This window comes from Cryptotermes secundus, unplaced genomic scaffold (genome assembly GCF_002891405.2).
Source record: "Cryptotermes secundus unplaced genomic scaffold, Csec_1.0 scaffold937, whole genome shotgun sequence".
Taxonomy (NCBI): domain Eukaryota; kingdom Metazoa; phylum Arthropoda; class Insecta; order Blattodea; family Kalotermitidae; genus Cryptotermes; species Cryptotermes secundus.
The window spans coordinates 430,239-502,327 of record NW_019735571.1 but is presented as its reverse complement, the minus strand read 5'-3'; the positions used below and the strand labels follow the sequence as shown (position 1 = coordinate 502,327).

The following is a 72,089-nucleotide window of genomic DNA, read 5'->3' as shown; positions in this document are numbered from 1 at the left end:
CCACAGACAATGAATACGTTATGTAACATTTGAGGCTTTCATGGCGGTGACTATGAAGAAAGCAGTCTTCTGGGATTTGGCACCGTGTATATGTGGTGTTAACCCACGTTTCGAAGGAACGTATCGCCTCCATCTTCAGGGTAGAAGGAAAAATATAAGAAATCCGCAAGAGAAGAGACCGTGAGAACCGTTCTTCCTTCTACCCTGAAGATGGAGGCGATACGTTCCTCCGAAACGTCGGTTAACACCACATACATGGTGCCAAATTCCAGAAGACTGTGTTCTTCAATGAGTACGTTAGGTCGTATTGCTGGGGGTGGTACACAATCGGCGACTGAAACTGCAGTAAATAATAACTGCACAAGAAATATGATCGTACAGATCTGAACAAACAGTATCGCTTGTTATGCAGTACACGAAACTTCAACGAGAAAAGATCAATTCGCTTTAGTTCGCAACACATCTGAGCATGCACAATGCGTGTCTTCCCCGAATGCAGATAAAATGTTGAGAATTCTTGACGCTCACATACAGCAATGACGCGAGCCTAACCAAAGCTTCGTCTTTAAGGCAAACCCAATCATTATACTTATCAGCTGCCCGGCCTTATTTTCACCTCATGGAACCCTAGAGAATGGTACCAGCGTAACTGTTTTTCCATGCACATAAGCATAAACTTTATTCTGCAATAAATTTCCATTACCGGTACTCCTATAACCAAATTAAAATAATCGCGTTGTTCAGCACCTACTATGGGCAACTGTTGCATTTTCAGCCCTTTCACCTCATTTTCTTGGGAATATCACGATGTGACCGGTTTCGGGATTTGTTAGTAATACTCGTATATCCCGAACAGATCGCTTTATGCATTAAACTGTATGTGGTCTTCTACAAACCGCCATATAGACAGGGATGGAGTCAAACTGGTTTTATATTGTCACGTTTATTAGTGTCTATGGACGGGTTTTGGATTGGCGAATAAATTTATTAACACCTTATACAGTATCGTCACGCCTTCACTCTTGCGTGCAGGCAACATCTAGCAACGGCTGATGTTTACAGTCACCTCTGAGCAACGAGTATACACGCCACAATATTATATTGTGGATGCCTGTTCCGCAATTTAAATCGTCAAAAATTTGCATCTAGTCGCTGCCACTTAAACAGAAAACCGTGTATGATAGTTAGAAACTCAAAATGGACAAAGATGGATTCTGTGAAGATAGAAGATACAATTTTACGATTTCCCGTTAAGTTTCGGTTCCAATTTTCTAATTTTGGCACAAGACGTTACAAATCTTGGTGAAATAAACGGCGGAACAGTGACCGGAGGAGCAATGACATCGAAATCGCCTCAAACAGTCAATATAAACTCGTACTATTTTCTGCAGAAGAACAATTAAATCGCAACTGGCAGGAACCGATTAATAATCTCTATCTCCCTTCGCATATAGGTCTGCCTGCCTCGCTGATTTCATTAAAGCTGTCGGTCCCGAGCTAAAAGCGCCAGTTTTCCAATTTCACTATTCACAAGAACATGGCACAGATCGTCTAAACAAATTTATAGGAAACAACGCATCTACGATTTAATTACGTTTCGCTTTCGTTATAATAATCTAAAAGTTATAACGCTGAGACGGGGAGAGGGAAGACCTATGTACAAAATTTGTCGGAAAACTAAGAGAAAAGATCGCCTGGGACTTCTAAGAGTAGAATGCAGGATAAACCTCTTTGAAGCACAGTGATCTGACCCAACTCAATTAACTCCACGAAGCAGAATCTTTCTTTATAAGCTAACAGTTGCTCAGCTACTTAAAAAAATCCCAGCATTTTGTGAAACGTGAAAGTTAATTACAGCGTTAGCGGCCTCCGTAGTCTAGGGGTAACGTTCCCACCTCATGACTCAAGGTACGCGGGTTCAAACCCGGCCGTGGGTCCCGTGTCGTAGCTGTACGGCATGTAAAAGAACCTCATGTCTCCAGAGGAGGCCACTGAGCTAAATTAAGAACATTTCCCGTCCAACAGTAGTCTCTAACGCCTCTGGCAGATGGGGGAAGCATCGAGATACCTCTGAGCCAGCCTCGCTGCCTGAGTCGGGACTGATGGTAAGCACCAGTACCGGTAGCGTATAGAGACTGGTAGAAGATCATAGGGGGAAGCACAATAGATCAAACTGGTCGCGGTGCATGGGGAAACCCACCCCCTCTAATAATAACAATAATAATTACAGCGTTCGCAAAAGCCCGCCACTGGTCCTTATTCTGAGCCAGGCGAAACAGGTTTCACACCCTCACATCCTGTATCTTTTATATATTTTTAATAGTATCCACGCATCTAGTCTACGTCTTCCAAGTGATCTCTTTTCTGCAGGTTTTCTTACCAAAACTATGCACGCATTTCTCTTCTTTATTCTGTTGGCTACATCTCCCGCCCATTTCATCCTCCGTTATTCGATCATCACAAGAGTTTGCGAGTACAAATTGCGAAAGATTCTCACTGAGAGTTCGTCAGCATCCCAAGTAATGTAAAGCTATCCCTGTAACAGGCCGTGAAGGCCCATAGGGTTGTGAGAAGTCGAGGCTCCCACATTATCTAGATAATCGGATCAAAGATGGAGGTAAGGTTGTCAGCCTTAGGCGCCGGCCGCGCTTTACTCCCCAGGAAAATTATTTAATTAATTCCTGGTACTCATTTCTGTTAGAGGCTGAGTGAACCCCAGTGCCATAGTAAGGCTGGAAGGATTAGGTCAATTGAAAAACATCGAATGACCTCATCGGGATTTGAACCCGCGACATTCCGGCTTGTAGCACAGTGCCTCAACCAACTACGCTACCTTGTGCCCGCATCAGCATCCTATTACACATTCTCCTCAGCACCCTGTTCTTCTCATACACTCTCAGTCCATGCTCTTCCTTTTAACGGCAGAAACGATGTCTAACATCCATACAAAATGACAGGCAAATTTATAGTTTTGTATATTATAACCTTTACTTTTTCACACTGAAGACGAGAAGGCAAATATGCATCGCCTGCTTGAGCATTAGCAGAGCCCTGCATTTTTCAAAAGAATTTAGGTCTATTTATGTGTTACGGGGGTGGCTTAGGATAAACTGATTACTTCCCTAAATAGCAATAGCCGATGTATTTTGTGAGATGTAGGAAGCGAACTTTTGAATGTTATTTAAATGAATTTCAAATGCTTAAATGGAACTTCAACGTTGGTACCTGGCTCTGGGCCGAAAAGGAGAGTCGGCTCCTCAACTTGCCAGGCTATATGTGACAGCAATACGGCGATGTACGTAACCGAGTGTCGTATAACACCGTTCCTTGGTGAAAGTCTTTTAAAATGACCATAAACATATTCGTCCTTGGGGTTAGTAATCCTGTCGTCACAGCAGACAAGAGAGGGGAACACAAAAGCGTGAAGTTCCTTGTTCCAATTGATATCAGACATTTCTCATTCCATACCTTGTTTCAAACTCATGACTGGTTCAAAGTCCTGGGGTTCCTCCATCCTTTCGACAGATAAACAAAGCCATGCTTCAGCGAAATTTTCTCAATGGCAACAGGTTCAAGTTTGTAAAAAAAAATGACAAATGTTACGAAGGTCATTTCCATCACAACCGATTTATGAAAAAACGTTAAATCTGGTTCTGGTTTTCCGGATGTACTCATCAAAAATTCAGGATGTCTCCTTGCCTCTCTTCCGTTATACTCCGAAATTTCAGGTCGATAATATAGGGAAGGGCAGAGTTATGTGACTACTAACGGGTTTTTGATCGATGACTGGATTTACTGGACTCTTGATACACAACGCGTGACTGCGTGACTGTGTGACTAGTCACTCCCTTCGTTTTGGAGGGGACCGACTCTTCCACGATGCCCACTCACTCACTTTCCGCAACCCGATGAAAATCCCGACTGCTCGCTTCACGACCTCCAACTCGTGTTTGTCCGAAGGCCTCATATATTGTCTTCTTGCTTCCCGGACGTGGCTCGTAGCTCCTGTCTCCTGCTTCGTCCTCTGATACTGTTGTCGGTTGTCTTGCCAGGTCCCCTACGACTACGTCCCTTGCGCAGTGCAGGAACAGTACGGAGGATCAACCGCCCTCGGGTAACGACCTACTTCTGCCGGGACCCACCATCGCCTTGGGTCCCTTTCCTCAGCTTTCGGCGGAACCTTACGGCTAGATGTCGGTCCCCATATCGGTTCTCCAGTGCTCCGACAGTCTCCCCTGGGACCTTTCCTAGACACGCTTCCATCTTGGTTTCTACTTCTCCCCGATTCGCCACAATCTATTCTAGGCATGCCTCCGCTGTCTCTAGACTGACATCCACCAAGACTTCCATCCATTCTTGGGTGGCTTTCATTACGGCCATCCACTCCTCACGGTTAGCTTCTATCTCGGCTTGGTGGGCATCCATCCAGGAGACGAGATTACCTCGAAGGATCTCAACCTTCTCATTACTGACACTATTTCAGCCATCATTAGTTCCATTTTCAAGTATGGCAATGTAATGATCTAATTCAGTTTCCAATCGAATAATCCGATCCAATCCCACTTCTGACACAAGTTGTCACGTGTATGATTGTGACTACAGACGGGTTTTGGATTAATAACTTGAATTTATTGGACTCTTTGACAATGCGCGTGACTACACTTTACAGTTCACGATCCGCAACTGCTAACTGGTCCTGCTTATAACAGCTCGGCACGGACAGTGTAGAAAACGTCTCTTCCATTGTTGCTCCTCTGCTCTTGTTGCCGTGGAAATATATTTGTTTGTGGAGCCCTTACCTGGCATTGGCTGTTGTACAGCTGCCTAGAAACGGGTCTATATGCCATAATACGAAACTTGAAATTCTCACGGCCGTGATTATGAAGAGTTACAATCAAGGAATTTTAGAACTGACTGAAAGAAGACACTACAGCCGCTTCCACAACTTCTACCGGTAGGTATAGTCTGCTGCGTCATTTCCTGCTTGGAACAAGGCCTTGTTCACACGGGTTTCGCGAAGTTGCGAGTTACTGCAGTTAACTACAAGTGTTAAGCTACTTGACCTGTGTGAACATTACCTCGTTCCAGTCACGAAGCAAGTACTGGATTTTAGTAGGCAGGCGATTGAAGTGAATAAAAAACGTCTATATTCACTGACGCTCTTGCCTTCCCCCATCAGCTTTCCCAGTCACTGAGCTTAAACTTGTTTGTTTACTGGATCCGTGTGAAAGCACAGAATTCCTTCCAGTACAGTTCTTAAGAGAGGGCCGTATTTGGGAGGTGTCTTTTGCTTTTCATTTATTATTTCAGTGATACCCCATCTGCACTTTCTTTCTTGCTCAAAGATGCCGGTAAGGTGAGATAAGGAAATAACGTTCAAATTTGTTGAAATATTCAAAGAGCAAGAATGCTTGTGGGATTTATCTAGCGCTCAGTATAGAAACCATCAAGCAACAGAAACTGCACTATTGAAAACTGTGGAAGAAATTGAAATGACTGAATTTGGAACAGAAGAGGAGGAACAAAAAATAAAAAAACTGCGCTCGACTTTTTTCTCAAGAACTGTGACACACAGAAAAATCAAAAAAATCTGGGGCTGGTTCGGTACATTCGATTATTTACGTGCCGACACTGAAACTGTACAAGTGAAACGGAGCCCTCAAAGAAATTCGGTACGAGCGTTATTTTTATTTATTACTGCTGTGTTATAAAGGCTGATAGAGCTGCTGACAATTTTTAACATGACTTTTCACTATAAGCATGTTTAACTTACAATACCATTCTATTCTGCCAAGGTACTGTTCCTTCGTTTGTATCAATTTCTCATAACCTTCGCCTCCATCGAAAAATCGTTATTTCCAACATGATATATATCAGACAATCCTGTAGTTTCAGGCTTCCATGTTCCCCTAATTATAAGCCTTACATCAATGCCCTCTTCATCAACAGAACCTCGTGATAAGTACCTGGTGAATTACGTCTTAACTAGTTGTACATGGCACACGAAGCTGTACCAACATCACACGCAATTGATTTTTCAAATACGCGGAATCTGTTTGCAAATATCCCGAAAGACTTTTTCACTATGGGTGGGCGCTAGAAGGTCTGGAGGGCGTGGAGAAGTGAAAATTAATGACCCTACCAGGACTCGAATTCCGACCCCTTGGTAGTTCAGCCCGTAGCCAGTCGCTGTACCGACTGCGCTATCCTGATTCCACGACGTAACAGGAAGGAAGGAAACAAAATAACAGAGACAGAGAAATAAAGAAAGGAAGAAAGATAAAAAACAAGACAAAGAAAAACATGAGACAGAGACAAAGGGAGAAGACAGCGATGAGGAGGAAAAGAGACAAAGAAAGGTGGAAGAGAGGCAACGAAAAGAGGCGAGAGAAAGAAATATAAGGGAAACAAAGAAAGAGAGCGAGAAAAATAAAAGAAAGAATAGTGAACGTGCTTAGCATCAAACGGACCGGCAGCGGCTTATTTGTACCGTTACTGTGTGCTGGATAACCAACAATTAAGGCGAGAGTTCGCAGACAACTGCTGAATCCCTGTTAATGACAGTGCGACGAAAAGGTAAGTTAAGAATCAGGTGCATGTGTAAAACCTTACAGAAACAACCAATCGCTACACTCGCATCAGCCTTAGAGCCTCCAGGATTCCGGCAACCGGTTCTGCTGCTGGGAACGCACAGAGCAATGCCGGTAGTCTACCTCACATGCGGAGTTCAGCGAGACGACGACTCTCATCCTCAGGTTTTAAACAAATCTTGTCACGTCTTTACTCTGCTTGCTGCTCAGTTGCACAGCTAAGTCTTAAACTCTATAAGATGGCGATAATACTCTTTCCGAAACGTCGGGGCGCTTTTGGCAGATCTGACGGCATCATACCCCAGAAGACAGTTCTCTTCAGTCATAGCCTTGAGAACCTCAAATTTCACATTGATTACAGCATATTCGGCGAACAGCTTCTCTAATGACGAAAGCGTATATTATCTTTGAACTACTGAACCACGCAACGCAATGAACTGTATAATATTAGCAGCGCACATTACCCATTGGCTCCCGACAACATGAAAGAAGAGGGATCGATTCTCTAGGAAAATGGTAACCTGCTAGCCAGTGCAGCAAACAGCAGAAGGAATTTGACAAAGCCCATGCGTGGTCTACTGCAGTAACAAACGCGAAAATACTCGCAGCTTATAACATTTTGAAAGATTATTCTTAAATCATTTTTAAATAACAAATTGTGGATTTAGGGACACCTAATTATTAAACTGCCGGTACGGTAGCCGAGCGGTCTAAGGCATGTACTGTCTTCGCTCGCTCGGAAGCCGGGATCGTGGGTTCGAATCCCGCTCAGGGCATGGATGTTTGTGTACAGGTAGAGGCCTTGCGACGAGCTGATCACCCGCCCAAGGAGTCCTACCGAATGTCTAAGATCTAGAAAAACCGAAGTGAACGGAGAAGTTCATGGAGGTAGGCCTAGGCCCACTGGGGCTGTAGTGCCAAGAAAAAAAATTATTAAGTTAGGTTTAACTTGTTGTCATGTATATCACTTTATCACATATACAATTTTCACTTTATCACATATACAATTTTTATTCTAATTTTTATTCTTATTTTATTGTATTTTATTGCTAATTTTAACCAAAGTCTAGTCTAAGTATTGTCTAGATTGTGAATTGGATATAAACTAACTTGTACGAACCATTTATAAAAATGGGAATGTTAGCGCTGCAGTTCGGTAATAATATTTACATATTTAGGCTTAAAACTGTCTGCCACTGAAACTGAAATCCGGGTCACAGTATCAAGAAGACAACATCAACCAGTCCGACTCTGAGTTCCCCCTCCTTGCCGTCTTCGTCTCTTTATTACATAACACTACACGTTTCGGCATAACCGGCCATAACCAGGTGTATAAGGTGCTGAGCTGAAGGAAACTGCTGCTCTGCTATTACTCTGTTCTGCTTTTCATTTCTGATGTAAAGGCTTCAGAATACTGTAGGTTATTCTCTGGCGGTTAGGCGCGGGCTTCTCACCGCGAAACCCTGGTTTCAAACGAGGGTTACTTCGGGCGAGATTCTTGATGATTTGATACCAGAGCAGTATTTTCTCCGAGCATCTTCAGAATATAATGTGGCTTATTTAATGACGTTTTCGGCATCGAGACCACATATCCAATTGAATTTCTTCGGTTTTCCCCATGTTAATCATAATTCCATTCCATACTTATTCATCACCGCCCGCTGACATATGCGATAGCCCCGTCTCGGAAGCGTATTATCGCATCGTCGGTGTCTACGGCGCACTTTTGCAAGTTTTCACTTCCAATGTGCCTAAAACCTGCATGTGTAGAACAGAATTCGAGCCGCGATATCAGAGTCCGAAAATTCCAAAACTGTATTCGCCTAAGAGCTCGCGACCCCTATGACTGGCTGTTTTAGTCTTAATTTCATGCGTGTTTTTACATAACGCAACGTGTATTTAACTAAATGGAAAATAACATTTCGACAGACAAAAATATTAGCTATCATGGCACAGTGCGAGCAGCAGAAAGGCTTTTTAATTTCATTAAGAAGTGTCCCTATTATCAAATAAAACGTTATCTTTCAATAGCATGTTCTTATCCACACCTGGGTCTCAAACGCCTTCTCCCATGAGGCTTTTAATCTTCATTTTCGATGGAATTTTTCTTTTCGCCACCTATACAAACTTGCACCACAGCTTTCCCATTTATCTTTCTCTAATCAACCATAAATCAACGTAATGGTGAAGGATGTATATTACATTTTGTCACCCCATTCAATGTTCATCGAACCTAGAACTCCTGCAAGTAATACAACAGTCCAGGCCATTCTCGCCGCGAACATACGAAATGCTGCTGGAACGCTCCGACCTCGCCTCCACCATTGCTCCTGAGATAGGGACTGATAGGCCCGGCCACCCAGCACGTTACTTCACTCGGTTTGCTTGGCAAAAGAATCTAAAAGTGCATTGTTACAGCATTCTTTCAGCGCTGCAGTTTCTAGAAACGTGAAAAACGTTAAGTACGGAATGCACGTTGATTCGTGTTGCGGGGTTAGCGTGGTTTGTTTCTCTATTCCTTGTACGAGTATACTGCCTGCCGTTTGTCGCCTGAAGCAGAGGCCCGCCTGGCAAGGTCTACTGCGGCGAGGGACGAGATGCGGACGGAATGACAAACGAGGTACCAAGGCCTGCCTACTGTTCAATAGCAAGCTAAGCCGCTCCCTTTGGAAGGCCTCTGGCATATGTATTGTTTATTTAACGACGCTTTGCATAGCTCGGATTATACAGCATCGAATGACAGGACGATTAATAAGGAAGTCTGAAATGATGTTCAAGGAAAGGCTCATACCCCAACTGATGGCACTGCTGCGGAAAGTGCCTGGAGACAGCAAGGAAAATCACAAGATATTCAGAATTATCGGTATCTGGGTTTGTACCTGAATCCGGGACGTCCCACATATGAAGGAAGAGAGCTACGGTTCGACGGTGACAATCAATCCCTTTGGAATAAGTAACCCATATGAAAAGATACGCCTGAAAAGCAGGACGCCGCAAGCTCGGGACAAGGGCTGCAAGATTCGGAAAGAAACAACTGCTAGCGATGATGGACTCCGCGCCAGGCATTTGAAACAACCTCTAGAACCCAGCGGAAAATACAACAGACTTGGACTTATATCGCTTTCAGTTCTTAGCTGTCTCCCAAGTTCCACCTTAAGGGGGTTTGAGCGTAGCTGTAGGGGTAGAGAAAGATAGCTCAACAAATGCCGGTGTGTGATTGAGAACTATAGGATCATGTTTAAAGTAAAAATAAACGGCAGGAGAAACACCGTAAGTTTCAAGAACAACTAAAAGAACTCCGTGGCTTTTAGTCCTCAGGTGAACTATACCCACCGACCGCCGCTTGTAGACGAAGTCGGTGCCAACTTCTGCGGATAGAGGCTAGCGACCTTGCGACGGGCTGATCCCCCGTCCAAGGAGTCCTACCGATTGTGTATAGGATTAAGAATCTGAAAAAGTGGCTAAGGTCCAACTACGGGCTGTAGAACCATAGACAGATGTGCATTACGTGCGGTGTGATGTTCCCACGGCGGTGATTACGAATAATTCTATCTTTCAGGTGTAACTCGAATGGTCCAACAGAAGCTTGACGACGTTCCGGGTGAACGCATTGCCCACACATTCAGGAGCGATGAGTGCGTCTAGCAAAGAGTAAGCTTCAGGTACGTGACGTGATGAAGTATGACAGACGTTTCCCGACGTTCGGACGAACGTCCTGCAGCCACATTCAAGGTCGAAGAGAACGCCAATGAAATAGTTTACTTCTCGACGCCGAAGATGGAGACAGTACATTTCTCCCACCCGTCGATGAACTTCTACCAAACTACACGACGTCACATCCCGGAAGACACCAATAAAGTTTCATCTTGCATGTTTCCTGAAGGGCACTCCTGTGTAATACCAATGTATTACACGAACTGTAAGACTTTTTTTTTATCGCTGGTGGGGTGGGACTAAGTCCCTTGTACTGCGGCCACTTCTGGCCTATTGTACCAGCCCCAGATGATGGGTGAGGGTGATTGTGGAGCAATTGGTGGAATGAAGACTGGCAGGGGAAACCGAAGTACTCGGAGAAAACCTGCCCGAGCGCCACTTTGTCCACCACAAATCCCACTTGACCAGACCCGGGATCGAACCCGGGCCGCCGCGATGGGAAGCCGGCGACTAACCGCTTGAGCTATGGCGCGGCCACTACTGTAAGCCATTACTCCAACAATAGAGTTTACGTTCATTGGATTACACGGTGTTATAACCCAGGGGATAGAAATCCTCATGACCACGGCTGTGAGGACATGGAATCCCACATAAAATACAGTTTCATCCGTCAGCAGTTGTGGAAAATCAGTAAGCTAGTTAAGATATAAGTGCTTTCTGAACATGTAGCTCCAACCAACGAAACATTTGAAAAATATGAGATCCCGTGAAACAATATAGCATACTGAGAGACACTTGATAAACTTTAATGGTTCGAGAAGCACATAACACGACAAATAAAAAATTAACCTGGAGAACGTGTAAACATAAGTTTATTATTCACATATGGCTACGAATTAAACTTGACTATCTCAAACCTGAAGTCATAGAGGCGTCGTTATACTGTATAACTTGATAATCAATCAATGATGAACATCTTTGAGTCGATTGATGCGTTGACCTGTATCACGAAGGTTTTTAAAAACCTGTTTAGACTTTCAGCAGGATTCTTCCGCTGCTGATTAGCTCATTCTCAGGCCTCTCTTTCTATGCGCACATAACAGAGTGAGGGACACTGAAGTCCTGTGAAGTTTCTAAACCACTATCCCAGGTTACGTAAGACTCTGCGATCACTTGCTTTGTCAAGGTCACAGTCTGTTTATTAGCATGTCATACAATGCTGAAAAGTCAAATAACCCAAGAATTCTTATGTTTAATGTTTTCGCGAATTAGTAAAGTATGTTGTCCTTGCGCTTAACGAAGCACAATGCCACGAAGACTTAAGAGGGGGCGGAGGTATAGTTTCATTCATTCTTAACCCCGGCACCAGATACAGCTAAGGGTCATTTTCACGCCCGGGCCGCTGTATCCTTTGCGGAATAAGCCTCCGGTATCACTGGCCAGTAGGTCCATGTCTTGTTGCCATATTTATCACAGGCTTAATCCACAATTTCCATACCTCCAGACTCTGGACGTTTACTTACTTACTAACGGATCATGGTACGCGGGTTGAAACCCGGCGGAGGTCGGTGGAATTTTTAAGGGCGGAAAATTTCAGGGAACAAGTCCTCCGGGAGGGACTTTAAGCCGTGGGTCCCGTGTAGTAGCTTTACGGCACGTAAAAGAACCTCATATCTCCAAAGGAGGTCACTGAGCTAAACTCAAGGACATTTCCCGCCCAACAGTAGTCTCTAACTCCTCTGATAGATGGGGGAAGCATTATAGATACCGCCAAGCCAGTAGAGGCCGAACTCGCTGGCTCGGTCGGGACTGATGGTACGCACCAATATCGGTAGGGTATAGAGACTGGTAGAATGTCATAGAGGGAAGCACAATGGACCAATACTGGTCTCAGTACATGGGGAAACCCACCCTCTCCAATAACTAACTACTTACTAACGGAGCTGAGCCCTTCTTGAGGAGCAGCCAATTCTGCAGCTACTCATGAATTTCCCAGCATTTTATGGAACCCGAAAGTTCATTACTGTGTTCACAAGAGCCCTCCACTGGTCCCTATCCTAAGCCAGATCAATCCAATCCACACCATCCTATCTCTCTAAGGTCCATTTTAATATTGTCCACACACCTACGCCTTGGTATTCCCAGTGGTCTCTTTGCTTCTGGCTTTTCCACCAATATCCTATATGCATTCCTCGTCTCCCCCATTCGTGCTACATGCCCTTCCCACCTCATCCTCCTTGACTTGCTCAAGACTATAGACGTTACTTACAAAAACTTCTGTACAGTAACACTGCACTTCTACAAGTAAATGCCTTTTGTTTCCCATATATCTCTCGATAGCTGTACTCATTACATTTCCTACATTTTTAAATTTACGATTTTCTTCTATTGTACTCGTATTATTTTCTTATTGTGCATTTTGCTGTCCTGTAAAGGCTACCCTAGAATCCTGTAATCATATTCGTCTTCATTTTTTGGTGCATTTCTACACTGCAGAGGGCATCTCAAATGACATGGCAAATAACGTGTGGTCACATTGCCATGCCTCCGGTCGCAATACAGGGCTACTCTAGCCATCCTCCCTTTGCTTTCTATTCATAAATTTATTGGAACCGCCGCTTCTGTGTGCGTAATTTATAGGGCCTTGGCTACTGCTACATATAGAAACACAGCTGGCTATGCTATTCAGTAGATGCCGAACACGTGTTATAAAAGTCTGCCCACTTGGGCCAGTCCAGCTTTGCTGTTTACGAAGCGGTAAGTACTCCACCAGTACAAACAAGGGTATGTTGCATGGTTCCAGAACTTTTCATGAGCATGCGCATTAATGAATGAAGCTGTATTTACTGGGATTCGCTGAAGTACTGTAGCCAGACTATTCGTCAAATTCTAATTAGTGAACGAGACAATCTAAAGTACAGTCGGGAGGAGAAATGGCTCCATTACGCCATACTTGGGCCTGATCCAAAAAGTTACTCTCATATTGAGGACATCGCCGATTGAATAATTCTGCTCGCCAGATGACCTAATATGAAAAGAAGCTAAACAAGTTCTGAAAAGATCTTATGCTGTCTTATCTTATGAAATGGCAACGTGACCCAACATCACAGTATAGAACTTCACCGCCATAAAAACGTCCAGTCTGAAGTCCAATATCGCGAGTAGGAGTATACGTAACTGCTTATGGGACAGAAGGCTTTATATCTGGAGGACGTGCAATGGAATTGAGATGGAAACTGGAAAATGCTGGATTAAGACACGAAACTTCATGATGAGAATGGGTGACTGTTTTACGTTCTGAACCATTTACGGTCAGCTGGGGTAGCGTAGTCGTTATAGCGACTAGCTACGGGCTGGACGGCGGAGGAGTCGGCGTTCGAGTTCCGGTGGTCACGAATTTTCTCTTCTCCAAGTCGTCCAAAGCGGCCCTGGGGTCCACCCAACCTCCTATCCAATGGGTACAAGGGGCTCTTTCCCCGAGGGTAAAGCGGCCGGGGCGTGAAGCTGATCACTCACCTCCAGCTAGTGCCGAGGTCAACAAAATGTGGATCTATACATTCACTCCCACATATGCCTTCATGGCGTAGTGCTTAATTCGTTAAACACAGGGACAACTTTACCTGTTACCTTTTAAAGTAGGTGGTACATACCGGGGTTGAACAAAATAATGGGAACATTATGAATACCGTATATCTTTATTAATATGATGTTGGAACATGTTTTGCCTTCAACAGAGTCGCAATCCTTCTTGGAATGAACACGTACTAGTTGCAAACAGACTGCAGTAGAATTTTATACCATTCTTGTTGGAAAACATCTTCCAGGTTTCTTTAGCGATGTTGGAGGTGGGAATCTGTTCCTCACTCTAGTCTCCAAAACTGACCACAGTGGTTCAGTGATGTCCAAATCTGGTTAAGTTCACCTTCACGCTTCTGAAACCATGGCCGAACAGTTCTAGCTGTGTGAATGCGGGCACTGTGTTTCCTCTTGGAAAATCGTGGTATGCACCTGATTACCCAACCTGTACACGTACTCCCTTGCAGTAACTCGGCCATGAAGGGTAATAATGGGCCCAAAGGAGTAATGTACCAACCAATTGCCCAAACCATCATACAACCCCACCTCCCACGAATGTTTCACTGTTGGAACCAGGCATTCCGGACTGTAGGCTTCCTCCGGTGTTCTCCAAACGTAAACTCTTCCTGATGTAAGGGACAACATGAAGGACGACTCATGTGACATCACGCGGCCGTTTCCAGTTGCCTGATGTTCAGGTTTTATGACTGTGACACCACTGGTTACGCATCTGAGCTTTACTTTTAGTAATCAGAGGTTTAGCAATTGCAGCCCTACTGTGGATGATGGATTTGTGAAGCTCATGTCGGACAGTTTTTGTAGAAACTGGGTCTAAAAGATGAATATTCAGTTCTGCTCTCACCTGTGCTGAAGTAGTTGTGATTTTCGGAAACAATCCTCAGTGTAAGACGATCTCTTTCTGTCAATGTTGATTTTCGCCCGATATTCCTCTTCGCTGATGTTGTCTTCCCATGATTCGTGCATGCCGACATAACCTTAGATACCGTAGCTCTCGACACACCCAATAATGTGGCAGTTCTTATCATAGATGCTACAGCTAAACGCGCACCAACGATCTGTCGTCTTTCAAAATCAGCCAAGTCTCCGATTTTCCGATTGTTTCACATGGACTGTCACGCAACACAATCACTAAGCAATGACACGAGCACTACAGAGTGTAAATAAACGGACAAACATTTAGTGTAACCAACACAAACAAATTCTATTCCTCAATTTCTAAGTTTCTCCATTGTTTTATCCACCCCTTATATAGTAAAAAAAACTCTACACGGTTAAGAATCAATATTCTCTACTTTATCCAGTGGTTCTGAAATGAAAATTTTCAATGGTCACACAGATAACTAAAAGCCCCCATAACTGTATTCGATAAAAGAGGCAATTTTCATGCGGACAGTTACACAGCAAACGGTACTACACGCTACAATATCCCTCGATACACGAAATTCATCCCTCGATCTAAAAGAAAAAAGGTCAATAATTTAAATATGATTCTGTTTCATTCACGAAATAAGGTGGCGGTTACATCTAAATGTTGCTGTACTGGCTAAAAGCTGGATCCTTTTTCTTGTTTTTAAATAGTAATGAACTACCTACCTACCACTCGGCACTACAGCCCTGAGTGAGCCTTGGCCTCCTCTACAACCAGTCTCCACAACCAATGCACGCTGCCATAGGAATGGACCCACGCATGATGACCCGAGGCTGGTTGTTTGGTTTCTGAACAAATTTCTTTTTACAGGATGAGGCTGTTAGCCTCTTGCCCAACCCCCAACTTGGAGGACCAGGGTATCTCTCTTAGTCTGGACTCTACCCTTTGACCTTTCCGGCATGGGTAACCAACCCTACCGGTAGTTAAACTACCGCCGGCATAGCTCTCCAGGTCAGAGTCACGCAAGCCCCACCACCACGCTGACTGAAATGTTTTCTCAGTGTTTCCAAAGAAATTCTTCGCAAGTGCCCCCAAGAAGACCAAATGCACCTCCTTCAAGTCGTCACCTAGTCATTACTGAGTCATCTTTTCGTCTCATTCAATATCATATAACACATACTCTTGTAAGAAATTTCATAAAATAAGATCAATCAGTAAAAAGGGGACTGATTTGTTTTCAACATAACTAATCTTGAGGACAGACTCTGCACAATCCACGTGTGTTCATATGTAGGTTGGATTCATTAAAGAGAATCTTTTCCATTTAAGCTTTTCAAGTCGTGATTGGCGAGCAACTGGCTCAATAATAAAGCCGCTGTCATCTGCGACATTCCAACCTTAAACCTCATACTCCTGTTCTAATGCTGATTACACATCTCTTCTGCCACTCTAATAAACAGGACTGGGAAATTCCTCCGGATAATCATACAATGGAGTAGTTCATACCATACTAACGGGTCTACTGCCAATAAGATGTCCTCCTGAGATCACAGTGAGTGAATGTGCCTGCTTCTCTTCCCAATTGCTGGCTAATATTTACAGTATCAATGTGACAATATTACGGGAACACTCGTGTACCTTCCTTCCATCAAAGGAAAACAAAATTAAGGATATGCGAACACATAACAAGCACATTCATCAGAAGAAATTTAAAATGCTTTATATTATCTTCAAATTACCTACAGGAAAAAAAAAGAATGTAACTTAAAGCGAGAGAAGTAATATTCTGTAATTCTGAACATGCCTTATATTTAATAGACTACGATGATGTTACCGTTGCGTGTAACTATTCGCTGTTAGTTCTTACTTATTCATATAACCTAGAAGTCAAAATTATAGGCCTATAATGAATTAATAAATAATCAGTATAAGCATTCACTGATCGCTGCTGTTACAAATAAAAAAATAAATAAACAGGTTTACATCCAGATTGTTGGATTTGAGGTTCTCACAGCAATGACTACGATAAACGTATGTATCCTTATAACAAACCATGTATTTCCGACTTCGATAGCGGTGGTTCAAGTGCAGATGGGTAATTTGAATTAGTGTCTCAGGGTAATTATTCTGATTATGGAATTTGCAGGGTTAGGTTGAGATGGGAGAGGTCTGACTCTGTGTCGAGGGTCGCATTTACAAAGAAACACATATCATGCACCACATAATAAACCACAATGATTCACTCTGATGGTGGAAGATTATTTATTAGGATTCGCATGTTTATATCGCCGATCACAGTGGCCGCGCAGTCTAAGGCATGAATTGTCTTCGACCACTCGAACGCTGGGATCGTGGGTTCGAATCCCACTCGAGGCACGAATCTGTGTGTGCGTTTATTCTGTTTGTGCTGCTCTGTGTGTAGGTAGAGGCCTCGCGACGGGCTGATCCCCCGTCCAAGAAGTGCTACCGACCGTGTACAGGATTAAGAAAGTGAAAAGCCGGCCCGAGTTCCAGAGGGCTGTACAGCCAGAGAGAGACAATGTTCATACAGCGGAACTTTGAATTACGGAGTCGCAGAAGCGATAAGGTGTAATAATATGATTTGGCCAAATTCACTGAGGACGTATTCTTAAACGAAATGCAAAGAACTTAATTAATATTAAAGAATGTTCTGGAGAGGCCAAACATGTCCGCTAACTCCTACAGTCGAAAACAATAAGCCTCCAGATGACTTCCGACCTACATCATCCCTCATAGCAGCAGCGTCCGACGCCAATAAAAATTCTTCATTTACAACTGCTTAATTCCAACAGAGTACCTCGCCCTTAAATCGAATATATGCCATCCGACTGGTCAAAATTAATGAAAATCACGTCACCTTAAATAATGGATTCCCACATTTGCAAGCCACCAGCTGAAGGACCTACTTCGGCCGAATGAACCCTTCTGGACCTGACTTACAATGAGTATAACTGCTTTCTGTTCACATTTCTGGTTTCAAATCCCCCCCCCACCCAAACTTCCAGCTTTACGACATACTAATTATACCTTTAGCCCAAATGAAGCATGTTTATCTACCTATGGCTCTACAGCCCTTTGTTGAACCTTGGCCGCTTTGATCTTTATACAGAGTCGAAAGGACTCCAGGGACGGGGGATCAGGCGGTCGCAAGGCCGTTACCTGGACACAAGACAGCACAAACACAGAATAAAGCACACAGACATCCATGCCTCAAGCTGGATTCGAACCCTCGATCCTAGTGTTTGAGTGGGCAACGACAGCTCATGCCTAAGGGCGGTCGCACACCAACTGCGTCGAGACAAGCATCAACACACGAGATAAAAGACGCTTCATTAGTGAAGCAGCCTGTGGCATCTCTATAGGAGTTGCCAGACAGGTAATCAGGGACTGGACAAACAGGAAACACTAGAAATACTGGGGATCCTTAACTGGACTCAAGCAAGCAAAGTACGAGGACCCTCTACTAAGAGGGCGAAGGAACTGTTAAAGCTAAACAGGAACCAGCTACGATGGGTGGTAGGACTACTTACAGGACACTGTCACCTCAAAGGACACCTGTTCAAACTGGGACTAAGTGATAGTCCCACTTGTGAGAGGTGTCAAGAAGAAAACGAAACAGCCACACATATCCTGTGTGAATGTGAGGCCTTAGCTTATTTAAGACTATGTCACTCGGGTCAATATTTTATAGAACCAAGTGACTATTTCGACGTCCCCACATACAAAATCCTGCGCTTTATTCGAAGCGCGGGACTTCTGAGGGGATAACCAATAAAGGGGAAGCACATTAGACCACTATAGGTCGCGGTGCAAGGGCCGAAAAGGGCCTACCCCTCATACATACACACACACACACACATTCATTCATTCATTCATTCATTCATTGCTTCATTCGTGATTGGTCAGCATCTTGATTCAGGCCAGTGTACGCCCGTTTTCATAATCTCATTCGTTTCAAGGGTGCTCCTTTCTTTGGGTCACGTCGCAGACATCGTGTCTTGACTGTTACACGTCTTGACGCATGTCGGTGTGCAGCCGCCCTTAGACCACGCGGCCACTGAGATCGGTACATGAAACATGCAAATATTCTCAACACCCTGTTCTCAAAAACCTTCAGTCTATGTTCCTCACTTTATCTCAGAAACCAAGTTTCACACCCATACAGAACCACAAACAAAATTATACCTCTGTATATTCTAATTCTTATGTTTTTAGATAGCAGACGAGAAGACAGAAGGTTTAGGACTGAATGGTAGCAAGTATTACCAGAGTTCAATCTCCTCTTAATTTCCTCCTCAATGAGGTTCTGATTTCTTATCGTAGTTCCCAAATATCTGAATCGTGCCACATTTTCAAAACATCTGTTACTTATCTTTATGTCATGGTTTTGTCCTGCATTTTGGTGACAAGACAGCAACATAGTTTTCTCTGTGTTTACTTCTAGACCAACCTCGTTACTAGTGTCAATTAAAGTGTGTGTGATTCTCTCTCAGGGTATCTGCCTGTACATTATCACCCAGTAGATTCACATCATCAGCATAGACCAACAGCTGATGTGTCCCATTTAAGTTCAGCCCCACCTGCTTTTCCTGGACATTCCTAATAATATATTCTAAAGCAAAGTTCAAAAGCAGTGGTGAGAAAGCATCTCCTTGTTTTAGACCATTCTGGATAGGAAAATTATTAGACAAATGTTTACCTACAAGGACTTTAATATATGTTTCGTTTAAACACATTTTAATCAGCCTGACCAGTTTCTTGGGTACTATCAGAATATTTTACAATACTTCCTTCGTAATTGAATGATAGGTTTTCTTGAATTCTACAAATAGCTGATGTACTGTCTTTTTGAACACCTATTTTTTCTCCAGTTTCTGACTAATGCAAAAGATCTGATCAGTAGTTGATCTGTTATGTTGAAGCCAACACTGATGATCAATAATTTCATCAATTGGACTTAACCTAGAGAGAAAAATTTTGGATAAAATCTTGTATTAAGCTGACAGCAGTGATATCCCCTGTTAATTACTAGTCAGTTTTATCACTCTTCTTGTGAACTGGTACAATAACAGACTCCTTCCACTGATCAGGCAATTCTTCCTTATTCGAAAAAGAATTAATGAGCTTATGGATCTCAGACCGTAAGAAAACCGAGATTAACGGCTGTGGAGATCCGTTGCACTGACTATGCGACACCCTCTATCCACAAAAGGTTGGCATTAACTTCACAGAAAAGTGGCGGCCGCTCAGTTGGTATAGTTTACTAGCGGACTAGTGGCCACGGAGTTTGTTTGTTCTTTTATGGATCTCAGACCGTAATGTTTCACCTCCTGCCTGAATTAGTTCTGCCAGAATTTGATCACTGCCTGGCGATTTATACCTTTTCAACTTTGCAGTAACAATTTCCAAAAGGACTATGATCTGGTATTAAAAGCTCAGCTTTATGTATTTCTATCTGCCCAACATCACTGATCCTATGTACATTCAACAACTGAGAGTAGTAGTTCTTCCACCTATTCAAAATGCTGCGGGAATCTGTAAGCAGATCACCATTCTCATCCTTCACTAAGTTACCAGAGAAGAAATAAAAACATACAGCCGAGTGCTTACAGAGAAAAAGTTAGATGACACAGGGGCCACACTTAAACATACACCTAGAAAATCACTGGAATGTCTAGCTCAAGAGATTGGCATGTCAAAGTCTAGTGCAAGAAGGGAAACAATTGCTGAAACTTAAACCCTATACTACAGCACTAATCCGTGACTTTCACCTGCATGATCCAGTTAGCATGATTAATTTTTGCAGCTGGTTTCTACAGTCTGTTGACAAAGGTGAGAATGATCTTAATCCTTGTGTTTCTTTCTTCTGGGGTTCTCTGAAGGACAAAGTCTACAACAGTAACCCCAAAATGGAAGAACTAAAAGGAAACATTAACAGGGAAATTGGAAATATTCCTGCAGAACAGCTTCAAAGGGTAAATCAGAATCTAGTCTGTCAGTCTGTCAGTACATGAAATGTCGACAGGTAGTGGGACAGCATTTTCAACGCTTCCAGTGATCTGTGAATTGTAACTACTTCACCATGAAGCACATAGCCATGAACCGATCAACAAAGGTAATAACCTTCCTGTACTTGACCAGAGTACAAGTTATGAAGCTCATCACTATGAAACGTCTCCAGTCTCCCACTATTCATACTTCTTCAGTTTAAAATATTATGCTCATCACCCTGTTCTCAAATGCGCCGAGTCCACGTTCTCTTAATGTCAGAGACCAAGTTTCACACCCATCCAAAAGTTCTGTACATTTCTACACAGGAGACAAAAAGATAAAAGGTTCTGAAAAATGGTAGCAATCATAACCTAATATAATCTGCTCTTAACTTCCTCATGAATCAAATTCTGATTTCTCACCTTCATCGCCAAATACTTTAACTGTCACATTATCAAATAATCTATCAGCTATTATTATGTTACGATTCTGCCCTGCATTCTGGTGAATGACATCAACACATACTTAGTTTTCTCTGCGTTTACTTCTAAACCAACCTCCTTACTAGCTTCATTTACAGCTTCTATGTTTTTATGTCATTTATGTAACTCAACAGATTCATGTCATCACCATGGTCCACACACTGATATGTCCCATACAATTTCTAATCCACCTGGTTTTCTTGGACCTTCCTAATGGCATACTCCAAAGAAATGTTTAACAGCAGCGTTGACAAATCATTTCCTTGTTTTACAGCAATTTGTTAAAATTTTTCAGACAAATGTTTACTTATACAGACTACTACAGGTCTTACTACAGGTTTACTACTACTTACTACAGGTTTCATTCAAACGCATTTTAATAGGCCTAACTTGTTTCATGGGTATACCACACTCAATGTGAATACTGTATATTTTCCTCCTAACACAATCATAGGCTATCTTTAAGTATATGAGTAGGTGATGAATTGTCTCACTGTACTTCCATTTTTCATTCTAGCATCTGACCAATGCAAAAAGTCTGATCAGCAGCTGATCTATTATGTCAAAACCCAAACTTGTAATCCCCAATAATTTCATCTACATATGAACTCAAGACTGAGTGATGGATGTTGACTAAAACTCTGTATGATGTTGATAACAGTGACATGCCTTAATAATTACTACAGTTAGTTTTATTGCCCTTCTTGTAAATTAGTACAATAATATACTCCTTCAACTGATGAGACAATTCCTCCTTATTCCAAATAGAATTAATGAGATTTTTTAAATTAATTTGTATTTCTATATTCTCTAACCTCCTCCTCCTTACTCTCTGTTGCAAGCTCATTAATTATGTCTTTCAGACATACACTTCTACCAGCAATACTATGAACAGGAGCACCTTTTCTGGAACATTTGCATCATTAAATCATAGATACTACACTAAACGAACTGTTAAAGAGTACTCAGGTTCCAAAAAATATCTTCACTTCATACAATAGAGATCCTGACTCTACAGAGAAGGCGTTTTTCTTAACTTTTTGTAAATTCCTGGATGCTACTGTATAAGATGCATGAGAATGCACAAAGGTCAGCTGTAAGTCAAACACACAAACTTTTACACTTTCCTCCATTATTGTACTCTCCAAACTACTGAATTTGTTCCAGTTTTCCACTAGATTCCTAAACCCATTTCATAAACTTTCTTTTGTTGGAGAGGTGCCCCAGCCAGAGTTAAGAAACAGTTCCCTATCATTTAATGGAGGCTGCAGAATTTACACTTATCTTTCAAAAGGCAAAATTCATCACTTTCCTTATGACACAAGAGCTGCTGAGACTGGAGAGGTTACTGTTCTGTGGAAATCAAAATATCAGCTTTCTGTAGAGCACCTCTATCAAGTAAACACAAGTGAAGCTCATGGTAAATATTCACAACAGATCCACAGCTACAGTGACACTACCTCCACTCCTGCAGACTCGGGAGTTCACTCTGTTGCTTCTCCCACTATTATCTTCCTAATTCAAGCAAATGCAGTTTTCAAAATGCCACGTTTAACAAAAAATGAAATCATGGAAAATTGTCCAACACATGTCTACTTAAGACTGTCAGAGAAATTTGCAACTAGCGGTTTTCTTTATTGCTGGTGCGGTGGAACTAAGTCCCTTGTACGTGTACTGCGGCCACTTCTGGCCTATTGTACCAGCCCCAGATGATAGGTGAGGGTGATTGTGGAGCAATTGGTGGAATGAAGATTGGCAGGGGAATCCGAAGTACTCGGAGGAAACCTGCCAACCTTCATTCCACCAATTGCTCCACAAATCTCACCTGACCAGACCCGGGATCGAACCTGGGCCACCACAGTGGGAAGCCAGTGACTAACTGCTTGAGCTATGGCGAGGCTAAGATCAAAGTAAAGTGCAATTACCTTTAGTGAAGCATCTGATTACATTACATTGCATTGCAATCCATGGATCCAAAGTTAGTCAAAATGACCATAGGATGTGGAATATGTCATAAAAATGCAAGACATATGTACACATCCAATGGCGTTCTCACACAAGAGAAACCAAGAATACACAGTGACTACACACAAGGTTATTTAAAGAAATGTAAGTTATTTTCTAGACAATAGGTATTCATCAACAGAGTAGAATGAATGTGTATTCAAGTATCCTTTCCGTGCTATTTTAAATTGTGCCTTTTCATTCATAAGACCTTTGAGATCAGATGGCAGGTTATTAAAAATTGTTGATCCCAGCATAATATGTGCTTTTCTGAAAGCACGAGAGGTTAGCAATTGGTTTATGAAGACAGTGTTTGTGTCTTGTGTTAACGCTGTGTACATTCGCAATCATCTGAAAATGTTCTTCGTTATTTGTAACGAAGTTTTCACAAGGAAAAGTTAAGATCTGTAGTCTCTTATTAAATAGATCTCTACAGGAATTATGGGATTTGACACCCATCATGATTCTAACAATTTTCTTTTGCAATGTAAATACCTTTATACTGTCAGACGAATTACCCCAGAAAATTATTCCATACCTCATAGTCAACGATGCATGTATCTTTAGCTCATGCACAGCAACATTTTATTCCTTTACAAATGCTGACACACAGATGCTTCCCTAAAATCATGAAAAATTTCTCTGTCTTTTTAGTTATTATAAGAAATAAGAAGAAAAAAAAGAGCTATCACTGCCTAAATTTGTTGCTACTGATAAGGACCTACACATTTTGACTGTCGCCACAACTGCAAATCTGGACCTGTGTAGATGACTACAATAATTTGAACCTATCAAGAATACATGCTGCTATCATGTAGGTGGGCCATTTCACTACATTCTTGTGGAAAACTAAGGCATCTTCCTTGGAAACTGAAACTAATTATTCTATCCCCATCTTCATAAGAAGGGAATGGTGTAGTTATTCATTACATCCTTCCCTGATGATGGGGCCAAAAAGTCTCTGAAACACTGGACTTTTGCTCTGAATTGACACAGCTGATCCACTAATAATATTTCATCATTCTTAATGACTGAAAATTTCAGGACATACTTTTAGACCACCCATATTGCCAACAATAGTATAACACATCAAGTAAGGGGAACTTTTCCTGATAAATTCCTTCCAGTATTTCTCACTGATGAAAGAATGATGTTTGTATGTGCAAGAATTTTCTTAAAAGCAGTCTTCTGGTGATGACAGAAAATTTGTTTAATATGCATCAAAGTTACAGAGGAACATATCTAGCAAGATGTATGGACACAGAGATATTGGGTTTTCGGACTTTATCCATTGTCCTAGTTTTTAAGATAACTAAGAAAAACACGACGTTTCAGAAACTGGATCTGTTTCCCTCCTCAGGTGAGGGAAGACACCTATTCTGTTGGGTCCCTTAGAAAGAGCTAGCCTCAATCACTGCATCCACACAGACAGTGTGGTGCCAATCTAGCATTATCAAGATCATTATTCTAACATTTATTAATCTCATAATTTTAGTAATCATACAATTTTCTGTAGGGGTCAGCATAAGAGTCTGCCTCTGAATACATGACTAAGCTAATTTCATCCTTCCCATAACCTATTTTTGTATGAGCTATATATCAACTGTCACATCTTATCCACCTCAGTTCTCCAAGTGGTAACTTCCCAAGATGTTTCAGCATCTGAGCTAACCCCTTCACTTCACTAGTCTAATAAAAATAGCCATGTTTCTTCATACTAAATTCAAAACTTACTTCATGCCACTTAAGGTCAAACACTTTCCTATTAATTTTGTTTTCAAACATGTGCAATATCTGTTCTCCCAAGATGACCATGTTTTGTAACTACACAAAATATTCAGTAAATGTTAATATCTGAACTTATATATTACACATGTGTCTAGTGTTTTATAAACTAACCAAATGTGTAACTTTTACTGCAGTTAGCTTAGTCAGCCTTTGTGTTGCTTTAAAGAAACCACCCATGGCACTAACAATATAATACTGCTGTTACACTTCGCTTCTTCATGCATGTCATATAGCTAAGTAACAAGATGTGTAGGGGTGCAAGGTTCACATTATGACTTCAGAATTTATGATCTTATAAATATCACTATCCATACTTATTTTCATTTGGTAACACTGGGTTTATTAGGACAATACTGAAAACTTGTTTCAGTTACAAGAGATTTTGTTTTGGTTCTAAAGGGTTCTGATGATGGTGTATGACACTCGGGATTAGCGTGATTTTGAACTTCGCCCATCTTCTGGTATCATAAAGAACACTAAACAAACCATCGTTTCGAAACCTGGAACTGTTTCCATCAGGTGAGCAGGTGAGAGACACCTAATCTGTTGGGTCCTTTAGGAAGGCCTAACAAGTGATCTGGGTTTGCTCTTTCTAACAGACAAAATAAAGCAGGTGTCCCCTCCCCTTGGTACACCTGAGGACAGAAACAGATCAAGTTTCTGAAACTCTCTGTTCTTTAAATGTCCTTTAGATTACATAATGATGGACACAGTCCAAGACCCAATAGCCCTGAGATTTTGCTTCAACAGAATTCTGAGTTTCATTCTGTTTACAAAAACTTTAATCTATGTAAGGTTCCAAAGCATAAAAAAATTATGACCTAAAACCTATTTCAGAAACTTTGTGTGTTATAAGTCGCAACGAACTGTTATATTTTTGGTGACTTCAATTTGTGGGCACAGAATCAAAATGGTCAAAACCTGAAACAGAAAAAAGTTACCAACTACTGCTCAAGGACCTTTACCAAATAACTATTTGCCATAATAAAACCAATTATTACTCCGGTACAACACTTAACACAATTCGGGGTAAAAATGCTGGTACAGCAATTTTATACATCGATTCTAAGAAAAGGCGTGGTGATGCTTATGTAGACCAAATTTTTTACACCGCTCGCCATCTGCTTATCACATGTGCTATTTCCGGTATTGCATGCATGCACACTCGCATACCATCAAACACCTGCAACTTCGCACACCAAACTGTCAAATATTACGCGCCCCCGCCCTGGGTTATCTAACCCAGTCCTTGCATAATAATAAAAATACAACACCGAACACTGGAACAGTATCATTATACGGCAGCCATAACAAAATGACTAGTCAATGTTTGTTCGCTGTAGAAAACGGGGCAGCCTTTACTTCAAAACAGCTCCTTTCGGAATCCGTGGCCGAAAGCACTTACCTCTTCAGCATTTGTGTATCCAAGCAGGAACGTGCTGAACAGAATGAAATATATCCTCAAATGCATCACCACACTGAATTATGTCGAATTAATTCGACTTCACAACGTTTTCAGACACAAATCTACCACTTTTAGAAACACACCAAACCCACTCACACTACGCCACACTGATCAATGAATCCACTGGCTTGCGGGACTACTTTCAAGATATGTATGCGCTTATACATCCGGCGAAACACAAACGCCAGAGGAAATGAGTGACCCTAACAAGAGAAGTTCGCAGAGTAAAAGTAATCATGCACTCGTTTGAGCTAAACGTAGGTAAATAGAAGTACATCTATCATGCTTCACAACTACCGGCCAGTCTTCGGACATAACTAAATGCTCTATAACCAATCCTTTCTCTTCAAGGCTCTCCGCCATATTCGGTATGAAAAATTGAAAGGTCATCTCGCGACATCCCAAACATACCACTCGCGTAACAGTCTATTTCATGTTAAAATTTGCCAGTACGTGAATGTGATTATTTACACAATACTGGTACATAAATTTTGTAGGAATGTTAATAAAATTCACATGTTCGGTAAGAAAAACTGAGAGGTCACCTTGCGACGCCGCAAATATTTTATTTCGTGCTAAGTTAGATACATAGTACTGGAACGTGTGTTCTGAGAATATTAATAAAATGCCCACGGTTGCTGTTCATGTAGTATGTAAAAAGGACAATTATACACGCGACAATACATACACGTCTTGTCAGATACGAAAAATTTATATCAAATAAATAACCGGAGTGACAAGCACAGCTGCGGGGGGAAAGAAAACAAGACGTGAGAAAAAGTAAATCACATTTTCAGTATTTTCGTCATCAAAACCGGTGCGAGTTACGCCGAACTTATTTAGCGAACTTTCACTAACGTTTATTTAATTATATCAAAAACTCACAAGACTTACAAGAAAATTGTATTCGACATAAAATGTGTTTCAGTATTCTCTACGAGATTTGTTAGAAGCATTGCGCGATTCAACAACTGTTTCGGAATTACGCTTCAGATGCACGAAGAAACGAATGTGGCTTTACAAGAATCCGTTATTGCTATTAGATTAAAAACAAAATTGGAATTGTTAGACAAATTGCAGTAAAGCTCCCTGGAATCATTATATTGAAAATCCCTTCAGCAGTTATCGAGTTGTTACATGTGCACAGATGGACGGACAGACGTACGGCGAAGTTAATAGGATCATTATTGTATCTATTCATTGGTAACCCGCCGAAAATTAGCGAGAAGAAAAAGATCAGAGAGTCATTTAATGTTGAACTTCGCTTCCCTTCTTATTGGAAAGGAAATACGTTCTGAAACACCGTGTAAAAGTTTATATGTGTGGGGATCGTAAAGGCAAGAGAGAATAAGGCAACATGACAACTGACAACAACTTTAGAAAAAGAAAGTATGATCTTGATTACAAGAGTGCGATATTCTGAATTTTCAAGGACGGAATTCATGCAATGATTAAGTTTATACAACAAGTTTACTGCTACAGAAGCAACTGTGTAGAAATGACATGGGAGAAATGCTTGAACTACTCGCCTTTGTAAATATGAAATTCATATTTCCGTGTTATCCTGGTACAGAATTTGTTCCAGTGCGGAGTATCATTTGTGGAGGAGGAGGGTTCACGTCAATCATTCAATGAATGAATAAATCAAGTAGTGTACAACCAGGTGCACGGTTAACTGAGGGTAAAAAGCAAACTTGCACATTTTCTTGACCTCGGCATTAGCTGGAGGTGAGTGGTCAGCTTCATGCCCCTGCCGCTTTATACCCGGGGAAAGAGCCCCCGGTACTCATTTTATAGGGGGCTGCATGGGCCTCAGAGCCGGTCTGGACAACGTGGAGATGAGAAAATTCTTGACCCTACTGGGACACGAACTCCGACCCATCGGTCTTCCAGTCCGTAGCCAGTATTACATGAGAACAATTAGTAAATTACTTGGTTTGGAGTATTCTTTCAAAATGTGATGAACATTTTTTCCGACAGGTTCTTGGCATTTTGCTAATGAAAAATTGCAAAATATATTTATTAAGATAAGAATAAAATCGCCATCAAGTGTATCAATTTTTTTTAATGATTAAATAATCACACAGCACCACAAATCTCGGCTTGAATTAGTCAGCTTTCGGGGAATTCAACACTAATGCAAACTATACAGGCCGCGCCATAGCTCAAGCGGTTAGTCGCTGGCTTCCCACTGTGGCGGCCCGGGTTCGATCCCGGAGTCTGGTCAAGTGGGATTTGTGGTGGACAAAGTGGCGCTGGGGCGGGTTTTCTTCGAGTATTTCGGTTTCCCTTGCCAATCTTCCTTCCACCAAATTCTCCATCATCATAATATCCCAGGACAGGTACAATAGGCCAATCAGTGGCCGCCGTGCCGAGTGGACCCAGCTGGACTCCACCCCCTACTAAGCGAATTGCAAACTTCACATAATTTGTAAGATTTGAGGCTTTCACGGCGGTGACTATGAAGAAAGCAGTCTTCTGGGATTTGGCACCGTGTATACGTGTGTCTATATGTCTGCTTTTACCGGTTCTCACGGTCTCTTCGTTTGCAGATTTCTTATATTTTTTCTTCTACCCTGAAGATGGAGGCGATACGTTCCTCCGAAACGTCGGTTAACACCACATATACACGGTGCCAATCCCAGAAGACTGCTTTCTTCACATAATTTACTTAAATATTTGGGCAAATTAAATATAACTGCAAAACCTTAAAACATTTAGAATTACTAACGTGCTGAACTCCAAGGATGAATGCAGGTAGATGCTGTCTTGTCTTTGTAATGGCGAAGATGAAGTATGACCGGATGTAAAACGGCTGAAATGTCTGAAAATGTAATACAGTATTAATGATCTGTGAACAGAGTTTCATATAAAGGTTATATTAAATTTGCCTATTTATACATTAACAATTCTATGAATTTTACCTACTTCGCACCTTTATCGTAGCCTATATGTGTGGAAGTGTTGAAGTGTCTAGGCAACGGCAGTTTATGTAATGTCGTATGCACTTGAGTATTGTCAAGGGACAGTTTCTCTTTCTGCACGAGTGTTTATTTTTTCAAAGAGGTTATTAGTTCTTCCTTCCGATTTTTATGCCTCTATTTATTGGTTATGTCTTTTATATGGGCTATATAAAAATATAGGGGGCACTATGCTGCAAGTCGGAAGGTCACATGTACAATTCCCGATGAGGTCATTGGATTTCTTAATTTACCTAATCTTTCTAGTCGTACTATGGTCCTCAGGTTGACTCATTCTCCAACAGAGATGAGTATAAGGAATCTTCCTAGGGGTGCAGGGCGGTCGGCACCTAAGGGTGACAACCTCACCTCCGTCTGTGAGCCGATTGTCTAGAAATTGTGTGAGCCTCAACGTCTCACAACCCTGCAGGCCTCCAAAGCCTGTTTCAGGGATAGCTTTACCTTTTTCATTAAAAAATCCGTGGCCTGTAGTCCGCAAGCGACCGCCGCTTGTCGGCGAAGTTAGTGCCAACGTTAGCGGATAGAGGGTGTCGCGTCGTCAGCGCAACGGATCCCCAAGGCCATTAATCTCGGTTTTCTAAACCGGAGCCACTATTTCCTTGAAATAGCTCCTCAATTATCCTCACGATGCTGAGTGGACCCCGTTCCAGACCCACTACTTCTGAGAAAATCCGGTAGCGCTGGGAATCGAACCCAGGACCTCTGGATCTGTAGCCAGGAACTCTGACCATTAGACCACAGAGGCGGTCTATAAAAATATAAATTCCGCCTTTTCCCAAAGCCTATTTTGCCCATCCGGTCTAGAAAACCGAAATTAACGGCCGTGGGGATCCGTTGCGCTGACCACGCGACACCCTCTATCCGCAAAAAGTTGGCACTAAAACTTCGCCGACAAGCGGCGGTCACTCGGTCGGTTTAGTTCGCTTGTGGACTAAAATCACGGAGTTTGTTTTTTGTTTATTTTTTCCATATCTTCCTCAGAGTCTTTCTCGATGAAGCAGATCACCTGACTCTCCTGTTAACCGGAACCTCCAAAGAAAATGGGGTTTAGATTGGTTGATAATATGGCGCAAATTATACATGACATGCATTTGTTAACTCATCATCATAGTAAATGCTTAAAATGTCTCCTTTCTGCTCTTAAACACGCTCTTGTATATATTTGATGTAATAATACAATAAATTAGATAATATAAAACAAGAATTGGAAACATTAGCTCAGATGTGGGGTTGAGATGTTGATTGGACAGTTGCTGACTTCGCTGTGAGACAAACATGAGCTTCTCAGTACAAATAATTTATCATTCACTGGATAATACAATATTTCACAAGTAACACATGGAGTAACATCTTTGATAACTCCCTTTTGCTTTGATTTCTGGAATAATCGATTACCTGAATAACTGCCTTGCTGTTAAATGCTTGCCCCTTTTCTTCTGTCAATCACATGATCTCTGATCAAATCAGCAACATGTTTTCACATTAATTAGTTTCACCCTAAGTCATTACTGAACTAAACATCGATCATTAATACAAAATAACTTGCAACACCGTCCAGTGTTATTAACAAAAACGGTAATTCAATTTTTCCATTTTCCTTAACACGTTTCAGTGGGATTGACCATCTTCAGAATGATGCAATCAATATTTAGGAAACCAATATTACAATATATAAAAATTATACCTTGTAACAGCATTAAGTACATGAGGTGGTCAGAGCATTTATGAGTTATTACAATTAATTTCCTTACATGGTCAAGTATTTAAAAGAAAAATTATAAAAAAAAATTGTTAAAACTAGAACCAGTGGTTCATGTCTTGGAATTTCTTCTCATTGAAGGAACAAGACTGTCTATCACGACGTGCCTTGAGCGTCATGGTCCCGCTGTGTAGAACACTTCGTGTTGTAGAGTACAACTACTCTTATGGGTCTTGAAGGTACACCATCATTCCCTGATACTGGAGGCAGATGTGTTCTCTGCTCTTAATCGATTCGGCATATTGGTCGAGACGTTTCATCACATCTTGAAAGCTTACTTTAGTACTGCGAAATCTTTCCTCAGGACTACAATCGTTGAAATTGTGGGCTATTACGGAACACCGGACTTCTGTTTGTCCCTCTCAAGTGCAGTTCAACAATTATTTTCCTGTCCGATGAGTGTCGTGGGCTCTTTCCCCGGCGATAAAGCGGACGGGGCGTAAAGATTACCATGTATCTCTACCTAGTGCCCAGGTTCAGAATGTATGGAGCTTCCCTCTCCCCCATGAGTAAAAATGGCATGGTGCATAATTAATCACAGGAACAACTTTGTCCTTTACTTATCCCTTTTGTTATGAGTGGCTACACTCGCTAATTTCCGTAACATAATTTTCTGATTATACGAAGCAACATATTCGACTTCGTGTGTACGTGTACAACTGTATGTGCAAACACCATAAACTACCGAATGCCCGAACTGATCGTCATGAAACTTCATATGCATTTTATGCTACCTGAGCTCATCACAATGGCAAACTTCATAAATCCCTCAAACTGTCTCGGAAATAACCTTAATATTGCTTGGATGCTTGAACTGATCATCATGAAACTTGATATGCATTACATGCTACCTGAGGTCATCAGAATGGCGAACTTCATAAATCACCTTCTCAGTAAAACCAAAACTACAGCCTCTTAAATTGTTGAGGCAATAAAGGTAAAAGCTATCCCTGTAACAGGCCATAGAGGCCAACATTAATAATTCTTGAATGTCTCATCAAATTGGCATGAAACTTGGTGTGAAAACCATGTCATATGAGTACTGGACAATGCCACTTTTTCAAACTGGGACTGCCAGATGACCCAACCTGTGAAAGGTGCCTACAAGATGAATCAGCCACACATACCCTAAGTGATTGTGAGGCCATAGCTTACTTAAGATTTTGTCACCTGAGTCAGTTCTTCCTAGAACCGAGTAACTTTTATGATGCCCCTATAAATAGAGTCCTACATTTCATTCTAAGTGTAGGATTAATAAAGGGTTAATCCAAAGGGGAAGCACAACAGACCATTGAAGGTCACAGTGCGAGGGCCGGATTTTATGGCCCACCCCTTACACATGTCATATGAGACACTTTCAACCACGTATCCCACAGATACCTCTTTGGTAACATCAACATAACAGCCACTCAAATTTTTTACATGAAAGCCATAAGACTGGTCACATCCAAGCACTCATTTCATGGATATATTACCTATCACAATCCTTTAATGAACCTCTTTTATGTGTATTGTGAAGAGTTAACTTATAAAAATCTATACATCTACTCCACCATGTGTGTTCCTGGCAAAGTGTTTGATTAGTAAAGCAAATGGACAATTGCACCTTTTTTAATAGATCCTTAAAGAATGTGGCAAAGTACAAGCATCTGGGAATGTCAATAATAGATTCAATTTTGATTCATGAGGAAATTAGGAGCAGATTAAATTCAGGTAATGCTTGATTATTCAGTTCAGAGCTTTGCCTTCTCATGTGCTGCCTAAAAATGCAAGAACAAAAGTAAACAAAAACATAATTTTCCTTCAGCTTTGTGTGGGTTTAAATCTTAGTCTCAGACACTAAAGGAAGAACACAGACTGAGGGTGAATGAGATCAGGGTGCTAAGGAGAATACTTGGACCAAACAGGGATGAAATAATAGTAGGTTGGATAAAAGTGCATAATGAGGATCTTCAGAACTTGTACCCTTTGCCAAATACAATTAGAATGATCAAGCCAAGGAGAATGACATGTGCAGGGCATGTAGTATGCAAGGTGGAGAAAAGGAAAACATACAGGACTTTTGCAAGAAAGCCAGAACAAAACAGACCATTGGGAAGATCTAGATGTAACTGGGAGGATACTGAACTGGATCTTGTAGAGATAGGATGGGCTGGTATAGCCTAGATTGATCTGGCTCAGGATTGGTACCAGTGGACAGCTCTTGTGAACATGTAATGAACCTTCAGGGTCCATAAAATGTTGGTAAATTCTTGAGCAGCTAAGCGACTGCTGGATTCTCAAGAAGGTCTTGGCCCATGGAGTTTGTTAGACGTTTATTGTACTTGGAATTAGGAACAAGGTTAAGTAAGTTCAATAGTGATTTTTTTACCTTGACTGTGTTTAACATAATATACTCATACACATGTGTTTTTCTGTGTATATATATGCATATATACATATATATCTACAACATAAACTCAGTCCAGTCAGTTACATGATAAATCATATGCACAAACGGTACTAAAACCACATTTAGAACACTTTTAACTGACAACTAAATTAACATGTAAAAGTACACTTGCGAAACATTCCTTTACAATAGTTCTACAGTGCTTTATGCACCAAGACCTTGAAGTGCACTACGGCATAACAGATAAACTCTAACAATACAGCTCCTGAAACATAAAAAAAAAAAAAAGAGATTAGAAACCTTTATTGTAAACAAGTGTGAAGAATGCATGCTCATGACATGCACAAACATAGTGAAATCCCACATTTAGTGTTATATTTTTGCATTATTGCCGAACACTCCATCTAGAGTAGAACTCTGTTCAATGTTCCCGCATTTAGTGAAATCTAGTATCCAGTAAATATTAAGGATGGTCCCAGCTACAGCCTAACATAACAAAGCATTCTCTTCCCCTACTTAGTAAATTTTAATTCAGTCAATAACCCACATTTAGTGTAAAAAATTTTCAACCTTCTGGAATTGGTACCTTCATTTAGTATGACTGTGGTTGAAACAGTTATCAATATTCTAGTTCTCTATCTGGCAGAAACTGTTACTGTAAAACCACATTTTTGTCAGTGATGTCACATAGTTAACACAGTGTGACACACACCATACTACATGGGCTCTCTTTCAGAGCTACATGTCAACAAATATTTTATAAATTATTTGATATTGTAGCATGAACTGAGAGAAAGGGGAAAGGCATACAAGCTTGTGCGTGCCTCTCATTCTCAGCACTTCTGAACTCCCCTCACCTCCTATTGGTGCCTGAATTCTTTGAGAGCCACCAAGCCCACACCAGTGGGCAAAGATGACATGGAACCAATGAGAAGCTTCTAGAAAGACTTGGCCTATATAAAAATTGTTGGGAAGTTTAACAGGCTTAGTCTGATTCTGAGCACAGAAGTGGTGTACAGTGGTCACGTGCAGAGTGTGATGTGATGAACTGCAAGTGAGTTCATCACAAGATGTCTGAAGGACACAGCGGTGGACAAAACAAGCTGACATCAAGATCTTATGTGGCTACCAACAGCAAGAAAATAACTATTCCAACACATAAAAAATGATATATATTAATATATAACTCTATTTACTTGTACAGAAACAATTTCTTTTGACAACTTATATACAGAAATTATTTTATCATATTACAAGAAAATGAAAAGTCTCTTGGTTTAACTTTGCATAAACCCAATTTAGTAAAAATCTTGATTTAGTGCAAGAAAAACCATTCCTCCAGTGATTCATTAAATAGGGATTTCATTGCAAGACACAAGTTTTTAATTACTATTTCTTAATGTAACACTTATCTCTGGCCTCCAAGAATTTTGTACTTTCAACTCAATGTAATGTGCCTATATGGCTGATGGCAGGGCATTACCAAATTCTGGAATGTATTTTTTAGCCCCACAACTTCTGCCAACTTCTGAGTGTACTTGGAAACAATATGCTGAAGAAAAGCAACACCTAACATATTCACGGCTTCTTCACCGTAGCTTACAAAGGTCAAATGAGAGCCTGACTGAATGGAAATATCTATGTCTCATATTCATATATGTCCTATATTTAGAGCACGACCCAGGATATGCATAATGTGTAAGGTAAAAAGGTAAAGCTGTCCCTGTGCTACTTCGCTGACAAGAGGTGGTCGCTCGGTCAGTATAGTTCACTTGCAGACTAAATCACCAAGTTTTTGTTTTGTTTTGTCCCTGTGCTTAACTAATTAAGCACTACGCCATGAATGCGTATGGGGGAGTGGATGTATACATCCACATTTTCTTGACCTCAGCACTAGTTGGAGGTGAGTGGTCAGCTTCACGTCCCTGCCGCTTTATCCCCGGGAAAGAAGCTCCCAGTACTCATTGGATAGGAGGTTGGGTGGACCCCAGAGCCAGTCTGGATGATCGGAGATGGAAATTCTTGACCCTACCGGGACTCGAACTCCAACCCCTCGGTATCATTAAAAAATGTTTGGTTTTCTGATGAGGCACACTTCCACTTGGATGATGTGGTTAACAAACAAAATGTGCAATTTTGGGCATCAGAGAATCCATGTGTGAATCATGAGAAGGTGCATCATGCACTGAGAATTAGTGTGCGTCGCCATCTCAAGTCATGGACTGCTAGGACCAGTTTTCTCTGAAGAGGCAGTAAAAAGTGAGCGCTATTTAAGCATGTTGCGCAGTACTTTTGTGCCTCACCTTCCTGCTACAGGTTTGCCATTGCAAACTCAGTGGTTCATGTAGTATGGTGTCAGTCCGCACACAGTGAATTTTTTTGCACTTTCTGCATGACACTTTCGACTCATGTGTCATCTATAACCGATTTTCTGATCATTTCAGATGTGGACAGAACTGGCTCCCAAATAGTCCTCATTTAAACCCATGTGACTACTTTCTTTGGGGATTCCTTGAGGAAAAGATTTTTCAGAAAAAACCGCAAACAATAATGCAACTGAGAACACTAATCATTCAGGCCTGAAACGAGATAGCTGAGGATATGTGCCACTGAGTGACCACCACCACCACCACTGCCGCCGCCGCCACCGCCACCGCCACCACCACCACCACAGTTTGTGTTGAAGAAGTTGCCAGAAATAATGGTGGTCATATTGAACACATGATTCACAGAGGATAAATCTCCATGCAATGGTTTTTCTTTTTGTGTGTTACTTTCTAGTATTGTAACTGAAATAAAGATTTTATTAATAGATCAAATATTGGATCATTTTGTTCGCCACCTTGTACAAGTCATACTTCTACTTAATTTCTCTTTATTCTCATAAATGTGGGTCAAAAATTAAATGAGCCCAAGGGATTATGCTATGCTTTATTTACTCAACAGTGAAAGGGTTAAGGGGAGGATGTTCGAGAACAGCATGCTAAAAATACCTGGACTGAAGATGAGTCAAATAATGGGTGAACGGACACTGCATAATGATGAGGTTCATAACTTCAACTCTTCTCCAAATATAATTACAAAGATCAGGCCAAGGAGGATAAAATGGGCAGGGCATGTAGTACATACAGGGAGAGAAGAGAAATACATATAAGGTTTTGGTGGGAAGATATTATTAAAATGGATCTTAAAGAAATGGCATGGGGTGGTATGGACTGGATTCATTTGGTTCAGTATAGGGCCCAGTGGCAGGCTCTTATGAATACAGTACTGAACCCTCAGGTCCCCTAAAATGTTGGGAAATTCTGGAGCAGATGAATGACTGGTGGCTTCTCAAGGACTCAGCTTCATGCAATCAGTCAGTTACAGTATCTGATGTCATACTTTACAAGTGGTCTGTGTCTATTATTAGAGGACCTCTATCTCCTCTGAAGCTGCTGTTAACCTTCAGCCGATCTGTCAACGACAGCAGCACCTGGCACCCATGAGGCAGAGAACAATACATCTGACAAAAACATAGATCTATGTGACCTATACACAATGCATGCAATTTAAACCCAAGCTTTTAATGTCGCAGCAGAAATGTCACTCTCTTAAGATGTTTATATTCTCTTCCGTCTTTCATTCTATATATTTGGCAGAGTGTCTCTTTCAATCCTATGTACTCCATGAAATGTATGTTGTGAGGTAAGCTCATATTCCAGTCCCGTAACAATATGAAAAGAAGAAAACGTAGACCCCTGATACAGAATTGGTGTCAGTGAACAGCTTCAGTATTCACATTATACATCATAAGTGAAACTGACATCTCATTTTGGAACCAGAAAAACCAGAAACTTACAGCCTATTTAGAGATGACTATGGACTCTACCATCTCTAACTGCACACTACAGCAAGGAATGTTTGTAATGAAAACATTTCATAGAAATTTATATGACATAAAACGTAATATTATTGAGGGACACGATCAAAGTTGTGGTATTTCTGAATCTGTAATATAGTAAGGGTGTACTATATTGCCTGTCCCACAGTATTTGAGACAGGATGCAAATAGCTTGCAGAGGGAGGGCAGGTGACATGCATCAGAAGCACATCCCTTAAAAACTGAACAAAAACCAGTTATAAGAAAGACTAACAAGAAACAAAAGTATTATTTTGGTTTACTGTACTTACCCAAATACAAAATAAGGTTTCTTTCCATACTTGGGTATCTGAAAAAATAAGGGTTGTTTTATATTCACATATTGTGTTGGAGTGAATGTTTTCTTTACATCACCATTGACACCCTGAATATACTCAATATACTGGACCTGGAGAAGTATCATATGTTAAAGTACACGGATCTGAAAGGGTTATTATTATTATTATTATTATTATTATTATTGGAGGGGTGGGTTTCCCCATGCACCGCGACCAGTGGTCTATTGTACGTCCCCTCTGTGATATTCTACCAGTCTCTATACCCTATCAATACTGGTGCATGCCATCAGTCCCGACTCAGCCAGCGAGTTTGGACTCTACTGGCTCAGTGATATCTCTCGATGCTTCCCCCATCTATCAGAGGCGTTAGAGACTACTGTTGGGCAGGAAATGTCCGATCAATTTGGCTCAGTGGTCCCTTTGGGACATGAGGTTCTTTTACGTGCCGTAAAGCTATGACACGGGACCCATGGCTTAAAGTACCTCCTGGAGGACTTGTTCCCTGAATTTTTCCACCCTTAAAAATTCCACGACCTCCGCCGGGTTTGAACCCGTGTACCTTGAGTCATGAGGTGGGAACGTTACCCCTAGACTATGGAGGCTGCTTATCTAAAACGATTACTTAACATAGTCCATTGTAATGTTCATACAAGTGTGACTCTTTGATAGATTGCATACCAGTCAGTTCTAAGCAGACTCAGTGCTTGGTCTTGCTTTCAATGTCCTTGACTCTCTGCTTGTGGCGCTGTATTGCTTCTTGGTGCCGTTTCACTTGCTCTTCATGGAAACTAATTTCATCCTTCAAATCATCTTTCAACTTCTTGAGTTGTTCCTTTTGCTATGTCACAAAAAATAAAATAAAAGTATAAAATTTCCAATTCTTTTACAAAAATAATGATATGTGATACTTGTTATCTTAAGTTCTATGTTCTGGGATATAAAGCCATGTAGTCCATGAAAGATGAGTAACGTTTTGTAGGAAAAGAGGGAAGCTGGCACAGCAGGGTGGAGAACTGGGGCTGAAGAGTGCCCAAAGGGTGCAGAAGTGGTGCCCTGATATTGGCAGTGTGCCTCCAGCATTGTCCTGGATTTCCTCCACAACCTCTACTCCATTCTCCATTGCACGCCTAGGACCCACACACATAACTTCTTCCCCATACTTCCTGTTTCTCTGCCCACCACACCCTTACCACTTCTCCTGTCTTTTCTCAGACCAGCAAAACCAGCCCTTTTCAGGGCCATGGTGGTCATCCTGTTCTTCCCTCCTACTGGTTTGCTTGTTTGTGTGGAACAGCCAATGAGTATTGGCACTTCATTCTGTCCTACAGGCAAGGCAATGAGAACTGACTTGCCATCTTCCATTTCTCTCCCTTCAACTTCCTATACAACCTAACTTAACGTGATTCAACAAGTTAAATAAATTCTGGGGCATTATGCTACCACTGCCACTTAAAATGATAACAAAATCAAAATCTGATTATTGCTACTGTTTTTTTCTTTAGTACTGCAAACTGGTTAAAACCATCATCAAAACAAACAGGCTTAGTTGGTTAAAATCTATGGATGACAACCTGAGAAGCCAACCTGAAGATTTTGTAGATATGTTTCTGTGTTTAAAGAGAATGATTACTCTGTCATCAAACTCAAAATTGGTGAAACTGTAGTAAAGGAGCCTCTAATTTATTGCTGAGACCTCATTGAATCATTTTTGTTCAATTTTTAGCGCTACCTGGACTCTCGGAATGTTACATTACATAAAACATAACAGGAAGATTTAAATCTGTGCTAAAATCAATTTCTTCAATTCAATTTTCATTGCAATTATGAATCAATTTTAAATTATTTAAATTTCAGAACACTCTATTCCAGGAAACATTTTGATGCTCTATTTCTTTTAATGATTTCAAGAATAAAATCAACTGTTGTTCTATTATGGATACTGTTGGTCTCTGTGTCCCCACTAAACAAATTAGGAACCTTCCCACCTTTAATGTCAGTAATGTCTCACGAATTAGCCCTTCAAAAAGGTGTGACACAGCTGCAAACAGCATCTACTGATCTCTTGATATTTTTAATCAGCACACTGACCCTATGAGGATACTTTTTCCTTTGCTGAATCCAACTAAGTTCATGGTTCCTGTTATTTTATTAACATGTTATCTGTACTGTTTCTGTTTTTAGTATTTAATTCTTAGTCTATTTTCTGTTCTAGTTTAGTTCTGTGTACATTCTATATTTTGAATAGGTCTTTTGTACTGATTTATGATTGTGACAACGATAATCATATATCTGCATAAATTTTATCATATTTGAATATTTTATGTACAAATTTTGTATTGTGACTGTATTGCATGTTGATGGGTTCATTGTTTTTATGTATGTGTTTATGTATTTTGACATGTTCTATATCCTATGGCATGCGTGACCTGAAAAGGATCTATGGAGTTTAAAATAAAGTGAAAGTGCTTGTCTCATATAGGCTACTCACTGCTGGAAAGTACTCAAATATAGGAACTGAACTGCTATTATAGATAATGACATCTACATGATGCTGCAAAACATTGTAGTATGGACTTTCAGAAGGTTCTGAGTTAAACATTTGGACCATGGCAGATTTCCTGAATTATCGCAGCTGAATGCTGGAGGAATACATTAAACAAGGCCACAGCTAGGCCTTCCACATCATTCTCAAACTGTCATTTATAATTATATTGTTATTTGATGCTGCATAACAAATATAGCCGATATGGTGTCACTAAATGAAATAAGAATGAAAAATAATAATTTGCATAATCATGCCAATATATTTAACTTTTATCGGCCTTAGAGTAATTCCATTTCTACTGATATGCAATTGTAACTGGTCAAACTTACCATGTGTCTAAAATGCTTCTCTAGGCTTCAAAAGCTGTCAGACGTTCAGATCAAAAATCATTAAATGTTAACAGTTCTCTCCAAGCAGCCAACCTCACTTTACTTTTTCATAAAATGTCAAAATGAGACTGAAATATCTAACGAAACTTGAAAAAAGGGGGCCTCTATTTAGTACCTCCCCCCCCCCCAAGTCTAATTATTTCATCATCATATCAGTACTCAAAAAATATTAGTACAATAATGACAATGGTATTACTACCTGTATTTGTGTATTCCACTTATGCCAGAGGGGGGCACACAGTAGCGTAGTTGGTTGAGGCACTATGCTACAAGTCGGAAGGTCATGGGGTTGAATCCTGCTGAGGTGGATTTTTTCAATTTACCTAATTCTTCTAACCGCAATATGACCCTGGGGATAAAGACTGGTTGGCACGTAAGGTTGACAACCTTACTGCCATATGAGTAGATTGTCTATAAAATGTGGGAGCCTCAACATTTCACAACCTTATGGGCCTCCACGGCTTGTTACAAGGATACCTTTACCTTTTTATTTATTCCATAGGAGTGTCAGTCTTCTGTGTAGCAGAATTTGAAACATGGACTAACACAACTCCACACTGCACTGTGGACACTCAACTTGTTCTAAATCTTTTTTCCATGGAACACACATGACACTAAATTCATTTGCCTTCCAAGGGCCAATTTTTAGTATAGTATGTCAAGAGGTCATGTTGGCTGGCTGGTGCAAACGCTTTGTCTTCCTTGCAGGATAGTCTGCAATCAATGCACACTTTCCCACAACTATATTAGGTCCCTAACCAAGGCAAGCCCAAAATTTTGAACCAAAGAGGTGATAAGAATAAAATTCTTAAACTTTTCCTGCCATGGGTAGGTGCAAGGATATTAACTGTCATATAAAATACAGATTAAAATTAAAGAATTTGTAAATACTGTTACTAACTTGCTTATAGAAATATTCCTCCTCCCTTCCAGCTTCCAACTTTCCAAAAGCACCGCCAGCTTCACGAATTGAACCTCCGCCACCACCCCCTTTCCCAGCTCCACTTCCAAGGTCTCCCAGCTGACCGGAATAATATCGACTGTAATAAAGGAGAACAAATATGATTTTACATGCAGTTTTAAGTATTCTTTGTGGTGCTGTTACAGACAATGCAACATGACACCTGAAAGCTGAGATAGTAAAGTCAGAATAATCGTTCATTGCTAGGTAATGACTTGGTAAACACATTCCTGCAGCAATGTATATACTAGCAATAATTGAGTACCTTACGCTCCTAGGTAATGGTGCTGTAAAACTACTTTCGAAGTAATAGAAAGGCTGTGTTTTCTGTGTAGTCTGTGCAAAGTGGTTATAAAGAAGAGTTCAGTTGGGAAGAATTGAGTTGAGTCTTGAGACACCAGCCTGATAAGATATGAGCTTGGGAGCAGCTGGGGATAGAACTGAGGGAGTCAGTAGTCGAAGGTGATTGGAAAAAAAGGGAATTAGGCTGTAAAAAGAAGACTTCATGTGCGATTTGAAGCAACAGTGAGACTGTTATGAAATCCACTGCCAGGATATGACTAGTGCAGACTTAAAACCTTAATGCATGTGTAACAATGAACTGTAGTGTGTAGATCAGTGATACATTGCAACTGACTGTAGTTTCGAGTGGTGTGTATAAGGTGTCAATAAATACAATCATCCAATTCAAAACCTGTCTATGTCACATACCTCCCCCTACATATGACAATATGAAATTCTTAAATGTAGCTGTGATACTTAATTTTTATTTAGTGATCATATAACTGGAAAATAATTAAATAACTGTAAGTCTGAATTTAATCACGCTTAACTTTTAATGTAATCTTATGCATCAGAAAATCATCCTGGATGAGAACTGTGATTCATTATATCACTTATGCAATTAATTTTCACATATGATTGCTGGTACTCACAATCATTTGCCATAACATCATTCATTGCCTGCTTCAGTTTCATCATGATTCATTCTGTGATGCCAATATGAGATATAAGTCACCACTTACTGCAGTAATTACAATTGGCTTAGTTTTCAGTCAGTTTCATATCAGACTGAGTTGGCTTTGTGCAGATATTTTAGAATGTGTAGTACTACAAGAGATCATCTCAAACAATGCCACAAATTGTTCAGCTGTGCAGACAGAAGGGACATGAAGTCGCATCAACTTGTCCTGGATGCATACACTTTTGCCAAGCATCAACAAACCTACCATACAGACCAACAATCACAAACAAAACTTACCAGGCTAGCAGGCTATTCCTGGCACCTCCATAAAGAGTTCATAATCAAACTGCAGTTCCTTTTCAGAAACAATGTAAACAAAACTAAACTTTAAACCCTAGTCTCTTGTGCAAATTATGTATGGTATCTGTGTGCAGAATGCATAAGCCTGGCACTAATTTCATCCAGTTTCTTTATTGATTTGGCTCATTTCTGTCCACTAATGACTTTGCTGCCTTACCTTTTTATGACTGTATGAATAGATTTTCTGTTTGGACCTGCAACATCCTGAATTTTATGGCAGAATCATTTCCTTCCTTTCCACATGAACATAATTTCAACATGTCACTAACATAAGATATTCTGACACAAGAAGAAATGCAACTGATCTAATGTTTAATAAAGTAGGAGGGGCTTGGGATTACTGCTGACCAGTAAATAATGTAGAAGTTTGCTTCATGGCAGCCATTCAAAAATTTATTACACTGACAGCGAAGGGAAACTGATTTGTTAAATATGCTATGAGTTGGAAGTGCGTACGAGCAGCTGACATGAAGAGTGTGTTAACTTCTGCCCCAGAAGGTGAGCAATTTCTGATGCACTCTCATATGATCTCCTTGTATTTTCATACATAGACGTGTAAAAAATGGTAAAGTTATTCCTGTAATTAATTAATTAAGCACAACACCATGAAGACTTACATGGGAATGGAGGTATAGCTCCACCATTCTTGACCTCCACACCAGATGGAGGTGAGTGGCCAGCTCCATGTCCCCCCCTTTTTAACCTCAAGGAAAGAGTCCTCAGTACCCACTGAATAAAAGGTTGGGTCTGGATGCTGAGAAGAGAGAACGGTTACCAAACCTACAACTAACGTGGTAAAGGCTGAGAATAATGATCTCACAGCACATTCATTAGATGGAAAAATTACATCTCTCAGCATAGGATTTGTGGAGTTAGGCTGATAGAAATATTTACAGCTGTGCCATCAGGACCTCAGCCTAGTCCTTCTGAGGTTGAAATTGCAATGATCAAATTCTGGCAGAAATGACTCAAGCAAGAGGTAGGAAATTATATTCAGAAATCTGTAAACTCGTTAATTCTATCTGGAATGTGGTAGAATTGCCTGCACAGTAGGAGTCCATTACTGTATCAATTTCAAGAAGGGTGAGAAAACTGACTGTAGCAATTATTGAGGCATATCACTGTTACCAATGTCAAACAAAATTTTATCCAACATCCTTCTCCCTCTCTACACAAAGGCAAAATTATTCATGACCAACAGTGTCTGTTTCAACATAAAAGATCAATTACTGATCAGATTCTTTTATATTCATCCGATACTCTAGAAAAAATGTGGCTACAATGAACCAATACAGCACAGTAGTCTGAGTTTGTGGTACCCATGAAAATAGTGAGGCTTACAAAATGTGTGCAAATGAAACCTACAGTAAACTCTGTATGGGTAAGCATTTGTCTGATACATTTCCTACTCAAAATGGTCCAAACCAAGTTGCTTATTCACCAATGCATTTCAACTTTGCCTTAGAATATGCTATTGGGAAGGATCACAAAAACCAAGTGGGACTGAAATTGAATAGAATTTATGCTCTATGCTGATGATGTAAATCTAATTCAAGATAACATAAATGCCATAAAGAACACAGAAGCTGTAATTGATGCTTGTGGGGTGGCTGCTCTAGAAGTAAAAACAGAGTAAACAATGTCCATAATAGACCCTTTGAAAATGTGGCATAGTTCAAATATTTGGGAATGACAGTAAGAAATCAAAATTTGATTCATAAGGAAATTAAGAGAAGACTGAATTCAGGTAGTGCTTGGTGCCCTTCAATTCAGAATTGCCTGTCTTATCTGTTGTCTTGGAACATAACAATTAGAATAAACAGATATAATTTTTCCTGTAGTACTGTAGGGGTGTGAGCTTTTGTCTCTGATACTAAAGGAAGAACAGAGACTGAGGGTGTTAGAGAACAAGGTGCTGAGGAGAATATTTGGAAGTTGGATGAATTGGTAGGAGTCTGACAAAAATGCATAATCAATAACTTCATAATATGTATATGAAGATCAAGGTATTGCCATGAACTTCATAAATTATATAATGAACCACATACAGAGAAAGTGATTAAAGTAGGGCAGCTAAGATGCCTGGGACACCTTTTTAGAATGCAGGAGCAGACCCCTTGCAGGAAGTTAACTCTACATAAACCAGAGGGTACTAGATGATTAAGCAGACATGCTATCAGATGGCTGTTGAAGACGATGGGCATTAGAAACTGGAGACGAAAGTCACAGGATCAGGACCAATAGCAAGCAATCGTAAAAGATGCAAAGGTTCATGATGGACTGTAGTGTCCGCAGAAGCTATAAACTAGATATACATGGCACAAGATAGGGACCAATGGAGGTCTCTTGTGATCACGGTAATGAAACTTCGGATTCCATAAAATGTCGAGTTTCTTCAGTAGCTGAGCGACTGGCGGTTTCTCAAAGACTCAGCTCCTTATAGTTAGTTCGTAAATAAATACATACTTGAGCAACACGCATAAGTAATCATTGTATTTCATAGCCATTCCAAAGTTTGCAATTTAAATACTTTATACGAAACTTCTAACCAAACCTCACCATACATGGTTTACGTACGCATTCTATTTTTACCACAATCTGGGCTAAGACGATATCTGACGATATTCAAGACGGGATGATCACTGGGCTTCCGTGCATCTACGGATGACGAAAACCTCGCGAATAAGCCCCTTATATTGTAAATTGCATGGAGCCAGTGTCCTCACTAGGTCCTCTAACTCAGAATTACATTTCCTGTCCATATACAAGTACTGTTTAACTTACGTACGAAAATACCTCAGTGATCCAATGAATTACCTCATTATTGATAAGTTTGGTAAAAGACGGGAAGAAATATGTCGCATCGAACTCATATTTTATGAAGCAATCTGCAACTACCCAGCTTTCTTCACAGCACAGACAAATTTACGACAGCTGAGTATCTCAATGTTTTAGACTAGCGACGCAACCGTCGCGATTTCAGAACTCGTTCGGCTGCCATCTATTTTCATCATGCAGAATATTGCTGCAACATTGCTCTAGCCACTGTCGAAAGCCTAGTCGGTAAGAAGGTTAACTAGTATCGCACCACCCTCCGTCCTTAGGTCACGCATGACCTCCAGCTTGCAACACCACGTGGGCTTAGAGAGTTAGAGTGTGGGGGTAATCAGAACGTCACCAGGTAGGCGTAGAAGGGGCTAAAATATGGTGCGAATGGAATGGTCTGGGGCTGTTTTGTAAACAATATTCTGAGCTGGGCACAGATCAAACAGGCAGCTAAGGGCACTACCATCCCCACCTATGGATGGCTGCCTCTCAGTATCAACTTGGATCTACACCGAGATTTCACGTGGAGGTTTGTCATGGCCAATGTCACACAACTCCTCATCTCCGTGGACTTCTCTCTCATTTCGGCCTCCTGGTGGACTACCAAAACTACCATACATCTGTGGACAGTACAACATAGTCAGTGACGCCCTCTCTCATGTTGAGTCCATCACTGCGCCACCATCCTATGATGCACTGGCTGCTAGGTCCTCCGAACACTCCTGTGGTCAACCACCGCCTTGCGACTCGAGAAACTACCATCCCCTGTACCATGGAAGATCTCAATCATACGTTCCAACTCCCCTTCAGCTCCAAGTGTTTCAGTGCATCCATGATCTGTCGCACCCCAGCACCAAAGCAACAGCAAACTTCGTTGCACAGCGTTTTATGTGGCCAGGTGTGCAAAAGGATTGCTCCACCTGGGCACCTGCTTGTCAGTCCTGTCTGTATTGTTGAGGGTGAAAGTGTTTAGTGTACAGGAAGAATTACCTTCATAAAATTTGTGTACTATTCTGTATTTGTTTTTTAAAGATCTAATTATGAACCAAATGACATAAATGGGGAGGGGGGAGGCATAGAAACTTCAAAGGAAGGCTGTGTTCTATGACAGTTCACATTCTCTCTACTATTACCAGCACTGTGTAGTGGGCACTATGGAGTGTCAGGTTTCATGAAAAAACAGTGGTGTCATTTTTGTTTGGATATGTAGTGGTTTACTTGTTTTATTAATATGATTATCATTTTTATACACAAGTATTGTGACATATATAGCCATTGCTAAGCAACAGATTGGTACACAAGCCTCAAGAACAGAGAGACTGCTTTATACAGGGCCCAGCCCATGCTGTGCTGTAACTGTGCTATAAAATGATTTGGTAAACATGCTTAAACAACAGAGATCGTGTTCTGCACATAGTCCATGCCGAGGAGTTATACTGAGGACAGTTGGTGCTATAAGGCAGTTGAGGGTTCAGTTGTGGAGTGGTAACCAGTGGACAACAGAAGCTGAAGAATCTTCATCGCTAAAATTCATTACCAGGAAATGTCTAATGAAAACACTGCAGAGGAATAGCCATTGGGGAGAGCTGTTACCACATAAAGATGAAAGTTGATTGAGAAGACTTAGTGTGGAGTGATTTGTAGTATGGAAATCAGCAATAGTGTAATAATTATTTGTAGTTATGATCTGTAGTTTAGTTAGTTTCTTGGGATAGAGTGAGACTGTGTCCACAAGGAAGGAATAGCTGGTAGCCAACATAAGAAGACTTGAAGCCGTGATACATAATGACCGAGAAGATAGGAAAGTCAACCAGGAAAAGATGGGAAAAAGGGGAGATGAAAGGCCAGTTGGGTACCCTTGCCTCCCAGATTGTTGCCCATTAAGAAGAGATTAAGGCCATGCTGGATGCCTGTCCAGAAAAGATGGAGGCAAATCCTGGAGAGATGCAGTCCAAGGCAGAGCACGAAAAGGTCCCTAGGGAAGGGGCTGCAGTGAAACCAGTCGGAGCACTGAGGAGGCGGCAGAGTGGCTGGCATCTAGCTGCAGGGTGTCACGGAAAGCTGAAGATATGGATCCAGGGCAAGGGCGGATGCCGGAAGAAATTGGTCACTACCCACAGAAGTATGACATGCTGTGCACGAGTGGCACAGTGTAAGGGGCAATGTTGTCAGGAACACGGGAGGCACAATGTAGTATGAGGAGCCCTGAAAGGATGGATGCCTGGGAGGAGATATCAGCTGAAATTGTAATGCAAAATTGGAATAAGGAATTAGGCGGTACAAGGAAGACTTCATGTGTGATTTGAAGTTACAGTGAGACTGTAATACATCCAATGAGTGAGGTCTGAGAACTCTAATGTGTGCGCAATGGTGAACTGAAAGTGTGTAGAATACTGATAGCACTGTAACTGCCTGCAGTCCCCAACTGCCTGCTGTATAAGGTGCAATGAAACCAGTCATCCAATCCAAAACCCACCTTACAAGTCATCCCTACATGCAACAGTACATAACTAAAGACAACTGAATTACTGGTAACTACAAGTAAAATTATCATTATATTTATGCATAGGTTAAAATTAACATACTTTCTAAATCAAATATAAAAGGACACAAATGTATATTTTGTTAAAGAAAAATACAATCACAATCTAAAGTAAAATTTGAATTTTTTAAAATAAATCAAGATTGTGAAATGGTTAAGAGGAGTATATCACAATACTAGCTTAATATGTGCGCATACAAAAAGATACCTTTTACAATATACTGGAATAGATATATGAAGGCTGCCCAGCAAATGACATTCAAATAATTCTTGGAGACTTTAATACTAAAACTGGCCAAGGAGAGAGTGCAAGGCCAACTGTTTGAAAATATGGCCTACATGTTGATAGTAAACAAACTGAAATTCACTGAATAACTGAGCAACTATTAGCTTTTCATGTACAACTCAACATCATAATGTATCTTATATTGAAGACCTACTTATTAATATCACACAGGCAATACCTGAGACATCCTACATGCATATATACATATATAATTATATATGTAAGAGGTTAAAAGAAGTATGATTAAAATAAAAGTTTCATGTTCTTCAAAGACGTACCAGAACTCTGATTTGTGCTATGCATACTTCCATCTTGGACGTTCCTGTAGGCACATGTATATTGTTAAGATCAGTTTTCTTGGATGTGATGGTGTGTAGTTTGGTAAATGGGTACCAGTGTTGAAGAGGAACCAGCTGCTTCCCATCTTCAGGGCAGAAGTCACTTTTTCTAACCTGAAGATGGAGTCAGCAGGGTCTTCTATGAAACTATATGACACCACATCCCAGAACGCACACCTTAATACTTATAACTGTGAGACTCTCAAATCTCTTTATAATTACTGTTACCAGGAATGGCATAATGGTGATTTCCAATGGCATGATTCTGTTACCTAGCTTCATTAATATCAGCTGGTGGTTCAAAAGTTGGTAGAGTGACAGTTCAAACATGAAGATGTATTAAATTTACATTTACACACACACACTAACGTCACAAACACAGGATACATAAACCACACGACACAGCACTCCTTAAGCACACAAGCATCGCAACACACAGACAAGCAACATCAACAACCGACAGGTAAGGTTATTGAAAATTAAAAGTATACANTCCCTTTCAGAGCCAAGTGAAATTTGAGATTTTGGTGTAGTTTGAAAGTTCTTTCATAATTCAAAACTCTGAAAGCTCTGGGCATCATAAACTTAAAGAAGGTGTGCTGGAGACATGTCATCTCTGATATACACCATCCAATTACCATGATTTTTAAATAGCCTTTAAGGACCAAACTGCTGACTCCTTAAATTTGATTGGGAAATTGAGTATTTTGAGTTGTACTAATTTTAAGAATTCAGCCAATGAGAATGCAAAGAGGGGCATACTTATTTAAAATTTGCAAATCTGTGAAAGGATGTTCGGGGTAAGACTCATTTTCAGACCTTCATGGAGCACAAACAGGTTGGATCCTGCTCCAGTCAACTTCGAAATTTTGTCAGTCATCACCAATTAAAATAAAGAAGCCAGTAACTAAAAACTGATAATTCCAAAGCAAAAGTGTATGAAGTATAAACAGTTAAAGCAATTTCATAAATGTGCAAGCAGATGTTGTTCCTACTAATAAACCATGTTTGGATAATCATTATAATTTGGTGCAAATCATTTGAAGTGTTAATAAATACCTGTACTTGCAATCAACTGTGTTAAACTACTGTCATGGAGATACCAAGAAGAAGCAGTTTCTGTATTACCCAAGCAAGACCAGAAACACGTCAGAAAGGAATGTCAAAGCTCTACCCAATCCTGAGATTATCACAATCCTGCTTCCTTGCTATCTTTCCTTTTTAATTCCTTGCCAGTTCTTCCTCTCTTCTCAATGTCTTCCAGTATTTTTTTCTGAGTCATCCCACATGTCTCTTTATTTTAAATTTTAGTTCTAAAGCCCTTCTTGTTATCCTTGTCTTACCCATCCCTTTCACATCATAAAGCTATTAAATTGTCTATTTTCTAACTCTAGTAAAAAATTCTGAATTCCAGCATCTCCCCTAAGAAATTCATTTCTAATTATTTCACTTCCCATTTTCCCCCGTCATTCATAACTAGAGCTAGGATTTTCATGTAGTATCATCATGCAAAATATGTACATGACTGTGTTACAAAACCTCTGACATATATAGTAAAATATGTTGATTCATTAAAATATGTAACCTCACATAAAAGTAATATTTAGTTTTGCAAGCAACCTTTATTTACAATCTTTGGCACAATCACTGACTTTTTTCATGCACAATACACAACTGGAATCTTTTCCATACTTTCTGGGGTCACAGAATGTCTTTTATCTGACAGGATATTTCTAGGCTGAAAAGGACCTTTCTACGTCACCAGATATCACTGGTCCATATTTTAATAAAGGAATTTTCTCACGATCAATGTCTTCATGGAGATCTACATTATCCACAGCAACCCATACACAGGCATCTCCTATGTTACCTATTATGTTTTCCAAGGTATCTTCTTATCAGACAGGAACATAATGTTTTCGAAGCGTTAACTAGCCTGGAATATGCTGCTTGCAGTACTTTTCCAAAAAGGACTGAAATTTGGGCATTTGGAGTTTAAATATGGGGCTGTTCATGGACACCATCCAATTGCACATATCCTTGAAGAATTTATTTCTTGAGGTTGAAGACTGCTGCATCTGTGTTAAGAGTACTTGCTTCTTCCAAGAACTCAGTTGCTTGTTCTTTGTATGTAGCGTGCTTTGTACATGTTGCTCCAGCTTTGACTTCGTGGAACACCCAATGCTTTCGTTGCAAGCCAGACATAACAATTTCAGGACAAGAACGCAGGTTTCCACGAGTGGATGAGTAGGTTTGGTGAGAGGGGAGAGGATTTTAACTGCAATAAAAAGGGACACCATTCGAATTTTTAGAAAAATCTTCAACGTGCAGGTCACACTAGTGAGCAGAATTACCTTCAGGTTGTAGAGATATTTCCTTCTGGATTTCCCAGTCATTGCAGAAAATATCTTTGGAAGGAGGGACAAGAATATTAGTAAGGTATTTAACCAAAATACACACAAAAGAATGTAGGCACCATCCAGTTTAAAATGCAAGAAATATATCACAAAATATGCAGTTTTATGTAACATCCCAAGAAATATGTGGGAAATGTCAAAATATGTAAAAATATGTTGAATAAAATTCAACTATAACAATGCTAATGTGGTAATTCATGGAAATTATTACTTTTTACTTTACTTACATAGTAAGAAATGAAATATGTATTTACATATAAATCCTAGCTCTACTCATAACTAATATCATCTTAATATTATGGAAGGGATGGTGTGCTTTAAACTTAATATGAGCAACATTTCTGATGGATAAGGGTCACCATACATTTCATCTACACTTAGGAGCTTTACAAATAAGATGAAGTGCAATGAGGTGAAGGAACAGTCACTGCAAACAGCATTTCAGTCTGTTTTCATCTGTTGAGAAAACAATATAATTTCTTACTTTTCTGAGAGCTGTAATAGTCGCTTTCTAGCAATATTCCTGTTGATCTCTGCAGTTTCCTTTTCAATTCTAAGAATTTCCAATCTTATCTCATGCTCTTTTTCCATAATTTCCAAGCGTCGTTGGTGTTCTCTTTCTCTTGACTGTAAAGTCCGTAATGTCTGTTCATCTTCAGCTAAGTTTACTCCTAACACTCGATCTGTAGCTGCTTCAGCTGTAAAGAAGAAAATTATTCAATGTGATAATCAAATTACTTGTTAACATAATATTGTATTTCAGCATCCTGTTGCTGGCTGCAAGCACACGACAGAAAACAACAACATACTTCACAAGAGGGGTAATGGGCCTACAAACAAAGACATATATAAAATAAATCAACATACACACCAAGATCAATGAACTACATGAAACACACCCACGCTACCAAAGATTACGCTAATAGATCCAAGGTGATGCACGCTGATTTTACTAAATTTAATAGGGTGACCTATTTTACTTCTAATTTTAAAGCTGAGACAAACAATGCAGTGAACAGTTTAGCATAACGAGGACACTTGATGATGGGTGTACACGGCCGATACATGTCGCGAATAAAGATTAAAGTGACAGTAACAATCTTGTGTTGCACTGTGACAGAATCATCGTCGTCGTCGTCGTCGTCGTCGTCGTCATCATCATCATCATCATCATAAGTATTTTCTTAATCGTTCTATTCTTGCTGCCATGTATTATGTGTCCAGCCCATTCAAGCCTTTTCACCTTTATAAATCCAATATTGTCTGGTTCATTAAATAGTTTGTATAGCTCATGGTTATACCTCTTCCTCCATATTCCATTTTCTTCCACTGGTCCAAAGATATATCTCAAGATCCTCCTTTCAAATATACTTAACGGTCTTTCATCCTATCTTGACAGTGGCCAGGTCTCAGAGGCATAAGATAGCACTGATCTTATAAGTACTTTATATGTCATAGTTTTGGTTTTCCTGGGTATTAATTGGGATTTCAGGTGTTTCCTAAGGCCATGGAGACATTTACTTGCCATAAGTACACACTTTTTTATTTCATCACTGATATCATTTTTACGATTAACTTCTGATCCTAGGTAAGTGAAACTACATACAGCCTCAAATTCATATGAGCCAATTTCAATATATGCAGGTCCATTAGCACAGTCTTTCTTGGTTATGGGCATGTACTTTGTTTTATTTTGGTTAATTTGTAGATTTATCTTTTTTGCCGCTCTTTCCAAATTAAGAAAAGCTTCTTTCAGAGATTTTTGTGTTCTACAAATTATATCATTGTGACAGAAATATATATTGATGAAATAATTTACTTGTTAACACCTTATCAGGACTAGTGGATGAAATTTCATGAAAACTGACATAAAGGAGTTTACTAACATTTGTCAATTTTGGTTAAAACTGGATTAAAATAACAGGTGCTGAATCCTGCCACAGTCACAACTTTCATCTCTGCCTGTCTTTATCCTACTACCCTGAGGTGGCCAGGCATATTTGGTAATGAATTGGAACTCCCAGATTATCCCCATCTATCCGGCTTGGATCATGTAACCACCGCAGTCTGGCTTCTTTCCTCTGAGCTAACACTTTTGAACATTCTTCGTCATAACACGTCTTATGCTGCTTCAATCTGTGACAACCCACTCTCTCTTCGGCCACAATTTGTACATTCTGTCAAATGGCTTCCCATGCTCTATTGATATCAACATCATCATCTAAGTTTTCCAAAGCTGTGCACCTGTTCAAGATGTTAACCTGATCCTTTTCTTTACTTTCTCCCTTGTTTAGTTTCCTGAGATTGAATCTGTCCATATCAAGGTTTTGCAGTGCTCATTTACATACTGCCAGTCTCACCTTAACTTCTGCAACCTCTGGATAGCGACTGGTGTCACAGTCTGCTCCCTCGAAAGATCAAACATCAAATGCACTTGAATGCTGCCTCTTACCCATCAAAATGTGGTGAATATGTTTTATTTTCTCAATGCCTGTATTAAATGAAAACACCATATAGGGGGGTGTGGCCCATTAATAGATGATGATGTTAAGAAGGTAAACTGTTTATATAAAACTGAATCAAAGCTGCATGAATAGAAGTACTACATTTGTACCAAATATTAAATTAATTTTACCTATAAGTTAATACACTGACACTTACAAGATTCAGCAATAGATTGATGAACAGAAGATGGCAGCATTGTGCATGGAACAGAGGGGGTCTCAGGCCTGGATGCCACAGACAGCAATGGCCCAGGGAGACTGGATGTTGTGGGAGAGGAGGAATTTGAATCCCCATCGACCCTGCTGAGGGCTGGACTGCTTTGTTGATCTACAGTCTCACTGTCTTCTTGTTCTTTCTTCATGTTTACAAACTCCCGCCTAGAAAGTAATTACTATGGTTCATTATGCACAACTGCACTGCTAATGTCTTACATTTCCATTTTATTTTATGATGCTGCCAGTAACTCAGACTATATAGCATCGAATGGTAGGATGACTGCTGAACAAGGATTTTGAAGTGGCTGCAGCCTACTTAAGGTAATATCCTGGCAATTTCAATTGTCCATTTTGACAAAAATACCTGAATGCTTCTGCTGGAAGACTGTCTTAATGTTTTAAGGCACACAATGAATAATGGCAGCTCCAAACACACACTCCATGCAAAATATTGTTGTGCAAAGCTGGCTGTCATTATCAGAAGGGATCAAAGTTTTTCTTATTGAAAAAGGACAACCAATCAGAAGTTCTGAAGATGCAAGGTGGGTAATACGATTTACCAAGCTGTAAGAGAGCACAATGATATATCAGCCTTGACAATGAAACTATGAGTATTTAATTCACAGCCTTTGAATAACACTTGTAACTTTCTAGAATACAAGAACAGAAGACAGATTATATGACAAATAAAACAGCTCCAGCAATCATTTAGAGACAGAATTGTGGATTCTGATCAGGACATATGCTGAGCCTACCTTACAGCTTCAATAACTGACCTCTGAATCTGTATCTTTATTTTAATTCCTTAGATGTTTCCTGGCTATCAAAGCCATCAGATATAGAACATGTCACATATGCATACATTAGTTCTAAACACAGAACTAGTCACCTTATAACTATATTATATACCAGACGATGGATAAAGTCCAAAACAAGCCAAAAGAAGTGCAGTATACACCGTCAGATCCCTTCAAGTCTACCAAAACAATAATTATACATATTTCATTAATTTAACAAGCATATAGGACTCATCAACGTGAAAGTAATACCTTATTAAGATCATAGCTTAAATATATAAATAAATATCAGATTATAATCAATTAATCTATACAATTATATAAACAGCATTATGAGAGGTTTAATTTGACTTGTATTTAAAATATGTAAGATTTGAGGCTTTCACGGCGGTGACTATGAAGAAAGCAGTCTTCTGGGATTTGGCACCGTGTATATGTGGTGTTAACCTTGCAGATTTCTTATACTTTTTCTTCTACCCTGAAGATGGGGGCGATACGTTCCTCCGAAACGTCGGTTAACACCACATATACACGGTGCCAAATCCCAGAAGACTGCTTTCTTCTGTATTTAAAATATGTCTAAATGATAAAATGAATGGAAAAACCAAAAAAAAAAAAAATCAAGGCTGATTTAAATTGTTTTGTATTATGGGACAAATCCTTTATTGGAACAGGTAAATTGTTAAAGATCTTAATCCCAGTATAAAATGTTCCCTTCTGATAAACTGACAAATGAGGCTGTGAGTGATGCAAATCAGATTTTCTCCTTGTATTAATATTATTATTTTAGAATTTACTTTAAAATGGTGTTTATTACTGATCACAAACAAGGAAAGTGAATATATATACTGAGACTGTAGTGGTATTATTTTTAATTCTCTAAAATATCCTGTACATAAATCCCTATCTTTAATGCCCACCATGATTCTAAAAATTCTTTTTTGTAGTCTAAAAATTATATTGCTACAAAAGGAATTTCCCCAAAATATTAGCCCATAAGTCATGATAGAGTGAAAATATGAATAATATACCATTTTCATTGATTCTTGGGACAAGAAGGGCTTAATCGTTCTAATCGTGAAACAAGCTTAACTTAATTTGGGTACAACTGTATCTATGAGTCTTCCAAGAAAATGTGTTGTCCAATGTCAGTCCAAGGAATTCCGTATTATGAATATTAACTATTTTCTTGTTCCAGTGCATTACATTGAAATCAATTAAGGAGCTAGTCTTAATTATAAATTACATAAACTGTGTCTTATTGACATTTAGTGACAATAAATTAGTAGTGAACGATCTATTTAGAGCTTGAAAAACTTAAAAATTTATAGGGTTAATGTTAGTAATGATTACACCAGTGTACTCTGCAAATAGAACGATTTCAGCATTATCATTTATTGTTTCTGGTAAGTCATTAATTTAAAATAAAAAAAACAATGGACAAAGTATTGATCCCTGTGTGACACCATGGTTTCTCTCTCCCCAGTTTCAACAGGAGCCAAGGGAATTGTTTAAGATTACCCTTTGGTATCTACCCTGTAGGTAAGATTTAATTAGAAGTAGTATAAGAGATGTTGCCGGTCACGGTAGGCGAGCGGTCTAAGGCATGCGCTGTCTTCGCTTGCTCGAAAACCGAGATCGTGGCACTCAGGGCATGGATGTTTGTGTGCGTTTTTCTGTGTTTGTCTACAGGTAGAGGCCTTGCGACGAGCTGATCACTCGCCCAAGGAGTCCTACTGTATGCGTAAGATCTAGTAAACCGAAGTGAAACAGAGTTTCATGGAGGTAAGCCTAGGCCCAAATTGGGGCTGTAGTGCCACAGGAAAAAATAAGAGATGTTCCTGTTATTCCATATAACTCTAATTTTGTTAATAAAATGTTGTGATTATCACAATCAAAAGCTTTCTGCAAGTCACAGAAGATGACTCCAACCATCATTCTTTTGTTCAGCACATTTAATACCTCCTCATTCAATCAATCTACAGGAGGCCTTATCGGTTGATGCAGAGGGTCTGAAACCAAACTGTTCCCCTACTTAAATGTTATTCATTTCAATATGTCACAAAAGTCTTTCATATGTGACAACAGCTGATATGCAAGCTTGTTCTAAATCATTTTCACTGTGGAACAAGGTTTCTCATTGATAAAGCCAGAATTAGATCCCACATTACCTATGTTTGATCAAAATTTGAATGATTTTTCAAATCCCCTATCAGTTATTCCTTTCTGACTCTGAGAGGCCATGAACATCACACAAACAAGTATATCCTTTACATATATATTGTGATGTGGATGGCGTAGTGGGAGGTGGGGGTCGTGTGAACTCTGTGATCTCATGAGTGACGTCACATACCCCCACTCCGTCCATCAGTGTGCAACACTCGGTAGATACCCCTTTCCCTGCGGTGATGTAACACGGGACGCCACAGTGGCTACGTAGCCATAAACAACTCCTGGCAGTGCTGCCTAGCAACGCTTTTGTAAACACGGCAGGGAGTCTGTGTAACAACTGTCCCTAGGCAGTCAGTAAACATGACGTTACGCAACAGTGGTGCCCATTACGTAACTGTTTTCTGTGTTGTCCGTAACAGGGCTAAATAAGGAGCAGCGAACACTATTCAACAGTTAGTTACGAGTTGGCCAGGGAAGAGCATGCAGTCTAGTACTGTGATACTGCCGATGGCAGTAATGTTGAGCTTGTAAATAGTGTGATTGTAAGAGCGATTGTGAAATAAAATTCGCTACATCCAATACAGCGTGAAGTTATTTGTCGCGTTATACACCCAAAACGTGACAATATATATATATATATATAAAGTAAAATCCTATTCAAAGGCTTCTGAAACATGTATTTCCAATGAAATATTAAACATACTGACCATGATGTATACTTTCCGTACATCTTCTATAAGAAAGTAAAATGAGACAATGTACAGTGTGACCATCTTATGAGCTTCCCACAGATCAATGAGCTCCTCAAACTCAAGTGTCTGATGTTTCACCTGTCCCACTGGTTCATGGACACTCTGGCTGCTAGCAAAATTTATGGAACAGTGAATGTACAAATAAAACATATCCATATTACAGAAAATACTGGAAATACATTCCTGGCAACTCTTTGTCAAACAATGCTGAAATAAACACTAGACTTGAAGGATGATTACAACAAGAAAACAGCAGAGAACATTTGTTACATCTTTTGCAATGTTACGCTATATGTTTGTAAATTCTGCTAGCATTATGAATGTGTGTGGTATGACCAGATGGTTGAACATCAGTCTCCTTCACTTGAGCAACTTAAAAGTCTTCGGAAGCTCTAAGATGATCACACTGCAGTTTCCCAGTTAACACTAAAAGACCCTGATAAATGCTGGATAAAAGTAAAATCTGTTATATATAAGATATTTCTCATACAGAATAATATAAAAGCAGTGAGTTGCATTCTTATTTCTTTACTTATTTACAGTTTTAACAATGCTGTCTGTAGCTCAAACTTCACAGCATCAAATCATAAGATGGCTAGTGAGTTATGAGTACAAATGATACTGAATGAAATGGTCATGGCCTAATTTTAGGTACTATCCTAGCATTTTCTTTGAAGGATTAAGAAAAACAGCAAAGCAGCAACTTGGGTAGTGGTGTACTGGTCAGTATTCAAACTGTGCACCTCCTCAACAGAAGACAGAGGACTTACCACTTGAATGACCCCACTCAGATATTCAGAACTTGGATTTCACAATATCAGCCCATATTATTTGCATCAAATTAACAAAAGAGGATATCTGTAGACACAAGTCTAATAATTAATAATCCTGACACCCCAAGATTTGAAAAAGATATAAATATAGTTTTAGAAAAATTAAATAAATGGTTTAGTAGTAATTTATTACTACTAAATCCTACAAAAACTTACTTTCTACAATTTATAACTAAAAACACAAGAGTTTTAGATTTACATATACTATGTGGGAATAAACAAATAACCAATATGGAGGTTACAAAATTTCTAGGTTTGGTTATTGATCATAAATTGTCTTGGCAAACCCATATTGACCAAATGATACCCAAATTAAATAAGGCATCCTATATAATTAGAGTATTAAAACGCTCTTTTATCCTTGGAGTGCCTAAAAACTGTTTATTTCTCCCTAGTTCATTCAATAATATCTTACGGCATAATATTTTGGGGGAGTTCGGCTCATGCAAAAATCATATTTCAAATACAGAAAAGAATAATAAGAATTATTACCAATTCGCGTAATATAGATTCGTGCCATAATTTATTTAAGGAGTTACATATTCTGCCACTTCAGTCTCAATATATATTTTCTTTACTTATGCTGGTTGTCAAGAATAGAGATTGCTATATAACAAACTCTGATGTCCACACACGTAATACCAGATTTAATCATGACTTGCATCTTCCAGTGGTAAACTTAACGATATTTCAGAAAGGTGGATGGTATTCTGGTATCAAACTTTATAACCACCTCCCTCCAGAGCTTAAACAATTATCTTATGACATTCCTGGATTTAAAGTGGCGTTAAAGAAGTTTCTTATCACCAGTTCTTTTTATACTGTTGAAGAATACTACTGCTGGAAGAAAGATTGACACCTCATGTATATATTTTAATCATGTATGTAATTTTAAATGTTATTTTGATTTATGAATGTATTATGGTACAGTAGTTTTGTTGTATTTTGACGATGATGACTGTCTGATTATGTATGTATATTTATATGTTATATTGTATTATTGACTTGTTCTGTATCTGAGGCAGATGCCTCTATGGATTTTTTTTGGAACTGTAAATAAATGACAATGACAATGACTTTATTGTCATATTTGGAGCAAAAACTCTGTTACTTTTACCAGACAGTGTGATGAAATTACCTGAGACCCAACATATGAGATGGTACAGTTAGTAATTATCCTAAACAATTTTTTTTTTATATATCTCCGTTTATTTGTACAACTGATCCATATTAAGGACTATAAGTACATTTTGTGAAATACTTAATCTAAGGCTTAAATACTAACAAAAGAACATGTCAGGGAGAGTAATGCTCCAGTGAGCATTCTCTAGGAATCTATTTCGAGATGCTAAACAATGAAATTCTTAATATTATGTCACTTATCAAGGTCTGAATGTTTTACTGTTGGTAGTACATGAGAAAGATACATAGCTGATACTGGTCCATTAGAAACCCTACCTTATATGAAGCAAAAACTGAAGTTCACTGATTTCCTCAAAACCATCTTATCCACAAGACATTGGTTTATGACATAACACTGCATCTTTAATTTGTGACACTGTGACTGTGGTTAGAAAGTGAAATGGGCAAATACCTATAGTTTGAGGGACTACTGATGGGTTTAGGTAGGCCACACACTGGCATTCATCAAGACATGTAACAGTCAAGACATGATGTTTGTGACATGATGCAAAGAAAGGAGAATAGTTGAAACGAATGAGATTATTAAAACCACCACACACTGGTCTAAGTTATGATGCTGATAAATCACAAATGAAGCAAGACAAGACTGCGTCTTTTGTTTCATGTCTCGATGCTTGTCTTGACACAGCTGGTGTGTGGCCACCTTTATGGCTGCATCATATAATAAAATCTTCATGTATTAACTAGCAGTCTAAAACTGTGTCACAGTGCTAGATATAATGCATATATATACACACACATATACAACAAAACATAAGGAAAGCTAGTATATGACTATATAGTATGATTAGTTTCATAACAATGGGCTTTTATTGTAATAATGTATTTTTTCTATGACAAACAAACATTACACATAATGAGTTATTCAAAAACAAAAATAACAGATATGTGTACTGTGAACAGGAATATATATTATACTCTTGTTGTGACTTACTTTTCACAGTACTCGTCCCACTCAGTGTGAGTCACAGGGTAAGCCTGGGTTGATTCTGTACTGCACTGCTTGAAGCTTATAGAATGACGAGTACGAAAGCTGTCCAACCAGCCGTTTGATGCTTTAAAATCAGTTTTACCCAAATGCTCTGCTGCTAGTTTTGCTTGAGCTTGTAACAATGGTCCAGTAACATTAAAATTGTTAGATTTTGCTTCAACAAACCACTGCCAGACAGCTTTATTCACTTCTTCGTTCCTTGTTTTTCTGAATTTTCTCTTTCGTGACCCAGCTCCTAAAAGACACTGTTCAAGTATTTCAGACTTCCTCTTTAAAATTTCATACACTGCAGTCTTTCCACATTTAAAACGTTCTGTTAGTTCTTTTACACTTAAACGTTCAGTTTCGCTACAATTTATAAGTGCCGCTTTTTCACTTAAAGTGAAAACACGCTTGTTATAAGTTGGTTTTACGAGCCTCGAATTGTTCACGGGTACGAAAGGAATTTCCGAACTTCTGGCCTCTTCCATTCCTAATAGTACTTTCAGAATCTCACGTTCATGTCAAGAACGGGCCAGTGTTGTGCCCAAATTCTGTTAACTCATATTTTAAAACTCTTATACATCGAAAATTCATTTGCCATTCCACGACTGACCTGTTTTTTTTTTTAATTTATGACATACACTTATAACTTATGTCTCCGATTCTAAAATACATTTCAACTACAATATAAAACACAATTTTGTTGCCCTACGTAGGAATCGTGAATAGCATTGAACTTATGCAACAATTATTTGTTATCTACACACACACACACTTACTATATTAACAAAACCGAATATCTGTTCGTATGAGACGGTTCATCGGAACCACAGCTGAGTCTAAACGAAGTCAATAGCAAATTAGGTGTTACAGTTTGACGCTTTCGCCCCGCGCAGTTTACTTGCACGAAGTTACCGCAACTTTCTAACCTACTGGGCCGAGGCAAGAGTTCAATTATAGATTTCCTGATTAGATAGGGCACCCGTGTCACTTAAATTATTTGGATCTAGAATTCACAGCGAAACGTAATATATCCTACCTTTCGTGTTTAACCTAACTCGTACCAGCACCAACGGGTTGTCATACATGCGCTTTAAACACTTTTTGTTCCTGTGCGAGCAATGTTGCCAACTCAAAGTGCAAATACAATCACCCTCACTTATCATCTGGGGCTGGTACAATAGGCCAGAAGTGGCCGCAATACACGGGACTTAGTCCCATCCCACTAGCAATAAAGAAGAGCCACGGAGTTTGTCTTTTATATATAGGAATTAGGTTAACCGTCAACATAACAAATGTACTCACTTTTAATGTTATACAATTCGACTTTTTATTCCTGCTACATGTTTCGGTCGTACAAGACCATCATCAGGCAGTTATATGTAGGAACACATTTTTTTTAATTGCTAATGGGGTGGGACTAAGTCCCTGGTACTGCGGCCACTTCTGGCCTATTGTGTAGTATTTGGTGGAATGAATTGGCAGGGGAAACCGAAGTACTCGGAGAAAACCTGCCCCAGCGCCACTTTGTCCACCATAAATCCCACTTGACCAGACCTGGGATCGAACCCGGGCCGCCGCGGTGGGAAGCCAGTGACTAACCGCTTGAGCTATGGCGCGGTCTGTAGGAACACGTTTAGTTATCGAACTACCGATGTGGATCCATACCAGTGCAACGTGTCATATTATATACTAACAGGTAAAATTTGCCTCAAGTTGGTGTTACAAATAATTGTTTGAAGTGTATGAACTTATTTTTGATGAAGACTTTGTAACATAATCTTACTTGACATTCGGAACTGCAGAGCGCGTCAGAAGTCGCGTTACCCAATTAGTTGTTTTGGATGTTGAGATATATTTTATAGTAGCTGCTCTTTCTTAGTCTTGGAATAGGCCTATATGGCAACATCGCAGACCAATTGAATTACAGCACTGAAAGCGCATAGTCATAAGTAGATGGGTGCCTGAAAAATTAAGCATTGGGAAGACAACCTGTGTACTCAGGGACGACTTTCAGACAAGATTTAGCAAAGTCATTCTTTGGAAAAAGTACATTCTGCTAGGAGCTTGGAAATCTGACGAAGACGTGGATCACGTTACGCAGGTTTTCGTACAGACTCCGAAGAAGTCCATCTCCAGAGTAAGTGCAGATTTAAAGATGCCGCAAACGACTGTGCTCAAAATTCTTCGGAAGAGCCTACGTCTAAAACCACACAAATTGTAGGTAGTCCAGAAACTTACAGCACATGATAAAGACACGGGGTACGTACCCACAAATTTTATAATAGGGTAATTTTGTAAATCATACTGTCATCATTGATGAGGAAAAATTTCTCATCTCTGGACATTCCACTCATCATAAATTTGTCGTGTGGGGCAGTGAGTCTCCCAGAGAACCTTTAGAACCTGATGGTCCCAAAGTGAATGTGTGTTGCGCGCTGACACATGAAAGATTCATCTGTCCGTGTTTCTTTGATGACGATATCATTACAAGCAAATCGTTCCTACACATCTCGGAATATCATTGTCTTCCGCAGCTCAACAGAAAAAGTCATTCTGTAACTGAACGTCACACCCGTTCATTTTATGCTCACTATCCATGAGGGTTTGAAAATCAGTTTCCAAGGTCGGTGGGTAAGAAGAGGAGGATGAATGCGTGGTTCACCGTTTTCTCCTGATCTTACGACTTTGGGCTTTTTTATTTGGGGCTGTGTGAAAAATCACGTGTACAACCAGAGAGCGAATACGCCGGATAACCTTTCAGCACGGATCTCTGCAGGAACTGCAAATATTACAAAGGACAGTTAACAGCGCGTCGGCAAAAAGTGGACTATAGTTGGGATGTATGCAGAGCTACGAATGTCGCTCATTATGAAGAGTTCCGCACCTAAGAATTCTCCTAATTCCGTGTAAAAACTAGACTCTGTGGTCTAGTGGTCAGAGTTCCTGGCTACAAATCCAGAGGTCCGGGTTCGATTCCCGCGCGCTACCAGATTTTCTGAGAATTAGTTGTTCTGGAATGGGGTTCACTCAGCCTCTTGAGGATAATTCACAGGCTACTTCAAGGAAATAGCGGCTTCAGTCTAGAAAACCGAAATTGATGACCATGGGGATTCGTTGAGCTGAGCACACGACACCCTCTATCTGCTAAAGTGGGCACTAACTTCTCCGACAATCGGCGGTAGCTCGGTCGGTATAGTTCGCTTGCGGGCTAAAACCACGGATTTTGTTTATTTGTTTTTTTTTTGCGTGTAAAAACTGGATCTGTTGGTGAATAAAATACTGAAACATTTTTTGGTATATTATATAGTTATTATAAATAGCAACAACTAATTATTAAAATGGGTTTAGGGTGGTGTAGCAAACAGCCACTTATTACAATTTTTGACAGCAGTTAGGAAATGTAATTACATGCTCCACATGCAGTTCAACGTTTGAAGGAAATGGCGTTCTACACGATGTCAGTTCCTGCCATGAAGCGTAAGTTTCAACTGTGTCTTGTGATGTGAGGGAACACCAATTTGGTAGTCTAGCACAACGAAGTCATGGTAGCTCATTTTGTTTGAGGTACCGCTAGCTTCAGCTGCCTGGGTTTGTACCCGACTGATGCCACCAATTCCTTTTTAGTTTTTCTTACTGATGCTAACAATATTAATAATTGGCTGTTAGCTACACCGCCGAAAACGATAGCAATTATTAGTTATTGCTGATCATTTATAATAAGTATTTGGAAGTTCCGTTGCCACCATAGTAACGGAAGTTGGAGGTCATCGCGATAAAGGCATGGATTAAATACAGTGAGGAGATAACTGTAAATTACAAAATGAGAAAGGCGCTGAAGGAAGGGGTCAATGCATATTCTAAGTCTTTATTCCAGAGGACTATGGAAATGCACAAATAATTTCTCAGAAAGCGAATCCGAAGTATCCCTAACAGAGAGCGGTGGTACTAATCGATACAATTACGCTTGGTATTAAGTGTTCTAAGTTATACCCCAGAAATAAATGACCTTTCCCTTCAAGGCACTTAGTTCCGCAGGAGGCCAATGTCACAGTCTTAGATCATTTTACAGTGGTTTAGACAATACGTTACAAACCGGAATGACGCGGGTTCGATTCCCGATTAGGTCATTGGATTTTTTAATTGACCTAATCCTTCCAGTCGCGCTATGTCCCTGGGATCAACTCAGCCTCTAATAGAAAGGAGTATCAGGAATCTTCCTGGGGGTAAAGGATGGCCGGCGCGTATGCCTGAAAACCTCACCGTCATCTGAGAGCCGATTTTCTATAAACTGTGGGAGCCTCGACGTCTCACAACCTTATAGGCCTCAACGGTCTGTTACAAAGATAATTTTGCCTACTTCCCGAAAACATTCGTTCCAGAGAGACGCAGCGAAATGGCTGTCTGTATGCATTAGTTCCGTCGGAGCTGAGTCTCTCGCCTCTGCTGCGCTCATGTTTACTCGCAAACGCAGTCTAAGGCGGGTCTAAGGCACCATGGCGACATACTTTATAAATATTGTCACGTGCCCGGGGTTCCGTGGCGAAAAATAACGAGTTCTGTACTGGATGATTGGATTTATTGACAGCTTTTACAATGTTTCTTATTCACAATCAATTATGGCGCTACAGCTAATCTGTCCAATTCACAAGTCACTAGGACACTCTACCCGTTTCCTTGTAACGGATTTAACACAGGAACTATCTCTTAACATCACTATGAAATCTTCTTACCATTTATTGTTCAGTCACACTGGAATTCCGACCCTCCAGAGCTCGACCAAATTGTCCAATTCTAATTCTTTAGTCTCTGCTGTGCTTCGTTGTACGCCGTTTTATTCCACTACTCTTGACTCTTCTATACACCTACAGCTGCCAGTCTTGGAATTCTGCTCGTTTGTATAGAGGCAGCAGGGAACAGGCATCACAGAGGAAAAAACATGCCAGAGCGAGGACCTACAGAAAACATCAGCCTGCCTTACTTCCTCTATTGTGTGACGTCACCGCTCACGAGTGAACCTGCCTAGCGTTCGCTACATCGCAACGGTCCGTGTGCTTAACTAAGCACTACGCCATGAAGACGTATGGGGGAGCGGATATATAGACCTAAGCTTTTTTGACCTCGGTACTAGTTGGGGGTGAATGGTCAGCTTCACGCCCCAACCGCTTTACCCCCGGGATAGAGCCCCCTGTACACATTGGACATCAGACTAGGTGGGCCCCAGAACCGTTCTGGACGACATGGAGAAGTGAAAATTCTTGCTCCCATCGTGACTCGAACCATGACCCCTTGATCTTCCAGCCCGTAGCCAGTCACTATACCGACTGAGCTATCCCGGCTCCTGTTTTTGCTCAGTACTATTACGCAAAAGCAAGAATGCCCTAACAGTGTCCTATGAGACGTCGCAGGCAACGTTAATCTCCTGTGTTGTTATCCTTTTTAAGCCGGGGGTTTGTTAGATTTTTTACAAGAATTACTCAAATAATGTTATCTAGTTCTTTCTGCCATAAAGGTACTCTACTGCGACATACTGCCCTCGCAATCGTCCTACCATTTTTCCAGCGGTTAAACTAAAGGCGAATTAAATTGATTTGTGCAGAACTATACATTTTTCCTTGATGCACACGAATTTACATGTCGAATGAGTACGCATGTATGGGAACTGCTTAGCAATGACGAGTAAACAGCGGTTGCTAGGCAAAGCCTACAACAATACGGACAGTGACATGTTTTCTATATGTCCGACTCTAGGTTACATAAGAAGATACATTGAGTGGAGGTTACAACCGTGTGGAGGCGGGGTCGAATACCTCCACCGTGACCCTTCGAGTCGTAGGAGGCCATGAAAAGGGAAGTCTCAAATCTGAGACAGTAAAATACGGTCGCGAGTTCCAAGGGACTCGAACCCGAGAAAGACTGCGCTGGCAAGAGCTAGTAGCACGTAAAAAAGACAGACCCGTCCTCTCGTCAGAGAGGGCGCCCCACAAAAACAAGACCGTAAATGCCAAATAGTAACAAATATCTGGTCAGGAGCCCCAGCCGGGGCTCGACACCAAGACAGACAGACTTGGACTTGGAAGTTACAGTTACAGTTCTAGATTTCTGCAGTTCTACAATTCTGGTTCAGTGAGTTCACTATTGTTATTATTAGTCTTCAGTTCTTCAAACTCAAGTTCTTCCATGTAAACTGTGCAACTGTAATAAACACTATAGGACAGTTCAACTAGTGGTTGTCTCTTCATATAATTACTCCCACAGTATGTAATCCGCATTTGATGAAACACGCGTGTTAATTCCTATTGCATTAGTCTGAAGTTAACTTTACAGAACATATTCTGTTTTTATACGTATGTTACTGAATTTGTCAGCACGAGGGTTAAACACATTTTTTTTTTCAGTGCCAATGTCAATCCTTGATTCCATCTGTAGGGGGTCTGCAGAATCTTTGATTCCATCTGTAGGGGGTCTGTAGAATCTTTTGCACTCTGATACGGGAGCGTCACGTGACGTTAAGTGAGATAGTAGTGGTGGTAGCTTTACAAATGTTTATAGCTGGTGAACTAAGACGCCTTAAAGGTAAGGTTCTCTTTTATATTGCCTTATTGCATTAATGTATAGGCATAATATTTGTTTACACGGTTCTGAATAGGTTTTAAATTCATTCGCACTTTTGTGGGAATCACAGGTGAGACGATAGCGCATTTGATGAAACACGCGTGTTAATTCCTGTTGCATTAGTCTGAAGTCAGATTTACAGAACATATTGTGTTTTTATACGTATGTTACTGAATTTGTCAGCACGAGGATTAAACACATTTTTTCATTGTAAATGTCAATCCTTGGTTCCATCTGTAGGGGGTCTCCAGAAACTTCTACTCTCTGATATGGGAGCGTCACGTGACGTAAACGGAGATAGTAGGTGTGGTATCTTTAGAACAGTTACTAGTTGGTGAACTAAAACGCCTTAAAGGTAAGATTCACTTTTATATTGTCACATTGCATTAATGTATAGGCATAATATTTCTTTACACGGTTCAGAATAGGTTTTAAATTCATCCGCACTTGTGTGGGAATCACAGGTGCGACGGTAAGGGTACACGGGAATCCTGCGTCGTAACTTTTCCGTGTTGTTATTTGTTATTATTGATTTTGGATACGTGCCTTTTTCCTAGGCGGCATTTATATGCCTCTACGTTCTTTATGGCCGTTATTCCGGGTCTTTTTTTTTTTCTGTGACTCTTGACGAAGCGCTGTGTGGGTGTCCAAAACAAAAATTAACAGTATTATTTATTCGTCCATACCAGCAGTGCTACCAATCGATTGAACCTTGAATGAACAGTTATAACCAGGGCCTGGATTTTGATGACCTGAAAACATTTAAAAAATGATATAAAATGACCGAAAAAATCCAGAAAAATTACCTAAAATATGACCCAAAAATGTAATATGCAGGGCCAGGATTTTGATGACCTGAAAATGTTTAAAAAATGACCTATAAAATGACCCAAAGGAGAAAGAGAAAGAACACTTCGCTTCCATATTATTCACATTTCAGAAAACATGAAGAAAAATTCCCTAAAATGGCCAAAAGGGACAAGAAATACCCTTAAAAGTCCAAAACTTTACCAAAAATTTACCCCCAAAATGAAAAAATTACCTTAAACCTAAAAATGTCAAAAAAATAAAAAAAAAGCCTATAAAATTTACATTTCTGTAACCAGCAGCTCATATCCGAGATTTATACATATACATGTATATTTAAGAGCATCGCATAGGCTACAAGGAAAAAAAGATGACATGTCATCAAAATCCGGGCCCTGGTTATAACTATTCACCAAATTATGATGTACACTATGGTGACAGCACAGTGGGAAATCAGAAGTGTTATATGTGTAAAGCTGTTCTATACGCCTACCGAAGACTCTATGAGGTGGTGCAATCATCTTTTATTCAACGTATTGTAACTAACTTAGGCAAGGACCGGATATTGTCCGTCGAAATCAGTAATATGTAAAAGTGACCGATGTTAGTCAAACAGGATTGACGCGTAGCTTGGTCTCAGTGAAGTTTAACATTGATCATGGCAAATATCTGTCAAGTGGGCAAACACTGCAACAAAATCACTGTATTGATATCGGCCATCTGGCCTTTCTGGCAGATTTTCATGGTTTCCTTCATTTCCTCATTCAAATGCGAACACTACCTAAATTAGACCACTATCGCTTCCTTTTACGTTACAAATCATATTTCACCAATCATCGTAGAAATCAGATGTGGTAATCTGATCTGTACAAAACCTCGTTAACTTACAACCTAACACATGGAGCTGAGTTCTTGAGTAGCTAGCAATTGCTAAGCTGCTCCGGAAGTTCATATTTTATGGAGCCCGAATGTTCATTATAGTGTTCACAGGAGCCCACCACTGGCCTCTCCTGAGCCAGATTAATCCAATCCATAACACCCCCTCCTACTTCTTTCAGATCCATTTTAATTTTATTCTCCCACCTACGTTTAGGTCTTTTTAATGTTTTTCTTCTTCTGGCTTTCTTACCAAAACCATAAATGCATTCCTCTTAATTCCATGTTTACTACATGCCGTGCCCATCCTTCTTGACTAGAGCGTTGTAATTATATTTGGCGATGTGTACAAGTTATGAAGATCTGTTCTTTGTAAACACAGCATGGCTCGCCCTCAGGGTGCCGAAAGAGAAGGCTTCCAGATGGGAGTTGAGCGTGGGGCTAAGAACTATTCGGCTTCGCCATGGCATACATGGATACACCTCCATAAACATTGCACGCGCGCATATACAGAATTAAGAGACCTACTCAATTACAGTCTCTTAGTTTACCAGAGTACACCTTGCATACCACAACATTCACAGACCGTGCACACGACATATCACCTGGAAGACAAATGGTAATTATCCATGAATAATAAACATCCAAATTAAAGAAGACGTAGATTTAATATATCTGAAATACACAAATGCCATGTGATAAAAACTTTGATAACCACTAAGTACATACAACAAATCTGATGAAGATATCGCATTAGTTGCCTTTGTAATATATCTTTGAAATTGTAAAGAGACTATGGACAACCTGTATTTGCAGATAAATATGACTACCTTGCATACCAACAGTGGAAAAAGAAAACAACATCAATTCCACTTTACGCAACTGGATTTTTAACAAAGTTAAGCGATATTAATATATTGTCACGTGTAGGGGTGACTGTAGACGGTGTTTGGATTTATTGACCACTTATACACACGATTCGGAACTACAAGCACTCACAGCGCCACCGCTAATCTCCACAATTCGCAGATCACCACAGCACCCGCTAAACCTTTTTCAGCCTGCTGTCTTCACCAGCCGTTCTCTGGCAATAGTTTCTAACAGTGAAGATCCCTCAGCTTCACCCACTCGGACCCTGTCTTTACAGCCTACTGTGCAGAACTGCTCAACAACTGATTTTGTTTATTGCTTATGACATTAGCACGGACCATGTAGAAATACTCCGTTTCCAAGAATAACTTGTTTCGTGCGTATTCGTTGCAGCGGAAACATGTTTACCGAGCTGTTGCCCAGAAACGGTCGTTGTTTACAGAGTCACCGCTTAGCAGCAGGTCTGTACGTCACAATATTAATCTTAATAACTTGATTTAACTAATCTGATGTTCACTTACGAGTGTTATCTAAGTACGTTTCCGGAGAAGATACGTGTTTGCCTTTGTTGTAGTGCAGAACATTTCTCGCTTCTCTCCCCTTATCCCACTTATCTTTTTTCTTAGGTAGGACGTACTGAAGTAGAAGGGAGACGCTAGTGTATGTTTGGGTCTACAAACGTAACTCCTAGTGACTTCGCTATCCAGTCGTATCTGTCGTTTAGTGCTCCGATACGCCGCCATGACACGTCCCTGCGCCTAAGTACGCCACTCAGGACTATTCTGGCTTGAGGAAACTTAGTTCTTGCCTTATTCACCAGAGCATATAATCACACATCACATAATCCAGATTTGCAGTTCGTCTTAAATCGTTAGTGCCTACATGAATGACGAGAGTATCAGGGCTCCCTAGGGCTTCCATGACTCGTTGCAGTTGCTCGGTTCTAATTCTGGAAAGCACTGTACCTTCATACTCGTATGTTCAGATTCCTCATTGCATATAATCGAGTCACCCAACACTAAGCACTCTGCATCTTAATGTTGTCTCTGCACCGTATCACGCCTGCCAAGCTCGCATCCAGCTACCACCCCTCGTAACTGATCTTCCAGTCCCTTGTTCCTCCGTTTTAGTTCAATTTGTTGCAGAACGTTTTCTAGTTTCTTCTCCAGTTGCCTAAGCCTGTCCCATTTGCACCTATCACAGCTCCACTTCCCACTGCCATATGGGCCTTTACGTTATCACAGCTGTTGTGAAACCATCGTCTGCCATGTGTCGCATTGTATTCCCGATTTTAGATTTCTGTCACATTCACTACACAATACGTGCAGAATGTTCTCCGCCTCCATTCTAGGTCCAGGATTTTGCTCCACACCACTGATTACTAATAATATGCCGCTGCGCAAAGAATTACTATGTTGCCTATGTAGCTACTTGCTTGTCCGTTGCTCTGCCGGCCTTGGGCACGGCTCCCGGGAGTCCTCGCAGCCGAGGCACCCACGCGGGCTCGATAGTCTTCCAAGTAGCAACCCATTGATGCTGTCTCCTGAAACACGACCGCACTCGACAACCCTCAAGAACAGCGATGTATTTTATCATACCTTATTTCATTTTAGATCTATTAAATATTCACTTCCCATACGAGCTTAAATTTCCGTAATATTATCTTGCTTTTATGTTGTGAGGATTTGTCGTTACTGCAATGACAACCCACTTCGGAAAGTTTGTAGGTCCTGAAAAGGACCGTTGGCTGCTGAAGTAGCGCAACGTACGCCGGTAGAAATGATGTCGGATGCTGTGTGTTGCGGCGGCAGCTAAGTTGGTAGTCTGGCCGCAGAGCGTGATTACAGGATGAAGCATGGTTGCGGAGCGCGGTCTCTGGAGTGGCGGCAGCTGCACTAGTTGCCCAGTGAGTCGGGCATGACCGCCGGCGAGTCGAGGCAGCCAGTTGCCCAGTGAGTCGGGCATGACCGCCGGAGAGCCGAGGCAGCCGTGCCTGACGCAGCGAAGTGCCGATGCCTCCGAAGACCGATCGCTCGGTGCGAAATGTGTTA

The 72,089-nt window shown here is 40.2% G+C and overlaps 3 protein-coding genes across 5 annotated transcripts in view; 1 reads left to right on the top strand and 2 right to left on the bottom strand.

Annotated features, from left to right (window-relative positions):
- Positions 1–33,547: 33,547 nt before the first annotated feature.
- On the bottom strand, positions 33,548–45,957 carry LOC111869651 (ATPase inhibitor mai-2, mitochondrial-like). The gene is made up of 4 exons (XM_023861316.2): positions 45,829–45,957; positions 41,628–41,766; positions 38,471–38,630; positions 33,548–33,857 (listed from the first exon to the last, which is right to left on the bottom strand). Exons 1-3 carry the CDS (start codon positions 45,882–45,884, stop codon positions 38,490–38,492), a joined length of 336 nt encoding a protein of 111 aa, XP_023717084.1. The 5' UTR covers positions 45,885–45,957; the 3' UTR covers positions 33,548–33,857; positions 38,471–38,489.
- Positions 45,958–48,524: 2,567 nt separating this feature from the next.
- Positions 48,525–62,005, bottom strand: LOC111869647. Of its 2 annotated transcripts, none has more exons than XM_023861313.2 (4): positions 60,832–62,005; positions 54,082–54,302; positions 51,905–52,118; positions 48,525–48,987 (listed from the first exon to the last, which is right to left on the bottom strand). In XM_023861313.2, the coding sequence occupies exons 1-4, from the start codon at positions 61,356–61,358 to the stop codon at positions 48,909–48,911; spliced, it is 1,041 nt and encodes a 346-aa protein (XP_023717081.1). In that variant the 5' UTR covers positions 61,359–62,005; the 3' UTR covers positions 48,525–48,908. The 2 variants fall into 2 exon arrangements, with proteins under 2 accessions (XP_023717081.1, XP_023717082.1); XM_023861314.2 differs by lacking the exon at positions 48,525–48,987 and adding an exon at positions 49,500–51,281 and having other exon boundaries at positions 60,832–62,004.
- A 5,355-nt stretch (positions 62,006–67,360) lies between these two features.
- The window catches only part of LOC111869646 (NFX1-type zinc finger-containing protein 1), a 24,668-nt gene continuing 19,939 nt past the window's right edge, over positions 67,361–72,089 (top strand). The window contains exons 1-2 of one of the 2 annotated variants that reach the window (XM_023861311.1): positions 67,373–67,446; positions 67,726–67,840. The gene's annotated coding sequence lies outside the window, so the exon portion shown is untranslated. Of the gene's footprint in view, positions 67,447–67,725; positions 67,841–72,089 lie in introns of both variants that reach the window. The other variant, XM_023861312.2, reaches the window with a different exon arrangement.

What these genes read in the sequence shown, in the direction of transcription:
- LOC111869651 (XM_023861316.2), bottom strand. Translation starts at nt 45,884, where the DNA reads ATGAGTTCGATGCGACATATTTCTTCCCGTCTTTTACCAAACTTATCA. An exon ending in CCAAACTTATCAATAATGAG is followed by an intron (nt 41,767 to 45,828) that starts GTAATTCATTGG and finishes CCTTTATTACAG; the next exon opens with TCGATATTATTCCGGTCAGC. An exon ending in AGGAATATTTCTATAAGCAA is followed by an intron (nt 38,631 to 41,627) that starts GTTAGTAACAGT and finishes TTTGTGACATAG; the next exon opens with CAAAAGGAACAACTCAAGAA.
- LOC111869647 (XM_023861313.2), bottom strand. Translation starts at nt 61,358, where the DNA reads ATGGAAGAGGCCAGAAGTTCGGAAATTCCTTTCGTACCCGTGAACAAT. An exon ending in TGGGACGAGTACTGTGAAAA is followed by an intron (nt 54,303 to 60,831) that starts GTAAGTCACAAC and finishes ATTACTTTCTAG; the next exon opens with GCGGGAGTTTGTAAACATGA. An exon ending in CTATTACAGCTCTCAGAAAA is followed by an intron (nt 48,988 to 51,904) that starts GTAAGAAATTAT and finishes ATGTGCCTACAG; the next exon opens with GAACGTCCAAGATGGAAGTA.